The sequence below is a fragment of the Phodopus roborovskii genome, unplaced genomic scaffold (genome assembly GCF_943737965.1).
Source record: "Phodopus roborovskii unplaced genomic scaffold, PHOROB, whole genome shotgun sequence".
NCBI lineage: Eukaryota > Metazoa > Chordata > Mammalia > Rodentia > Cricetidae > Phodopus > Phodopus roborovskii.
Genome location: NW_026125700.1, coordinates 2,340,264 through 2,406,520, shown reverse-complemented (window position 1 = coordinate 2,406,520; position 66,257 = coordinate 2,340,264). Strand labels below are relative to the sequence as shown.

Genomic DNA, 66,257 nt, shown 5'->3' with positions numbered 1-66,257 from the left:
CCCAGGAGGGAAGTTGGCAATTATTTCCCCAAGGAGTGCAGCTTGCTTCCTCCACTGAAAAGTCCAACCACCACACAACGCCTCCCTTCTGGACCAATCCAGCAGCAAGAACTGTCTGTTAATGCAAGTTACCAAAGCCACTCCTTTCTTAGCCATCTTCTGGGACATGAAGAGCTGCTCCCATTGGAAAGGCACCAAGGAACAGCTTTCAAAGTAATAGCAGAGTGCAGAACCTTAAGTTGTTTAAATTAGACCTCTGCACACCACATAAAACCTGCTGACAGTCTCCACTCTTCTATACACTGCAGCACCTCAGATAGGACTTCCTTCCAGAAGCAGCTGTTGGGTAGGTGTTTATCTACTCTGGGTCTACTCCTGTGCTTTGTATCATGGGAAATAAAGGAAAGGAGACCCCTATTTTTTTAAAAAAAAAAAAAAAAAAAAAAGGAGGAACCAGGTCTATTTTGTTTACTATTGCCTCTCCTGTGCTGGAAGTCCAGGGCCTGATACTTAAGAAGAGCTTAATAGATAGACTAGGGAAGGAGGGAGAGGAGAAAGGGGGGAAAGGAGAGAATTACTATATAGCGCTTGCTTAAGCAGCATGCCAAAACATATGCACTCTGCTGCCCCTGTCCCCTCTAGATACCAGTCACACAAGGATTCCATCAGAGCAGGCCAAGTTCATCACATTCCTGGGGTGCCTCACCAGGAAGTACCTTCGGAGTCCAGGGCACATTCCTCTAATTCTCTCCACTGCCTGCAAAGCTTTGTCTCAGACAGGTGAACTTGCCATTTTGAGATAGCCCAAAGTTAACTGGCATGAGCAAAGAAGCTAAAGTTGGAACAGGCCTGTGAGTGACAGACACATGGGAGGAGGAGTCACTTGATGGTGTAGCTTTCTCCTCAGATTTGACTACCATCAAAATGAGTGACCTTCATTTTTGAATTTTTCTTCCACCTCCATCAAAACTTTCAAGATTTTATCCTTTGTGCAAGAAAGTGCCCTGGGCCTGTCCACTCCCCTCTAGGTATACATGCAACAAAACTGACAATGAGTAATCAAAACAAGTATTTGTGCATGTATGATCAAATCTGCACCACTGACAAGCTAAAAGATGGACACAGGGCAAATGGCTATGCATGAATGAGCACATAATATAAATTACATACACACACACACAACAGCATGTAATTAGTTAGGCATAAAAACAAGAATATAAGGCCAGACAGATGGCTCAATGGGTAGAAGGACAGATTCAATTCACACAACTCATCTTTGAACCCCCACCACCGAACATAAACACACACACACACACACACACACACACACACGTTAATTTAAAAAAATACAGTGTAGCACTGAAATATGCTAGCATATAGATGGGCCATGGAACCACTACACTCACTACAAGATTATGCCAGACACAAAAGCCACAGGGTGTAGTGCCCCATTTATAGGAAGTCTGGAATAGGTAAATCCAGAGACAAGATTGCAGAGTGCTAACCGTTAGGAGCAGAGAGGAAAGGGTAATGGGAAGCAAATACTTAGCTGGTCCAAAGTTCTACACAGGAGAATGATAATGTTTCAGAACTAGACAGAAGTATTGGCTAGAGAATGCTATAAATGGACTAAAAGACACTGATCACTTTGTGTTCATTAATTTTATCTTATATGAATCTCACCTCAATACCTATTGACTGAAAACACTCGCAGTACCTCATTGTTTTATTGTTGTTGTTTGTTTGTTTTGTTTTTCGAGACAGGGTTTCTTTGTGTAGCTTTGGAACCTGCCCTGGAACTTGCTCTGTAGATTTGACTGGCCTCGAACTCACAGAGATCTACCTGGAATTGCAGATGTGTGCTACCACTGCCTGATGTCAGTACCTCATTGTTAAGTAAGTACAGGGTTCCTTGTTCCCATGTATGGAGTGGCAGCCAGTAGTTTCTCTAGATCCTAGCATCCCATCACACCCCTACTGACCAGCTAAGTCACCAGCTGAGGGACATGAAAGGAGAAAAAAACTGAGAAATAACATGTCTTAGAGATAGGGTCATACCATAGCGGTCCTTGGCAGGAAAAACAAAAATCTGTGCTTCAGTGACTCTGAACGATCAAAGGCTAATGCTTTTACCTATGAAAGGAAAAGTCCCCAAACCTTTTCTAATGCCTCAATCCAAACTGCACAGTTCCCTCCAACCTGTGTTCTTCCTCAAAGAGGAGGACAAACCGGGTCTGTTTTCCTTCTCAGCTAGATTGGACGTTGCTTTTTTTCCCCAAGGTGTCAATGGTAAGTGAGTGATTTGTAATTTGCCCTAAGGGGGGAGCCTTTCAAGATCTCCTGGAGGTTTGGACAGCTCCATGCTCCAGGCCCTACAACAAGGAAGAAAGGGTTTACTATATGGCCTTTAGCATCCAGAACCTAGCAGAAACTCAATAAATGGATGGACAGAAGAACAAATGAAGTGCTACACTATCCTCCATGAGCTCAGGAGAAATGGGCCTTGGCTGGAGTCAACCCAACTTATGGAAGTCCATATCACCCTCTGCTTTACTTAACTCACTATAGGAACATTGTAAATAGTGTTGTTCCTTTAGTAAAAGACTTCAGTCCCAGGCAACCATTGCAGAATAGGAGCCTTGCACAGTGAGCAAAGCTATGTGTGAGGCACAAGTCAGACAACCACAGAAAAGGAGCCCTTAGTACCCTACGTGGGTTTGCTTCATTTTCTGCTGTGAGGTGTCTGCTGGCGGAGGATGAAGACAACTCATCTCTGGAGCACCTGGCCAAGCAAGTGCTTGGAGATGAAAACAGTGCAGTCAGACATGTGAGCTGAAATTGAAACCAAACCAAACCAACTTCCATTTCAAAAGGTCCAAATAAATAAATAAACAAACCCGTTTAAACTCCATGCATATGTACCTAGATATACAATCGAGCATCGGAAAGAGTGCTTCCCATCTTATGAACATCCCTCTACCTTGTGGTTCCTGGGGAACCAGTGAGGTATTCTCCAGTGATGAAAGAGAAGAGAGGCAATGCTCATTTTGAGGCATCAAGAGCCCCCAATGATGATAACTCATCCTGAATACACTCCATGTCACCGAATTAGTCACTTGAACTTTGTTACATTAGATGAATTCTATTTCCTTTTTAAAGACAGGCTCTTGCTGTTCACCTCAGTAGTATGGGCTGGCCTGGAACTCACTATGTAACCCAGGATAGCTTCACCATCACAGGAATCTTCCTACCTTAGTCTCCTGCCTCTGGTCAGTGCCACCACTAACAGCTATCTCACTTGAATTTTTAAAAAGGAGTTCTATTTATCACCCTTTCAGTTATCCCTCATCAAAAGAGCTTTGGAGCCTAAGTTCTCCTTGCCTGGAGGACCTGGTGACTCCTACAAATGCCTGCCTCCACTGGAAGGTCATGCCAAGGTCTGAGTCTAGGCTGCTAGAACTTTCCCTAATAACAAGAGCCTTGCCCCTACATAGAGAAGTGTTGCCCCAGTCTACTAACGCTTCCTCGGAGCATAACCTCCCTACCCATGAATTAAGAAATATGTGCCAAGACCTGAATGAAGATGCTCTACCCACATTAACAAGAATACTAGAGCTTAGGGAAGTCTCCTCTGGATTCTACAACAGCAACAAGTACTTTAGTTATGAAAGGGATGTCAAAATGCTAGCTATATGTCAGTGAGAAGTCTCGGATAGAAGTTTTTGCTGCACAAGCCTGATGACCTAAGTTTTATTTCCTGAATGTTGTTTGCTGACCTCCACATGCAGGCTGTGACATTCATGCATGCACACATACATATTGTGTGCATGTGTGTACACACACACACACACACACACACACACACACACACGTTTTTAAAAAATTGTTTAGCTGAGTGTGGTGGCACACATCTTTAATCCTAGCAATCAGGAGGCAAAGGCAGGTGGGTATTTAAAAGAAAGCCTCAGGCTTGTGAGTTTGAGGCCTGCCTGATGTACATGGAAGTTCCAACCTAGTCAGAGCCACATAATGAGAATATGTCACAAAAGACCCTTTAAAAAGATTATCTAAGAGAATGAGATGCATTTATACAAACAAAAGGGAAGAAGTGCTCATTATTAGACAATAAAAAGTGTCAATCGGGTGTAGAGGTGCATGCCTTTAACCTTAGCACTCAGGAGGCAGAGGCAGACATATCTCTGCCAGTCTGGTTCTAAAACAGCCACGACTGCATAGACCCTGTCTCAAAAAACAAAAAAGTGTCAAAATTTAAACCCTTTGGAGTTGTAGAGAACATGTCAAGATAGAAAAGAGAGTTCATTTATTCAATAAAGTAACTAGAGGTATTACTTTACATTGACCTCTACTTGGTACAGGACGGTTTCTAGTCAGAGAGTTCCCCTCCCATTAGACAAGTTATTAAAGACAAAACTTCATGCAATGCCTTCATTATACTGATGTTAGTTACTCTAGATGTTAGTCCATACATGGCCCTGGGAATCCAGAGTGCAAAAGGGCCATGCCAGCATCTAAGACAGTGCACATGCGGAAGGATGCTGTACCCTTGGGGTGGCTCTGCTAAAGTGAGTACCAGTCATCATTGGACCAAGTAAAGTAATTAATGAAAAGAAATTCCTAAGTGGCTGTGTTTCATGATGACCAGATGCTCAAGGACCTAGAGCCAAGGGGAAAGAAATGGAAAAGGAAGCCTCCAGTTCCCCAGCCCTAGTTAAGTCGGGCTGGAGGGCCTGAGGCCTACTGGAACCTGTCGGGAGGGTGGCTGAGCTCAAGTCAAAACCTCGGCAGGTAACCTGTCATTCCCTTGTCTCCTCCCTGTAGCCTCTACAATACAAAGTTAGGCCCACCTCCTTCCCCTTCCATGGGGACCTTTAGTAGTTTTTCTTACTTCCTCCATTAATAGCTATTTACCAGCCTGTCTTAAGAGAAACTGAACCCTGATAGGGGTAGTCAGTGACTAATGGGGCTAAAGGTTAGGTGAAAGGAGGGAACAGACTGTTCTACCGCAGCTGAAGCCTGTGATGAGGGTCACAGATGCAAATCCCAATTGCAGCACCCATCACTCAGGCAATCTGAAGGACTAAGCCATGCTGTCACAAAAAGTTGAAGATTCTAATGCCCTGAGATAAAGTCAGAAGGGACTGAGAGCATAATCAAACTACATTCCCTTGTTTCATTCCTCTGTCCCACCTGCCCAAGTCAGGCAGAACAAGCTGCCTACCTGCAGACACATAATGCTACACCACTAGAGAGAAAAAATTAAATGCAGTGGCTTCTGGCCCTGGCCATAGGCCTGCATGTGACACTTCACTAGAAGATGGAGGGTGGGGAAGAGAAAAGAAAGAATGGAGAGAAAGGGACTATTGGAAAGCACAAGGAATATCAAAGTCACCAGGGGAGAAGGGCCATGAGGAACCAAGCTTCACAAACCTAGTGGGGAAATGAGTCCCTATAGGTGGTTAGGGCTTTACAGATATGGACACTCACAGCAAAGGACTTTTTAAAGTAGCTTGAGTGTCAAGACACTGAAGGAACATTGGAAGAGGGTGGACACCCCTCATGGGGGCTGTATAGGTCAGTCACTGAAGAGACTCAAGCCCCACCCCACCCCCTGCTGCCGCCGCCACCACAACCACCACCACAGGTTGAGGAATCCAAGGCCAACCTGGGGATACTGGCTGCAATTCTGGACCATGCTTACCACTGAGAAAGCGCTTCATGTTATCACTGCTGGCCAGCTTCATGGCTGTCTGGCCAGAGTAGGTAGCCAGTGTGGGATCAGCTCCATAGGATAGCAAGAGCCAGATGGTCTCCAGGTTGTCATTGACCACAGCATCGTGAACTGGCCTGTGGAGGTCATATAGGATCAGTGAGACAGGACTCAAGGGGGAAATTTTGAGGCTTCAGGCTACCATATGAGGGGAGGGGGGAAATACCATGGTGACCTCAGGGTATCCCCAATGGAACATGAGTAAGATTTAGAGCAGAGACACCACCTCTGCCCTGCAACTTCTACCCTATCTCATCGTGTTATTATCTTCTCTGCACTTGTTTTTCTTCTCTCCTCTATCTATCTCTCCTTTATGTTCCCCTGTATCTTCAGATGGTACTAGTGTAGCAGGGAACAGGTTCCTGGTGGAAGTTAAAATTAAAGCACATGTGGGTGGTTTTTGAAGAAGGACCCAGGTGACTGCTGAAGGGCAGGAAAGTAGGGAGGCTCCATGCCAGGTAGCAGCCAAGCAGAACCTGTACATTTTGATCTGGGTCCTTCTACTTGGCATGTAGCATCCCTTGAAACCTTCCTGAAGTAGATCCTTTGAGGAGAGTCGATTTAACTTGTTTCAAACACAGAGAGTGTTTATATTTGTGAATGTGTGTGCATTGATGTTATTCCATTTACTTACTTTTACTTACTTACACATTTATTATGTGTGTGCATGTGCATGAATATACATGTGTGGAAGTCAGAGGACAACTTGCAGGAATCAGCTGTCTCCTTCAACCATGGTGAACCCAAGATTGTGAGGTTTGACGGCAAGTGCCTTTACATACCAAGCCAATCTCCCAGACCTAGGTAGCACATTTCTTAAGTGCCCAGAAACCAAATCTGGAATGTCATTCCAAGATTAGCTTCCTGGTTTGATCCTAAGGCATCAATTCACATGAGACAAATGGCCCAGCAGGATGATATTCAGGAAGGTTGAATGGACCTGGCATGGGACAGGATGAGCCCTGGACAACCTCAGCCTTTCTTTAGTCCAGTGTGGACTGACCACCAAAGAACTCATCAGCTCCTGCCATAAGCTGGCTCCCTTCATCCCACAGAAATTGTTTCAAAAGGCTTCCTGGTAAGGCCTTTTTGACACTAGCAGCTGGACATGCTGCAGATATCTGTGCTAGAGTAAGACCTCCGCAGTGAAGGGCTGAACTGCGGTTTGAGACTTATCAGAGGAATGGCTTTCTTGCCTTGTGCCGTCCTGAGAGCTGCAGTTCACATTAGCCCCATGTTGTAACAGGATGTTGAGGATGTCAGTCCAGCCCCGGGAACAGGCCTCGTGCAGGGCCGTGTAGCCCGCATTGTCACGGTGATTCACGTCCTCACTATGCTTCTGGAGGCAGTAGAGAACAACGTCCTGTGGGGATGGGGATAGTTCTGTGAGCAAAGAGCAGTCTGATTTTGGGAATCATCCCTGGTAGACTCCACAAGTATCTGACAAGTCTCAGAGCCTGTCCTCTACAGGAGGGAACGAAATACACATTTCCACATCTCCTGTGAAGAAAGTCAGTCTTCAGCCTCCACTGCCAGGGCCCTAGCTCTGAGCTGTTGTTCCCTTGGCAGGAGGAAGAGATTTCTAGGTGGCGATCACTGCAAGACAGCAGTGGGGAGGCCTGTTCTTGACAGGGTCATAACATTCCAGTCACCACAAGCGCAACTCCGTTTTGTTTCCTTGCTTTGAGACAAGGTCTCATTGTATCCCGGGCTGGCCTTAAACTCTCTATGTAGCCCAGGATGACCTTGCATTTCAGATCATCCTGTCTCTGCCTCCTGAGTACTCAGGTTACAGGCATGTACCACTCCAATATATGCAGCACCGGGAATGGAGCCCAGGGCTTGTGCTTGCTAGGCAAAGCATCTGAGCTATACATCTCTAGCCCCACAATATACTTCTGTCACTCAGCCGCAGGTCATGCCTGCCTTCCAGAGGCTGGGGTGACAAAGTGACAGGACCAGCGGTAGAATTCAAATGCCTTGAAGGACTCCTGCTAGCCTAAGACAAGGCTATGAATAAACTGGGATGCCATTGGCTCACTGGCTTCCAGAATGTGGTACCCATCATTGTTCTGCTGTCAACACTTTCAGGAAGAGAAAGCTACCATGAACCTGGGCTGCGGCTGTTCCTTCCTGCACACAGAAACACTCTGCTACCTTTAGGCAGAACTCCTATGCTCTCACTAATACAGGTGTGCCCACTCTGGCCCAGATCAAGTGCCATCTCTGGTCCCTGCTTCTCCAATATACGCCTGTTACATTGCTTATCCGTGCATATTCAGGTCTCCCTGATAGTTATGTAGACACCCATACTAAGTATTCAAGAACCGTAAACTGGCTGCTTGATAGGGACCCCAGGAAATCTGCATAGCAGTCTGTACACTTATAGGTACAGAAAGCTTAATAAAGAAGGCAGCTAAGTTCACATCCACAAGTAAATCCTGAGGAAATCATGGAGAACGGGGAACATACATAGTCAAGTACATTGGTGTCAACAAAAACTATAAAGGATGAAAATGTACACCAACATTCAGCCTCAGGTAAATTTCATCAAGGGATATGAGGGAGTCCTTCCACTCCTCAGCACTTGAGAATCAAAAGACTTTCTGAACTCAGACAAAAATACCATCATAAATGACACTAGACACAATTTACCTGTTTTGTGGTGTTTTGAGAGAGGGTTTCTCTGTGTAACAGTTTTGTAGACCAGGCTGGCCTTGAACTCATAGAGATACACCTGCCTTTGCTTCCCAAGTGCTGGGATTAAAGGCATGTGCCACCACTGCCAGATGTTTTTGTTTGTTTGTTTGTTTGTTTGTAGATAGTCAGAGGTAACCCAGGACAGTTCTGAATTCACTATGTAGCTGAGGCTTGCCTACCTCTATCTCCCGGGGGTTGGGATTCCTACCTGGGTTATCCACTACACACATCTTGTCATATCATTTAATATTGCTAACTTTAGGTTTTTCTTTGCAATAAGATCAACCTCAATAGGCTTACATCAAATTCCTTAATATGACAAAATAAGTATTCAAGAAGCACTGCTTTCTCTGCCTTCCTTCCCATATATAAAGAAGTGAAGTTAGCTCTGGCTTGTTTATTGATTGAACATGCTCCTGCCCCTTCTACAAGAAAGCCAAAATGAGGAGGAATTACAGGAGATAAAGTGTGAACAGTAATCACCCCATGTTCCTTGGGTTGGAGGAGCCACTATATAGGCAAGCTAAGACAAAGTAAAAATTCCAAAACCCCCTTCCTAGCCAGCCTACGGATGTAGCAGGATGATACTGTGCCACTATTTCAATTGCATTTATCCTGAGTTGACTGTTCAGTGAGCATACCTTTCCACATACTGAGATAACACAAGGGGCAAAGCACCCTCAGAGGCAATGTGGGCAGTAGAGAGAGACCAGCCAGAATTGGGCCCCTAGAGGAGCCATTGGCATAGGTACTCCTCCCTGAGGTCCAGGCCAATGTCATCCTGTCTCTGCCTGTCTGCTCAGGGAGCGCTTACTTACCTTATAACCCAGACGAGCTGCTCGCTGCAGGAGGGTCTCACCGGCGTTTTTGTTTACTATGAGTCTCCGTGCCTCTGGGGGGATCTGTCGGGCAGTGGGTGATTCTGAGGCCTCTTCTGGGCCAGCACTTCGGTACTTGGAGGGTGTACATGGTTCTGTGGGCTTCACTGGAGTGGGAGATTTGCAAGATCGTGTCTTCTGCTGGCTCCAACGACCTTTGCTCTATAAAGAAGAAAGGAAGGTTCTAGGTCAGGGCGGGGAACATATATATCTAATTCATCATGGCCATGCCAAAGCCACCTCACTGCACTCATGTTGTGCTTTACTGACAGTTAAGCCAAGTGGCCCAGTGTCAGCTTGGACACTGGAGGCTAGGCTAGTCACTAACCATGTGAGGTTATTTTCAAAATGAAGAAGGCTTCTACATTTCTGTGGGTGGATGTTAAAAGTATAAGATCCTCAGCCCCACAAACCATGGCATGGCAGAAGGACACAAAATTGGGTAGAGACAGCCCAGCTTCTTTAAAACACTTGGCATGCTTCTTCTACCTGCTGTTGAGATTTTGGATAAGCCATGTCTGTATGTATTAAGAACAAAGAAACCCAAGAGACAGCAGTGTGACTGGCCACAATTTTCAATACCTTCACTCTGGTTGTATAACCTGTCCCCATATCCAACCTCACAGGCTTTCTCCATCTTTGTCAGACCATAGCCCAAGATTATGTTCAGGCCAATCAAGGGCAGTGGACTGTGAGGCTCTGGAACCAGACAGGGAGGGCCAGGGTTGAAGTTTGCTTCTGCCATCCACCAGTTATCACACCTGAAGTACAGCCTAACTCCTCTGAGCACTACTTTCTCCCTTGGAGGACCTCTGTGATAACAGACTACCACAAATGTTCTAGGAGTTCTGTTCTCGGAAGTGACCTATGGGTGCTTCTGGTTGCCCTTATTTTGAATTGAAGGTACACAGAAGGTTCCTATGTTTGTTTTCCTGTGTCTTCCTTGGTCTATGGAGGCACAGGTCACTTGTATGTTAAACTTGGGTTCTAGATGAGGAATAACTGTGTTGAAGTAACTGTATTCAAGGAACCACTGTATTGAAAGATGGGAGTAGCCTCAGATGCACGTGACTACAAGTCTAAGACATGAATGAAACTGAATGATACTCGAGGGGTGTTAGCTGGATTTAAGTATACCCAGCATACAAGAGCGACATGATACCACTAGAAGCCAGAACTATGACTGAGGGGCTGGCCACTATAATGGACCCTGAGAACCCTATTTCTGTCAGTCAAGCTCTTGTGTAGCTCCCTTTCCACATGGGACAAGGCTCACCTAAGTAATCAATAAGAGACTACAAAGTGGGGATCATAACTTTCAAAGCCAGAACCCCAGATACTGTGGTCCCTGTATGGTTCTCTCAAATCAAATCATTTTCTTTGGAGAAAGCCAGCAGTTCTTTGAGGAGACCCATGAGGAGAGGAAAAGAGGCCTCTTGCCAATAACCAGCATGATCACGGCAGCCATGCACATGCAGTACACAGAAAGCAACAGGCAGCATATCTTCCCAGTCCTCAAATAGACACAGCATTAACCTTAACTGCAACCTCATGCGACACCCTACACTGGGCTCAGCTAAGCTGCTCCTGAATTCCTGGTCTCAAGAAACTATGAGACAATATATGCTTATCGTTGTGTAGAACCACTAGATTTTAGAGTAATCTATTGTGCCACAATGGAGCTAACACGTATATTTACTCAAAGCTCTCAGATCATCAAGAGTTCACCTAACCCATGTTTCTTCTACACTATACTACACCACTCTTGCCCCAATGTCCTCTTTCTGCATGTCGAATCATATAATCCCACACCTCACTTCCTTACTTTGTTGCTGTTTTCTATGGGAAAGTCTTGCATCCCCTATGTTTGTTTTTTGTTCTTTTTTCTTTTCTTTTTAAATGTCCTTTAGGACTGTGTCTTAACTACATTTCTTAAGCTGACCTCCAACTCAAGAGATAATGCAACCTTTCTTTACCCTCTATATCTGGCTCTCCGGTTAGTTTTTAAGCCCCTTATGGGCACATTTCATATTGTCACCTTTTCTTTTGATGCTTCTAGCACTGAAATCATAGCTGGATACAGTATCAATCACAATTATGTGTTGACTTGATTCCAGCTATCGGTCTACAAAGCCCTGAGTAGTCAGAAAAGGTGCCTAGAAAGTTATATAAAGAAAGGTACACTAAGACAAAAGAAATAGGTTCAGGGGATCTGTACCCTCTGGTAGATCTGAAGATCATGAGAAGGTATGACCAGTTTCCATAGAAAACTGATGGGGGCGGGGTGGAGATACAATCCCTAGCAAGAAAGCACCGACCATGAGGATATGATACTGTTTTAGCACCAGGGAGATGGAGAATACAATGGCAGGATTGGAAGACACAGGGCAATGCACCCAGGTTTTTGCTTAGCTGAGCCAGGCTCCAAAGGATAAGTTCCTTTCTGGAGGCCAGGCTGCTAGAGCAAGCAAGAAGGGGGAGGAGTGGGGACAAGTAGGGGGACCCCCTCCCCCTCTCCTCTTCCCCCTGGCTCTGAGCCCCTGTGGGAAGAAGCCCTTGGCCAATGCCCCGCTTTAGTGTTGCAGAAGCGTCCCCCAGCCCTCCCCCTGCCTTGCTTTCTACTACAAAGCCCAGTGCCATGGGGGCAACTGGAGCAGGTGGTGATGACTGGGAGAGAAAGAAAGGCGGGAGGGAGGAAGGGAGGCCCTGGGGAGAGACAAAACCCTCTCCAGGAGAACGTTTTAGCAGACACATTGCCAGACAGAACCAGACAGAAGCATAAGAGTGTGCTGCTGAGTGTCAAGCGGCTGGCTACCTTTGTCTGGGATGGGGCCATCTGAGTATCCAGGAAGGATGGGGAGGAGGCAACAGGACCCCGAGACACCTCTCCCTGTCCCTCCCTGCCTCCCTCCCCCATTCTCTCAGAACTGCTTAAAGGTGGCAGTGTTTTCTGCCTACTTAGCCACTTCCCAGAGATGTCCCAGAAATAGGCAGAAAGCTCCTATTCAGAGATTGCAAGGCGCACTGACAACCAGAGCTCTTCCCGAGGCAGACAAATTTGGTTCATGGCCTGCTTCTGGCAAGCAGGCCCACTGAGTCACTTCACACCAGCCCTTTAAATGACTAGAATACAAGTGCCTACCTCCAAGAAACACTCAGGAATTGAAAGTGACAACAGGAGGGCTGGGATAGGGCTCAGTGGGTAAAAGCAATTGCCATACAAGCATGAGGGCCAGAGTTTGAATCCCCAGAACCCATACCAAAGCTGGAGTTGTGGCACAAGTGCTTACAAACCCAGCACTCTGTGGGAAGAATCCACAGAACATTTCATGCCAGCTCACCCAGTGTATGTAGCAGGAAAACAACAAAGAGAAATTCTCAAACAAGGTGGAATGTAAAGTCCTGCAATCAAGTGGTCCTCTGACCGCCACACTTGTGCCATAGCATGAATCTGCATTTACATACATGAATGGGTATACATGCCACGACACAAACACATACATTAAATAGGAAAGATGCTCTTAGTGCATGCAAGTTGGGCTTCTGTACTCGTCTCATAATCTATGTATTGCAGGGGATGGACACCCTGCCACAACAGGCCATAGCTTGTCATACTGTACTCTGCTTCTCTCATCCCTGTCTCTGTCTGAAGTGCAAGGATGCATACCAGCCCTCAGAGAACACTTTATGGTTATCAAAGCCTGTCACAGACATTGCCTCCTTTGTTCCCTGCAAGCACTCTTGTGAGACAGAAAGGGCAAAGAGCATCAGCTCCATTTTTAAAGATGAACAAATAAACTTGAGTGTCTTGTCTAAGCTGTAACAAGGAAAGGAGGGAGGAAGAAGGGGAGGGGGAAGACAAGCATCCATCCTAGTACCATTCGGGAATTCCTACTTGAAAACTAGACAGAAGGGTAAGAATCATAATTAACCAAACCAGCCCAACGTGGCCTTTTGATTTTGGGGTGTCAATGACAGATACCTATGAGGTACACACTGGACCTTCACTTCCTTTAAATTAAAACTCACACAATATGAGGACTGTCTTATTTTTCTTTAGTGGTACCTTAAAGAATCTAACACCAACACCAGTTGTTATGAACATCAAAACTAAATGAACTGGTGACTTTGAAAGAGTCAAAGAATGCTTGCCTGACTAACTGCTAAGGATCCAATCTAGGCTTCCTCCAGAGTCAAAGGAACAAGGCACAGGGCAGAGGACGCAGCTAACCTGGATCCTCAAGAATCTTTGGTCTAGAGAACAAACTCCTGGCTTCTACATGTTGTATCCTACCTTGATTGTCTCCGAAAACTCCGTCACTAGTGTCTAGTGAGTTAAACTCAGACAAAAGCTTCTTGATTGGATGTTAGCAATCTATTCAGGCTAGCACCCTGCCATATCCTTTAACCATACTGTAACTCCTCCAATGCTGGTGGGAGTGCAAACTTGTACAGCCACTGTGGAAACTAGTATGGTGGTTCCTCAGGAAAATGGGACTCAGTCTACTTCAAGATCCAGCAATTCCACTGTTGGGCATATACCCAAAGGATGCTCAATCATACCACAAGAACATATGCTCAGCTATGTTCATAGCAGCATTACTTGTAATAGCCAGAACCTGGAAACAATCTAGCTGCCCCTCAACTGAAGAATGGATAAGTGTGGTCCGTTTATACAATGGAGGACTATTCAGCAGTAAAACAACAAAACAAAAACATAAAAAAAGAAACAATGACATCATGAAATTTGCAGGCAAATGAATGGAACTAGAGAAAGCCATCCTGAGTGAGGTAACCGAGACCCAGAAAGACAAACACTGTATGTACTCACTCATAAGTGGACATTAGACGTAAAGCAAAGGACAAGCAGACTACAGGCCACAACCCTAGAGAACCTAGGTGACAAAGAGGACCCTAAGAGAGACACACATGGATCCACCTAGGAAGGAGAAAAAAGACAAGATCTCTGGAGTAAATTGGGGGCGTGGGGGGCAGGGAGGTGGATGGAAGAGGAAAGGGGATAAAGGAAAGGAGTGAGAAAAATCATATAACCCATTAAAAAGAGTGCCTGTCTCTCTAGCCCATACGCCCCACCCCCATGTTGATCTCTGGTGGCCACGCACCCTTGCCTCTTCTGATACATTTGCCATGTGCTTAGTCTTGCACTTTCGTTTTCCTGATGGCTTTTCTGAATTTTCAAGGCTGGCAGGTTCCTCCAGGTTATCTGGGAGGAAACCGTTTGGTGAGTCCGAGATCCCCTGGGCTTTGCTGGACAAGAGAAGATTCCTGTTCCTGAGGCAGTGCTCTGAATTTTGGGAGGAGGTCTTCTGCTTACGGGCCTTTGAATCTGGACAAAAAAAAAAAAAAAAAAAAACAGGAAAAAGATGACTGTGAGAGAAATGGAGCACCATCATTTAGTGCTCTGCCACACAAATCCCTCCTCTACCCTCAGGGGACAGTTTCCAGCCCTACCAGCAGGAGGCAGCCCATCTGACTGCCCCCCCCCACAATGTAGGTCATTTCAAAAGATCTCCCCATAGTCCAGATCAAACCTGAATCTCTTTTCAGCCTTTTCTTCATACCTCTTCCTTTTCCAAAATGAAAACCAAATTAGTAGTTTTGTTAAAGTATCAAGTACAGTGGGATGTAAGTTGAAAGTAGAAGGCTGACTTTAGGATCTCAGTTCTCCCTAACTAACTGTCCTGTTTATCACTGTCTGAAGACACCATCAACGCAACAGAAACTCCCCAATCCAGAAGGTGTTATGGGCCTACTTAAGTATAATGGCAGAAAGCTACTGCCTTCCATGATTGGAAAGTCATTGGTGTCACTGGTACGTGGCAATATCTGTCTAGAATTGTCATTTCCAAAAGGTCTGCTACAAACTCCACTAGCAAGAGCCTCACACCTTAGGGTCTGCCATAAACCTCTTGTATAAGTGACATAAACCATTCACTTGTATCTGTTAATAACAGGGTTGTGTGGCTTGTATGTGTGGATGTATATGTATGCTGTTGTGTGTGAGTGTGGGTACATGTATGCTACAGTGAGCATATGGAGGTCGGAGACCGACATCAGGTGTCAGTCCTCTCCTTCTACCTTAGACTGAGGCAGGGCCTCTCACTTGATGCTGCACTATGTAACAAGTCAGCCTTTAACTCAACTTGTAGCCAATGGCTCTGATTTTCTGATTCTCTTGCCTTTACCTCCCAAGTGCTGGGATTACAGACATTCCACCCAGCTGGTTTAGGTAGTACTGAGAATCAAACCCAAGCCTTTGTGCATTATAGGCAAGCATCCTAACCAACTAAAATCTACTACATTCTTATCCCTGGCTTACCATTAACTACGCAATGGCATAGAAGCAATCCACAATCTCTTTGAACCTCAGTGTCCATATGTATAAATGGGGAGAATATAAATCAAGTCCCAGAAATGGTAGCAGAATTAACTGAGGTGATACAAACGAAATTTTCTGTACAGTGTTAGAAAGATTAAGGTGTCGATATTATAAGACTTCAGTGCAAGATTGCACACAACAGATCAGTAAGGCTGTGAACTAACTACAACCTGAGTTTCTACCACCTGTGAAATTAAGGGATTTAAATCTCAGAGTTCTCAACTCACTCCCACCCCAAACTTGACATGGACTCTCATATGTGAAGTTGCCAACAAAACACAATGGAGAATCGTCTATAGATTATGCATGTAAGAAAGAAGCCCTAGCTGTCATACTACACCTTCTTCCACCTAGCATAATAATGGGTTCTGACAATATATTCAGGAAATACTGTGCTACATGATCTCAGCAAGAACACTCTAACTCAGGGCTTTTTTCCCTTGATTTTTTTTTTAATTTAAACTGTTTTCCAGACAAAATATTTTGAACATTTCCCCTCCCCCAACTCTTCCAGATCCTCCCCACCTTTCTACCTACCCAATTCCAACATGTTCTTTCTGTCTCTAAAAAAGTAAAACAAAGACCAAACCAACAAAAACCCAGCAAGACAAAAAAATAACAAAACAAAACAGCATGGAGTTCATTCTGTGCTGCCCAACTACTCATGGGTGTGGGGGTCTGACCTCAAGTGTGAATATACCCAGTGACAGTCACTGAAACAAAATGAATTTTCACTTTTCCAGCAGGTTTTTTTTTTTTTTTTTGTGAGACAGGGTTTCTCTGTGTGTGTAGCCCTGGCTGTCCTGGAACTGGCTCTGTAGACCAGGATGGTCTTGAACTTAAAGATACACCTGCCCTGAAATTCCAAGTGCTGGGATTAAAGGCATGTGCCACCACCACTAGGCTTCTTGTTTTTAAAACAGACTCTCAGTATATACTCCTACATGGCCTAAAACTCACTATGTAGACTAGTGTAGTCTAGAACTCATGAAGATTTACATACCTGTGCTTCTTGATTCCTATAAATAAAGGCATACACTACCATGCCCAGTCTTAATCCAGGGCTTCTGATCTAACAAGTTTGGGTTAAAACAAGATTAAGGAACAGAACTATGCGCTGTGAAAACTGTAGGAAGCATAAGGAAACCACATTGCAGAGTTCAATAAAGAGGAAAATAAACAGATCTATTCCATGTACCAAAGTCAGGGCAACTGCAAAAGACCTACGGCTTTATGCTAGCCTACAAAAGCAGAGTGAAGGTGACAGACAGGTGCATGGAAATAGGTCCTTCTACCTCTTTTGCAGACTAAAAAGGCAGACAACCAAGTACAGGATTTAAGGAGAGGTTATGAGACTTAGATAGGAGTAGGGTGATCTGCCTAGTTTGTCCATTTCCCACTCCTCTGACATTGACCTGAAAGCCAGATAATAAGTAGGTAAGAGAGACTGGAGCTTTATGAGGAGAGAGATGTTTGTTGAGAAATTCCCACATGGGCTGGAAAGATGGTTCAGTGGTTAAGAGATGCTGTTCCAGAGAACACAGGTTTGATTCCCAGCATTCACATAGGTTCACAACTATCTGTAACTCCAGTTCCAGAGGATCCGATGTCCTTTTCTGGCCTCCTCAGGCACATATGTGTACAGACACACATACAAGGAAAGCACTCATAAACTGAAAAAGGAATCCCCAAAAAAAATATATTTAGAAAGAGATTTCTGCATGAAGAAGAGATGTGCCAATACCAGTGGCCTCAAGCTCCCAGACATACCCAAGAAGAAGGATGTACTTTTCAACAGATACCTTGATCACTGGTATTCTCCATGTTTACTGTAGATGTTCTAGCAAAGACTATCTAAGTCCCTATTACAATGCTGTGGCAACTTCTCTCTCTTTGTGTGTACTGGGTAGCAAATGGGACCAGGAAACTCCAGAGAGGTCCTTCTAATTGAAAGAGCACATGCTGTTAATTTTAGCACTTGGGAGGCAGCAGAGGCAGGCGGATCCCTGTGAGTTTGAGGACAGCCTAGTCTAGAGATTTTCAGGAGAGCCAAAAAGCTACGTAATAGAGACCCCCCCAAAAAAAAAACAGCAAAAAGGAAGAAAAATAAAAAGAGCTGATAACTCAATGAGAAACTCCCAAGCTAGGAAAGCAGCCTTCATTAGAGAGGACTGTGTGATACAAAAGCTTCTTGTCATCCTAACAAGAGGCTGAGGCCAATGGCTTGACAACTCATTCATGACCAATCCATTATGGTTCTGGCAAAAGGAGGGGAAAATTGCCCCACTTGTTCAGATAGTTGATGAAAATGAGCTCAATTACCCTCGAGTGTAGGGACAGGTATCATATACATCTCCACTTACACAGAGTCAGAAATGAGGTTAAGCCTTCTTTGCATTTTAGTATACCCAGGATCTACTGCCTACTGAATGTGAGCTGCTTCTGTTTTAGCTAATAAAGGGACTATACATATTTATCAGCAGCTCAGAGTAAATACACTGTAAGAGACAATTGATTGTTGCTTCCACGGATGCAGTCAGAGAATAAGGAAAGAGAAACATGTTCCTATGGAATCCAGAAATGGTCTTTTAGTTCAATTAGAAACTATATATGGGCACTGGCCTAAACTGTACTCGTTGAAGGATATTGGTATGATCCTCTTGTCTATCCCTCCAAGGTCAATCATATTTAAAGCATTAGACATGGCCAGAAAAGGTTTTCTTTCTGAACTGCCTGCTTTCACAGCTCAGGACCAACAAATACTCTGCCACCTGTTACCTCAACTTTGCACAGACTCTAAAAAAAACTCCTTGTGGCTTTAACAGAGAAATCAGGTTTTACATATTTTAAGTTTTTATGTTGCCTTTATAGAACTACTACATTTCATTTTGGTTTATGAGTAGAGGCATCCCAGGTATGGAAGCTAATACCTTCCTTATTTGTTTTGAGACAGGATCTTACTATGTAACCCAGGGTGGCTTCAAACTCACTGTCCTCTTACCTCAACCTCCTAGTGCTTTGATGAGCAGCTTATAACACCACACCTGGTTCCTCTTTCTTTTTAAACCCAAGAATAAAAAAGGGAAAACCTATATTCTCCAAAGAAGACTTGACTCAAGCCAACCAGAACTCCCTAGTATAACTCTGGCCTATGCCAAGAAGATCATCATAGCATGGACCACAGGTTCAGATGTCTGTAAGAAACCAGAAGGCAAGGGTCTCCACGTCCCCAGCTTACCTGTAGGCTAGTTGGAATTCATTCTTTCTAGATTCAAAGCCCCATACTCAAAATGGACCTGAGTGACCCCCTTGTGACAGCCGAAGACCATAGCACGGGGTTCCTTTCAGTCCTACAGCCTTCGACTGGTGAAGTGGTGAATAGGAAGTATTAATGCCACTGTGCCTGAAGTTTCCCAGCTGACTTCACAACAGCAATGACAGGCAGCCACATGGCCAACCTTACCTGCTCTCCCTTTCCGCCGCTGCTCTTCTTCTTGTTCTATCAAGTACTCTCCAGTCTGGTATTTTCGGCTCTTCTGTCGTCTCCGTTTCTTTCTCTTCACCAGGCCCTCCTCCTCCTCATCATCATCATCTTCTTCTTCTTCATCCTCCTCTTCATTGGTGTCCCACATTTGCCGGGCAGCCTCTGTCCTCCAGGGCATCTCTCGGGCTCGCCACAGATGTCTGCGGCCTTGGCTCAGCAGGGTCTTGTCCTGGGCATGATGACTGCGGTACTGTGTGTCCCTTTGGGTCTTTCTCACCTTTCTTCTCTTAGCTGGGGTCGGAGCCACCTCCTCCTCTTCCTCTGTAGGGAAGACCTCCTGGCTTCCCATGTCACTGTCTGCCATACCAGCGAAGGAGCTACAGATGCTTCCTACAGATGAGATATACAGAAGACTTTCAGGTGCTTCTTGAAGGGATTAAGTATGGTACCAACACAACTGTCCTGGAGTAGGAATTTGTAGGCCTGAACTCAAGGTCAGGCTCTGTCCATTATTAGTGGTACATTTACCTCAAAGGACAATTCCGGGGCTCAAATGAAGTCTTTCAGTCTTAAGTACTTACTTTACAGAGTACAAAATAGCATACAATTATAAAGTACTAAAAACCATCCTTACTCACCTATGACACAATTACTTGAATTCATTTCGCAAAATCTTGCTTAGTGTTTACCAGCAGCTAAACATGAGATAAAGGGCAAGCAAGAGAGAGAGCTACAGTTCTCTGCTTGTTAGTAAAGATGGTCTGAGCTGAAGTCAAGGGGGTAAGGAAATCTGGTACTAGAACTTAGGCCCCGATAACTCTATGGTTCACCAGTATGGCCAACAGAGCTACCCTGGCCAAGCAAAATCATCACAAAAGAAGAGTATCTCTAACAGAGATGCAAGGAGTCTCTTTCCTATGACACAGCCTGACTCAAGCATGTTATAGTAGAACAGAGTGGGCCTGTTTCCATTAAACTGATCCCACCCCCTACAGAGTAGCCAGAAGTTCAAGAGTGGAGTTTTCTCTCTAGTCCATCTGCCCATCCACTACAGCTAGCTGTTCCTTGCTGCTGGGAAAGCACACTCCTTCCACTCCTGAAAACCCTGAGACAAACAGCATCTTTCCTACTCTCCTGGGCCACCTTGCCAAGAGGCTATTTTCTCTCTCCTCACTTACTCTTAACAATGCTAACAATAAAAGCACAATTCTAAATTGGCCTGGTTTTACACTACAGAGATCTAACAGCTTCATTGTAAGCAACACTACCACGTTTCTCTGAAAGCCCAGCTGTTAACTCAACAAAGCCCTAGACCCCCGTGAGGTCAGCAGAAGACAGAAATGGTTAGAGGGGAAAAGCTGCCCTTGCCCAAAGCTTCAACTACCCCACTAAACTTTGCATTATATGGACCAGACAGAGAACAGAGTGTTCTAGCTAATCTAATATTATGGTTAATACAGAATCACCACAGAGATCACTCAGAAATCACCAATTTCCAAACAATCAAACACAGCACAATGTGTTTAACACAAAAACAGGATTGGCCATAATGTTATCACTCTTTGATGATTCAGGGGACACTTCAGGACTTTGCGAGGCCTCCAGGCCATGACTGTAAGTCCTAACTACCATAGAGCTTGCCATGTGCTGAGGTACCAGTTAACAGGATGTCAGATCATTGACTTTTCATTGGGCCATGCTTCTCCATTCCTTCTAATTTGCAAGGAAATCTGAGTGAATTCAGGCAACCATCTCTGTCTTGTGTACCAACAGAGAGCCAGCAGAAAGAGTACAAGCTGGAAACTATCTTCTTTAGAACCTAGACAAGTTCAGTGGACCAAAAGCGATTGTCCCTCCCCAGAACACTCAATGGCCTTTCCAATTTTGATAATTCCTATCACATTGGGTGATGAGTTTAAAGCCTAAAGGTTGAATTCTATACATGAGATGGGCCCTAATGATCATGAGATGCAAAACTCTTTAATACAAACAAATTTCCTGAGTGGCAAGGGCTTTTCTTCTTTCCATCACTGGCTCTTAAGATAATGCCAAACCCCTAATCTAACATAGCTAAGAAAACTGTCTAAAATTGTAGGAGATCCCTCTGCCCCCACCTAGGACTCTCTTGTCCCTACAAGGAGGCTGTCATTTTAGCATAGGGAAGCAAAATCCCAATTGTCTACTTGCACCAATGGCAAACTCATTCAACCTTTTCAAAGAAGTCAAGGCAAGGTTTTACTTTTAGTCTTACTCACCAGACTGACTGCGTGTCCGAGTGCTCAGAACCACAGGGATGAAGTCACGGAAACTGCTCTTTGCTTTCTTTTCCAAGGAACCTGGAGTGATGTGTGGTGTAGGAGAAGACAGTAGAAATATCGCAATTAGAAATCTATAAACCAGAAAGCCCACGTGGGATGTTCAAATGAGAAAACCAAAAGGTTTGTATTGACCCTGCAGCTTGCTTGGCTTAACCCAACTGACTCTCCTTATGCCACCATCACTACCCATCTTTTTGGGCATGGTGGTTTAGAAAACTGGGGGCTGGGCCATTTTTACTGGCATCAATAAAGGCAATGCACTGAATCAATTGAACAGCATGCCCAAAATTGGAATATTTGCCTACATAACTCAAAGGTTGTTGGATGTTTGTTATGTTCCGAGCTATAGCTTATTCCATACAAGAGCAACCTCATTAGCAAGGTAATGCAGGAAGAAGTGGACAAATGGAAATAGGTATACAAGGGCAAAGTAAAAGACGTAATTCATGTCCAATGAGCAAGAACATGAACATGGACTATCAGAGTATACAGGGAAAGTATATCCCATACCCAACCCAAACATTCTGGGTATCCTTAACTGATAAAAAGGGTTTGAGACATCTGTAAACCTTTCTAGCAAGCTAGCTAGTCAGCTATGGATTTTTTCTTTTTGGAATGGGAGTTTTCCAACATACCTAAAGGTAGAAGAAAACAGTGTTATGAATCCCAATTCTGCCTCTTTTTTTTTTTCTTTCTTTTTTTGGGTCCAAGTACTCTTACAGCTGCTTCTTATTTAAACCTTAATACCAACTCATGGAAATGGGTTAGTGACTCTATTGTAGGACTGCTACCTATCTGTTTGCAAGCCACCTTATTCAATGTTAAGACTTCAGAATGTGTGGTATTCTAATGCATTAGTCCATATCTACCCCTCCCAGCTGTTGACTTAGAGGTTCCAATTCTTTCTCTACTCCACAGCAGAGAAGGCTCCATTTTCTACTCAATCTTTCAGCCATTCTCTCTCCACCAAAACCCTACTGCATCCCTCTGGAGCTCAGGTTATAAGGTCATTCATGGCCTTTGGGACCTACCTTCCTCGTGACCATCAGCTCGTTTTCCTGGAGGCTGGGACTCTGGCTTTGTTGGCTTCCAGTGCTTGTGCTTTCCCCTGACTCCATTGTGCTCTTTTCCGGAATCTGAAGCCCCTTTGGGGCTTTTCTTGGTGGGTTCCTGAGGGTCTCCAGGCAGCTTCCGGCACTGAGAAAAAGTAGAGTCAGATCTGAGGTCAGCTTTCCGTTTTAAGAATGTTCTCCCAGGGTCAAGTTATGTGTTGCTGCTTTTGCATGAATGTGTATGTCACAGTATTATAGGACACACTGAGCTATTAAGGCTCTTGGGCTCAGTCAAATACCCTTGCTGGTCCCTTCAGGCATCCATGTAACTTTAAAGAGGTCTACAGAATCTGGATTCTTGGCCCCTGAACATGCATCCAAAGTTGTTTTAAAAGGTTCAAAGGCCCCATACTTGGCATATACATACACAGGCAAGAGATAGGCATTAAACAAAAATTCCACTTCTGCAAATTGGACAGTTACATGGTTTAAGCAACTTCACTGTGAATGGTTGTACTATAAACTGACAATAATTCTCAGAACAGTCAAGACAAACTTTTCTCATGTATCAGCTAATATCAGAAAATAGATTCAACTACAGCAAGGAGAGGAATATTCACAGGGGGTACAATTCCCATCTCCTTACGAATAAAACCGACAAGGCCAGGTCTAGTATACCATTTACAAGAAGCTGAGGATATATTAAAGGAAGCTTTATACTCTATCACTTTGAATGCTACCATTTGCTCTATCATAACACTACCTCAATGACAGAGGATGAAACTAAGACTCTAAGACAAGAGGTCAACTAACTTTTTCTGGGCCAAACACTAACTCAAGGGATACCATTTACCTGGCTACCCTGCAAGGTAGCTCATTTACAACTGTAGTAAGAAAGATGGAGCTGGGACTAAGTACTGGCTTCTGGCCCTCATATCTGAGACTCTCCTCACTAGCTTTTAATATCTCCTTCCCTATTTGCTTCATCGACTGTTTCTGCTCAGTCCCATTCCCACCTACTGCTGATTACACACTACAGGAACTCCACCCCAAAGCCACAGGTTACAAGGTTTGAGGTCCCTCCACGCCACTAAACAAGAAATGGAATAAGATAGATGTTTCTATTACTGAGGTTCTAGGGAATGTGAAATTAAGTTTTAAGAAGACAGGAAGAATTAAACATACTCCAAGTCAGCGGGGCACTCAGGGAGAAGAGCCAAGTGGATCTCTGAGTTCGAGGACAGCCTGGTCTATACAGCAAGTTTCAGGACAGCCAGGATTATATAGAAAAAAACTTGTCTCAAAACAAAACCAAAAAATTAAAAACAAAACAAAACAAAACAAAAACTCAAAAGCCTACTTGAAGTTATGTGGTAGTTAATCTTGATTTGTCAACTTGGCTGGATTGACAAACTGATACATGACTCTCATTGTATCTGCATTTTTATCTAAAGAGAATTAACTAAGGATGGAAGAGGCCTACCCTAAAGGTAAAGAGCATCATGCCATAGGCTGAGGACCCAGATAGAAAAGGGAAAAATGATGGGCTGGGGAGGTAGTTCAGTGGGTCTAGTTCTTGCTGTAAGAGCATGAGGACCTGAGTTTCATCACCAGAAAAATAGTTAAGTATGGTGGTACATGCTTTTAATCCCCGCACTGGGGAGGCAGAGCTTGGTGCATCCTTCAACAAGTCTAGGATGATTGGTGAGCTCCTGATGCTAGAGAAAGACCCTGTCTCAAAACACAAAAGTAGATAACTAATAAGGAATCACACCCAAGACTGACCTTGGGTCTGCACAGGTACCTGCATACATATACACCACACACATGAGCACACCCAAACACAAAATAGGAAAATGGAAGCCCTCATTCATATTTTCATTCTCTCCCTACTTGCTTCCCTTTTGGCTACCAAGGCCTGTTGTTCTACTCCACTGCACTCTTTCTACTATGAGGCACTGAAATTTCTGAATCCACGAGCCAAAACTATTCCTTTCTCGTTGTTTTCTCAGATACCTGGTCACTGGCATGAAGACTAACGCATATGTTTTCCCATAATCAAACTATGAGTTCCTATGAACCAAAGTGTTAGGAAACAAAAAACTGGGGAGAAAAGAGAAAGATGTAGATGACTGCTTAAAATCTGACCTTCAGGTACATCCAAAGAACAACTATTTTAAGCCAGAAGAAATAAAGTTAAATGCACATAAAATTAAACATGTCTTGATTTATTTGTAAATATTGTTTTTAGCTGCCTCTCTTGAATATAGATCATTAACTTTTACTTCCTAAGGTAGACATAACAGAACACCTAGAAAAGATTTGTCTTTGTATCTTCTTCAAGGGCAGCAGTGAAAGTAAAAATATATGATGCACTCCAACTACTTGGGAAGTTGGGAGGATGAAGAAATCAAGATCAATGTTCAGGTTAACAGAGTTTTGAAACACGTTTCAAAGAACAAGAATAAAGTATAGGCAGCATCAAATGAAACATAATTCTTTGGCAGGCAAGATGCATTAGCAGGTAAAGGTACTTGCTGTTACATACAATGATGTGAGTTCAAGCCTTGGTACCCACACAGCAGAAAGGGAATGGCTGAAATTGTCCACTGACCTCTACACAGATGCTGAACAGGCATACCATACATTTATGCACATGAGCACAGAAAACAAATATAAATGTAACAAAATTGTTCAAAGAAACATAATTCAAGCAAGTAACAGGAATGTAGTATGCCTCTTAAGCCACCCGCAGCAATGGGTTGTTTTGAATTAACACCTCTATCTTAGCTTAGTTATCAGTCACATGTTTCTCAACAAAATGGGACCTAACAAGACACCTAGATTACTTGGTCTCCAGAGGAAAAAAACTGGAAGTGCTATTTGCCTTCACCTTATCTTGTAACTTTTATTCTCTGTTCCCTTCATTTCTAAACTGGCCTACTGAGCTAGTCATTTCCTATAGGAAGGGCTATGCCTACTGTCATTAACTCAACATGGCAAGACATAAGCTCCATGAGGGCAGGAGCTATTCTATTTGTGATACTCAAAACAAAAGCAGCCACTGACACCAACTGAGTGCTTAATTATGTGCCAAGTGCTATTTTAAGCACTTGTACACCATCCCATTAATTGTAACAGCTTTACTGAGCTATGCTATACAATTCACTTACTTACATGCACAATGCTATTGTTTTCAGTATAAACACAGAATTGTGTAACTATTACCACTGGCCTCATACAGGAACTTTCTCACCGCCCTGAACAGAAACCCTACTCCTATTAATTGGTTACTCAAAAAATCGCCTAGCCCTGGGCAACTATCAGGCTACTTTCTCTCTTATCAATTTGCCTGTTCTGGATATTTCATATCAACATCTCATTTAATCTTTCCAACAACCCTCTGAATAAGTACTACTATTTGTCTTATTGCAGGGATGACAGAACTGAAGGTAAGAGAGAGTAAGTAGCAAGCTTAATCAATGTCACAGAGCTAGGAAGAAGTGGGGCCAAAATGACCCTATCAGAAAGTTCCTTCCTGGGCTGGAGAGATGGCTCAGAGGTTAACAGCGCTGGCTGCTCTTCCTCAGGTCCTGAGTTCAATTCCCACAAACCATATGGTGGCTCACAACCGTTTGTAACGAGATCTGGTGCCTTCTTCTGCCTTCAGGCATACATGCAGGCAGAGCACTGTATATAAATAAATAAATCTTTAAAAGAAGTTCGTTCATTCCTTCCCCGGACCCCAAATTGACAAGGCTGGTGGTCCATTGTGGTGATGTTTATGATTGAATAAAAATTGGCCGAAGAGCCTGGCTGTGGTGGTGGCAGCTGCGGCACATGCCTTTAATCCCAGCACTTGGGAGGCAGAGGCAGGCGGATCTCTGTGAGTTTGAGGCCAGCCTGGTTTACAAAGCTGTACAGAGAAATCCTGTTTCAAAACCCCCGCCCCCCAAAATAAAAAATTTTCCCGAAAGATGAAAATGCAATGTCAGTCATACTAGTTAGCTATAGAAGCTGGGCAGTGGTGGCACACACTTTTTTTTTTTTTTTTAATCACGGGATTCAGGAGACAAAGGCAGACATATCTCTGTGAGTTCAAGGCCACCCAGGGCTAAACGACTGGCTCAGTCTAAAAGAGAAAACAGCTCACACAAAGGAGATCTCAGCACTTGAGATCCCATGCCTTTAATCCCAGCTCTAGAGAGGTATAAAAGACAGGAGCAGATATTCAGTCTGGGGCATTTTGGTCTCCAGCCACGTTCAGGCAATTAGTCTCCAGCCACATTGAGGGCAGGATTGCTTCAACCTGGGTAGAAGTAAGATCTACTACTGGCTTAGCTGCTTTGCTTTTCTGATCTTCAGCTTGAAGCTTGAACCCCAATATCTGTCTCCGGGTTTCTATTTTTTGTGTTACAGTCTAGCATCTTTAAAGAACCAGGAAGAACTGTTCCTTGGGGAAAGGCCTGTGATTAGTGATTTCCTTCACCAATACCTTCCTTCTGCTTCCCAACTTTATTGAGGACAATGGCTTCCCTGGCCCCAAGGATGAAATCATTTCCTACATCCTATGGAATGGGCTAGGCCCATTCCAGGTAAAAATATATACAGAGACCCCATTCATCAGCTCTGTTCACACAGCTACAGCTAGGCTGCTCAAGAACATTGTCTTGAGTGGGGAGGAAGGAGGTCAAATGCAGCAGAGACCCACAAATGAAGCAGACCATCAGTTCTCAGCCATACACTGGCACCCACCTTGGATCCCAGGGAACTCCGGGCCATAGGCTTATCATGTGGCTGTGGTGGGGGCGGGGGCGGCGGGGGGAGCTGCTGCTGCTGCGGCTGCTGTGGTTCTTCCTCAATTTCCTTTTCTTTGTTGCATTTCACCTTTTTGGATGGCAGAGTTTCTGTCTCTTCATCTGGTTGCCAACTGTTCTTGCAAGTAAAGACCCCGACACTTTCCCGTTTCACTCGAGCTTGCCCAGCTTTAGCCCGAGCTTCAGCCAGGCCCCTCTGGGGAACTGCTGGGAGACCATCAGCCCGGAAGCAGTTGGCTAAATTGAAAACCACATCACCATCCACTTTCTCCATTTTCACCCGCCCCAGATCCACCTGACTTCCAAGCTGCGAAAGGTCTGTGCTGGGGCCCCTCTTGCTGCTAGGAACCACATCTAAAATGAGTTCTTTAGAGTGGCTGTCGTGAGGTAGCAAAGGCAGCTCAGGCATCTTGCACAAGTTCTGGGGGGTGGCCAGGACCAGGTCATGGGACATATAGGTAGCCAGCACTTGGTTTTTAGGCTTTGTGTCTCCTGCCAGCTTCAGGCCACAGGCTGCCTGGGGGCCTTCCATCTTAGGAGTACTATCAGAGCACATGTGGCTCTCAGATTCCTCAGGTCCCTGATTCACTCCAATGTCCCCACTGTTAGGCTGAACAGACAGCGCCAGGGTCCCTGTCTGAGGGCTGAGAGTCAAGAGGACAGGATTGACTTGTTCTTCGTAAGGCTTGGCAGCAATTCGGCAAGTTTTGTTCTTTGCGACAGCATCCTGTTCTGGAGCAAAGGGGCCCCCAGGCCGTGGCTGCCCCTCAGGAAGTCCGTGAACGGCTTCATTGGAGCCGAGAGATGACACACCAGAAAACTCAGAAACAATGCTGGTGGGCCTGATAGGCACCCCCTGACTGGGGGTTAGTTGCCCGGCACTGGAAATGCCAATAGAAAGTAGAGATGCTTGGTGATATGGTGACCAGCCAACAGGAAGAACCTGGGTGCTAGTGGATTTCCCATTGACAGAACACCGTGGGTACATATTTGCCAGCCCTGTAGGTTTCCATAAAGACAGTTCCTTGGTTTGGCAGCCTGGCAGCCCAGGGGCAATGCGGGCTGGGGTATAACGGGATTTGACTGTGCTTTGCTGTCCCTCAGCACCAACCTGGCTGCCTTTCTTGCCACAAGTGGCGCCAGTGCTCTTAGGCTCTCCTTGATCAATAATGGAGATAGGCTCCTGCTTGGGGAGATGGCGAGGATCTCGGTTAAGGCCCAGGTTAGGGTCCTTGTTCAACAGCAGGGATGCAGGCACTGGGTTGGCCACTCCCACATATGTGCCTGGAATGGTGCTGATGAGAGCGGTTGAGTTTTTCACCCAGGTGCTTGGGTCTCCATTCCTCACCATCTCAGGAAAGATAACAAAAGGAGAAGAAGTGGGGCCCAGGCAGGAAGTGACGTTGCTGCCGGCAGCCTGAGTTGTGCGCTGAGACCTAGACAGGACTGTGGAAAGGAGGGCCTTGCTGCTGGTGTGCACAGGGGTCAACACAGGCATGGGAGGTGTTTTACGCTGGTTCGGCAATGGAAGCTTCTGGCGGTTGGATTTGGAAGAGAGGTCAAGAGGCATCTCGCTGCACTCGGGTGGAGAGGCCATCTCTCTCTCCAGCTGTGGAGGTGACTTGAGAGGAGAGAAGGTAACAGAAGTTCCTTCTGGTTGTTGCTCAGGGCCGGTGCCACCTGGCATCTTGGAGGGGTGTGGTGGGCCTGAGCTCCCACTGGGGACTGGCAGCAATGGCTGTGAAGTTGAAAGCACCTTGGCAGAAGCAGTGGTGAGGGAGGTATCTGCCAAAGGTCCAGGGACCCCATCAGGAACAGGCTGGGTGTTAGTGCTGCTGGATGGGGAAGTGCAGGAGAGCCTGTTCACCTCTAAAGAGACCAACTTCGAATCTGAAGCCAAAGGCCGGGTCACAGAAAATGCGTATGGATAAGAGCGGAGCTCCGGGGAGGCCAACACACCTGGGAGACACCTATCCTGTAGGTAAGACGGCAGGACTGGGAGCGTGAGCGTGGAAGAGACTCCCAGAGTGGTTGGCAGCGTAGCCACGCTGAGTGGCTGCCCACAACTCGGAGGAGGGATATATACCAGCGGCTGGTTAGGGGTCAGCACTGTCCCTGGCTGAAAAGACAGGGGGACTTTTTGCATAGCTGGTGCCTGAGCTGCAGGGAAACACACCCGACTCAAACTGAAGGAGGCTGGGATGGGTGCTGAGGTGGAGACGGCAGCTGGTGCGGCAGCCGGCATGGGAGTGGGGGCTGGAGTGAAGATTGGGGCCGGGGTGGGTGCAGGCACTGGGGTAGGAGCAAAGGCAGGGATAAGGGTAGGGGTAGAAGGCGGGCCAGAGGATGGGCTTGCAGTGGGCATTGGCACAGATGGAGGGGCAGGAGCTGCTGGAGGCGTGGATGCTGGCATGGGAGCTAGAACTGGAGTTGGGACGGAAGCAAGGACCAAAGTGGGAGCTGAAGGAGGCCCCGGAGCCTGGATCAGGGCCAAGGGAGGTGCAGAGACAGACACTGTGAGAGGGGTAGGAGCAGGGGCAGACAGTGGCACTGGGACTGAGTGGGGAGCAGACGCTGGCACAGGCACCAAGACAGAGGCTGACACGGACAGAGGGTTGGACTCAGAGATGAGAGTAGGCACCGAGGGCGGTGCTGGTGCCAGAGGAGGAGATGGAGCTGAAGCCGATGTGGCAACTTGGACTGGAACTAGTCCTGAGTGGGGCGCTGGGGCTGGGACAGAAAGGGGAACTTGGAATGGATCGGGAACCGATGGGGTCACAGAGCCCGACCCAGGGGCTGGAGGGCAGACAGGTGCCGGCAGCTGACCGAAGTTAGTGGTAACTAGAGGCAGGCTTCCCTCCACAGGAACTCCAGTTCCCAGAGTTGCCAAAATGAAAGTGTTCTTCTCCCCAACACTGTGCCGAGAGTCCAAAGCCTTTACCCCGGCTGGCGAGCAGTCAATCTGTTTGCTCATTTGGGTGCTTAGGGGAGTCCAGGAGCAATTGGCCCTGCTATGGCTGGCCTCAGTGCTATCAGGAGTGGGCAGCTTAAGCCCGTCTCCTGGGCTGCTCAGTGGCACCAGGAGGCCCTCAGCCTCTCCTGCATTCCCAACATAGTCCATTTTTGGCTGAGGATCATCAGGCTGATCTTCTGACCTGTGCCCAAGTTTTTCTGTTGTACTGCCATCTGGGTTTGCCCCCCGGGCATTGCTGCCACTTCCAACTGCTGTGAGCTCCACCTGCAATGAAAGAACAGATGCCCATCTTAGCAAGCTCCCCAACTGCTGCAAGTATCCCAAGGCCTCTGAGAAGTAACTGCTACTCCTTTCTGCAACTCAACCAACTACAAAGGACAGGGCATATACGTACCAAGTTCTATCTCATCTAGAGCAACTTCTGTCTTCTTGTTCTCATTCTCAGAATGGCCAAAGCAGCCACATGGCTCCAGAAAACTCACCCTTTGATGGGCAGCATGTGACAACATATCACTCCTTACCTTGGAAAAACTGCTGCTGACACAAAACTCCTGAGATCCAAAGTGCTGGCAGTCACCTGTCGTGGACTCCTCATCAGAAAGAGGTGCTCTTCTGGCAGGAAAGACACAATCAGAACAGGGACATAACGCTCAGACTTGGGCCATTGACACTTTCTCTAGAAGGTCCTACGTGCCTGGCTTCCCACAAAACCCTCATGCCTCGCTTCCCATAGTGGTTTCAGGGGATGGCAGGATATTAGGTGGCTCAAGGATGCACAGCAGAGCCTCTGCATGCAACTTTGCAAGTTCTTGAATAGGACCCCTGTCTGACCAGAATTTGGGGGCTTACTTATTCTGCTTTCTAGTGTTTTCACACAAAGTGTGGATAAACCCCACTTAGCACATTTTCCTTTTCCCTGGAGTTTACCCATCAAGGTGACCGACCAATCAATCTAGGATATACAGGGCATCACCGAAACATCACCGATGTGACATGTAAGCCTCAAAGGCATGCAAATTAGTTTTATTTTAAACCTTATTCAAATCTATATAGGAAGCACCACATTAGGGTCAATCTCTTCCAAAGCAAATCACCATTCCCATTATGTTTAAGCCACGTCCAAATCTGAATCCCCTGTTCGTCTCAAGGGCGGGGCATGCCTGTAGCCCATAGACATTCACATTTACCAGCACATACAACACGGATTTGAGGCTATCTGACCACTGACACTAAAAAGCTCTTTAAAAATACTACATTTAGCCAAGCATTTGCCACAAGCTTGTTATTTGAATACTTAGGAAGTGGAGACCGGAAGATAAGGAATTCAAAGCTAGTTGGGCTACAGTAGACTGTGTTTCAAACAACAACAACAACAACAAATGGAGTGGATGTGGTGATGCACATCTTTTTAAATCCTGCTACTCAGGAGGCAGAGGCAGGTGGGTCTCTCTTAGTTCAAGGCCTGCCTAGACTTTGGTCTATATTAAGGAATTTCAAGCCAGCAAGGATACGAAGACCCAATCTTAATTGAAAAGAAAAGAAACAGCAAAACAAAACAATACAACAACAACAAGACAAACATACAAACATGTCTTTGTCTGCAAAGGAATTGTTATAGAACTTTACCTGGCTCCAGCTGGCACCTCCCCTTCTCATATACACAGGGAGCACCTTCCACACCGAGAGCACCTTCCCTTCAGCCTGTGTACCACCATATTCTCCCCTCAAAAGGGAGCTCCTCAAAGGCATAGATCCCACGTTCACACTGGTATGTGCCATAAGTAAAGGCTTAAGCCCAGAAAGCCGGGTCTCAAACAAGAAAAACTCAGCTGTATCCTCCACTTGCTCAAAAAGAATTCACTAAATTCAGGTAAGACGCTTACAAAAATGTTATATTTGACAAAGCAAACAAACAAAGCAAAGGATCAGACTGCTAAAGTGACATGGCAAACACCCACTCAAAGTTCAGCGCTCCAAGTGTAGCAGGGACACACTGCCCCTGCCCTGGGGAGCGCATCAATAGGGAAGCCGCCCGAGTGGGAGTGGCTGCACAGGAGGTAGGGGGTCAAAGAACAAAGCTGCAGCAAGTTTTCGGGGTGGGCAAAGCATAGAACTGCTCTGCCTGCTCTTTGTTTGGGTTTGCCTGCCATCTTTGGAGCCCTGCCAGAGATGCAACACAGGCCACGAAGAAAAGTCAGCCCCTGCCTCACCAACCAGTCCAGTCTAAGGGGTGTTTGAGGCGCCTGCAGCCAACTCCAGCAAGGAGGACTACCCTGAAGAGAATTCCCTCCCTCTTACTGAAACAGGAACTCCCACATTGTACCTGGGGCAAGAGAGACACAAATTGGGATCAAAGCAGGCCTCTCCCCATCTTTTCGGTGCTCTAGAAGGGGCTAATCAAGAGGGAAAGGCTTGTCCCCTTTAAAAATGAGCTGGGGTGGCGGAAGTAGGAGGGTTCCACTGCTGGAAACAGAACAGACTGACTGTGAGGCAAGGGCTTTGGAGGCAGTTGGGGGTCTTGGGGAAGGGGGGATGGCCCAAGGAAAGGGAAAATAGACTTCACGTCAACTCCCGAGAGACCAGAAAAGCAGGACCTCTATGTACCCAGCCTTGGGCTGAAGAAGCATGTTCCAACTAGAATCACCAGGGATGGTGTAGGGGGAGGGCTGTGGTGGTGAGGGGAAGCAGCAGCCCCTCCTTACCTCCCTCTAAAACTCACATGGGGAGGCACTATTTGTTTACATTCTTTCCCCTCCTGACCATGCTCCCTCCCCACTTGGTGGGCTCCTCCTTGGGCAGAAATCCTGCTCCGAAGCAGAAGCTATGCTCTCACAAGCCAGCAAGCCAGCAGTTCCGTGGAAAGCCTCGAGCCAAGCAGAGAAACTGGTGGTGGCAGCAGAGGCAGGACTTCTGGCTACTTCAGCCATACCTAAGCCTCAGCACCAGCCCCCAAGCACTGGGAAAAATGTGTGTGGTGATGTTTCAAATCCTCTGAGGGGGATGCAAAGCTGAGCAAATATTAAAAAAAAATGTTGTGCTGAAAGCAGAGCCTGGGATCAGAAAGGCAGTGGGGGGGGGGGGAGGAGCTGGGTCAATGAGCAAGGTTATGTATGGGCATATAGGCGAGGGGGAACATAAGGCTAAAGAGACTCCAATCTGGACAGGAAATCAGTTCCACTGTTTCTTCCCACCAGAAAGCAGCTGGTATGCTCAAGGCTTTGTTGAACTTAACCAACACTGAGCCACCACCTCTCAAGGCTATTTTCCTAATTATTAAAGGCTAACACCTGGACTTGTCGTACTGGCCTTTTCAGTTCCTGTTCAGCCTGGGACAATGTCTAAGAGAAACATCCAACCTAGAATCCATGAGGCCAGCCCCTGAGCCTTTTTCCTGTTTGAAGTCCCACTGCTCCACCAAGACGCCCTTTACTCCAGCCAAGGCCTTCTCTAAACACTCAAGGAAATATAGATATTGGCCTTCACCCCAAAGTCCTAATCATCTCTCTAGCCTGGGCTCAGATGGCACAGTTCTCTGATATTCCTATGAAGAGGCATGATTCTTGCATCTAGACTCTGTAAGATCTGTTCACACCACTCCATAGCACTCACCAGCAATGTACTAAGATGTACTACCAGTCTGCTCTTGTATTGAATAAATACTTAATTAAATGCTAGAAGCAAGCAAGCCAATTTAGCTGGAGGTTTTGACTAATGCTGACCAACCACCTGGAACAGTCAAAAAGGCAATGCCTTCTATTCTGTACTCCTCAAACATATCTGATGAAGCTGGGTAGACTTCTACAATATAACTTTAAGTTTCCCCAAATACAGCTTTATACCTCAAATTTGTAAGGTCTACAAGTTGGAAAGGATAGGGGAAGATGGTTTTTATATAGAGTAAACCTGGGTTTGGTGGCACATGCCTGTAATCCTAGTATTTTGAAGGCTAAAGCAGGAACACTTTCTTCCCATGCTACAAAGACCCTGTTTCCAAAACTGGGGAGGGGGAATAGGCTAGAAAGATTGCTCATCAGCTAAGAGAACTTGCTACTCTTCAAAGAACCCAACACTCACAGCAGCTCACAACCATTTGCAAGTCCATTTCCAGGGGATCTGATGCCCTCTTTGGGTACGAGGCATACACATGCTGCATAGACATACACACAGACAAAATACCCATACACATACAAATATATATATATATATATATATATATATATATATATATATATATACATTATAGAGAGAAAACATATATGTGATTGAGTATGTATTATGTATTACGTATGCATGCATGCATGCATGTATCTACCTATCTACCTACCTACCTACCTACCTACCTACCTACCTACCTACCTATCTATCTATGTCCAGGCATGGTAGCTCACACATGACATTGTAGCAGTTGGGTTGAAACAACAGGACTGCTACAAGTTAGAGGTCTGCCTAGGCTATAATAGTAAGCTCTAGGTCAGCCTGGCCAACAGAGAGAAAGAGACTTTGTCTCAAAAAGCAAGCAAGCACATAGGGTAAGACTGTATTTTGGAAATCATCTGTAACATGGTCTAGACTGTGGTAAGAAGGTGACAAAGGGTAGATGAGATCAAAAGACAATACTTAAAAGGTCATCTTAACCACTGGGGACATTTGCTAATATAGCATCCCAAGGAAGGTGTGTAAAAAGAGAAAAACATATTTCCCATCTACTTCTAACTCCCTTCTTGGAAGGAATATAGCAAAGACAGTGAACCAAGGTAACTTGTCCACTATTTTTTTTTTTTAATTTCTCAGGTTAGCATACAAAATGCTCTGTTTTATTGAGACAGAGTCTCATTTATATAGGCAAGGCTAGCATAAAACTTAGTAGGTAGCCCAGGCTGGTCTCAAATCCCCAGTCCTCCTGCCTTAGCCTCTTGAGTGTTGAGATTATAGATGTGAGTAACCACATCCACCTTGTACACTAGCCACTTGAAGGAGCAGGTTCACAGCTCTAAATCAGCCTCAACTACTTCTAACTAGAACATGGCCTACCAGTGCAAACTGACAAATCACGGCTACCACCTTGCTCTTAAAATCATCTGAGAACAGATCTCACACACAAAGGGAAATCCTCTTTCTTTCTGCTGTCTCCCAGAAGAATTTCATCTTCTTTTCATTGGTTTTGGCTTTTATATTCTAAAATTAAATTCCTTTTTTAAGTCCATCTGTAATGCATTCCTTAGTACAGGGACCATTAAGCTATTAATGGATTAAGAAACTAAAAAGGTCTATTAGGTCTATTCTCTTACCTTAGTCTCAGGCCGAGTATATACTTCTCTAGTTATGAACTAAATTAAAAAAATCATTAAAAACAAAGCATGCCTTTAATCCCAGCACTCAAGAGGCAGAGGCAGGCAGATCTCTGTGAGTTCTAGGCCAACCTTGTCTACAGAGTGAGCTCCAGGACAGCCTGGGCTACACAAAGAAACCTCGTGTTGAAAACAAAAAAGCACCCCCCCAAAAAATGGCAAAAGCCAAACATGAAGCTGAGGGAGCAGCTCACTGGAAGATACAGTCTTAGCATTCATGAGTCCCAGTATTCCATACCTAAAGCCACAAAAACGTATACAAAAGCAAAGATAGCCGCTCTTTTTCCCTTCAAAATTATCAATATTACCTCTCTCAACACATGAATGTTTCTTAGATTTACCTGAGGAACTCCAAATCTATTTACTTTACACCCATTTATTTATTTGGGGTGTTACATGGCAATGGTGTCCACATGTGGGGATCAGAGGACAACTTGTGAGACTCATTTTCTCCTTGTATCTAATAGGTTGTGGGGATCAAACTTAGGTTGTTAGGCTTGGCAGCAAGCAACTTTACCCAGTGAACCCTAAACATACCTAAACCAGGCTCTTTTTGTTTTCTTTTCTTTTTTAAAGACCCCAGATCTTAAACTAGAAGGAAAGTGCTAATGTAATTCTTCTAGCATATTTGAATTTAAATAGTCAATAGATTCAAACACCAGCAAGCATGGCAGAACGATGCCTTGAAGTTGGAGGAGGTCTCATAACCACAACACAGAGCAATTTGGCCAGGGGTTATAAAAGGAAAATATAAACTCTGAAGGACAATTGTGTACTCTTGGTATGATGCGTAATTTTAAAAAGGCCTCTCTTGCCAGGCATTGGTGATGCATGCCTTTAATCCCAACACTCGGACGGATCTCTGTGAGTTCGAGATAGCCTGGTCTACAGAGCTAGTTCCAGGACAGGCTCCAAAGCTACACAGAGAAACCCTGTCTTTAAAAACAAAACAAAACAAAAACAAAAAAACAAACAAACAAAAAAAACCAAAAACGGCCTCTCTCAGTCAACCAAATATTCGAAAACTGAAACACATATACAAACCAGGCAGGCCTCATCAACTCTGAATTTTATATTAAACCTATGATTAGCAACCATGTCTTCCTTTGATATTTTATAAGGTCTTCCTGACAAATTTTTGCTAGCTTCTTGAGGCAGGAAGTATTGGCCTCCAGAATTCTGATGACCAGTTCCCACCTTAAAGCTGCTACATGATGAGGAGCTAGAGAGATGGCTCAGCAGTTAAGACCACTGGCTGCATGTTCCTCCAGAGGACCTGGGGTTTGTTCAATCCCCAGCACCCACAATGCAACTCATAACTCCCTGTAACTCTGGTTTCAGGGAATCCAACATCTTCACACAGACATAGATGCAAGCAATTTTGACACAAGCAATAGAAATGGCAAGCACCTGAGCTCTCTTTACTCCTCAACCTTACAGTACTAGGTGGCAAAGGTCATCTGACGGCCTCCTCATTTTCACTGGAACCGGGACAGTATGGCACAGCAAGTGACTCCCATGATTGAGGAAAATTAGAAACAAACAAGAATCTTGTCCCCAGGTCCTACCCCCAACCTGTGATACAGCTTACTGGATGCCACCTTTGAAAACTTACTTACCTCTCCTCGTTGATGCCACACATGCGAATCGGGTCAGAACTGGTCCAGTTGTGCACGCCGCTGTAGAGCGGTGCTGTAGAGATCATGACAGCCACTCACTGCCAGATAGGGTCTGCTGTGCCCACTCACCCTGGGGAAAAAGAATACCAAAAAAACTAAAACTGAGAGCAAGCACGGCTACTTTAACCACCTTTTACACTGAAACATTTAAGTTAAGGTAATAATCATGGCATCACAATGCTAAAGCGCTAAGTCTTACAAGCCAGCCTTCTATGGAAAATGAAGGTTCAAATATGGAAAAGGTCACACCAGCTCTCCAGTAATCCACATTTCAGGATGTAGATGAGGACACTGTCAGTCACCCTGAGTGATTTTTTAAATTATCTTCAAAGACATACGCTTGAATATCTGAAGAAATTCAGTCTACTGCATTCAGTTGAAGGACATTGTGTTTTCTACATACATTTAGCCTAAGCAACCCCAGCTGAAGTCTGCATCCTGAGCAGCAAGTGCAATGAAAGACGACTGGGGGTCTTTTTCACAGCTGCTCTTTAATCCATGGACTGGGATGGAGCTGAGTGACACAGCCAATTTAAGCTCTCCAGAGGAAGCACACACTTTCTTTATAAGCCTTTCAAAAGTACTCTGCTCTGCTTCCAAGTTGGTCACAATGCATGTATGTAAGGTGTAGAAAGCGCCCTCCAAATTAGGTGCAATACTCCTACTCTGGCCACAAACAAATGAACAAAACAAGCCTCCATCAAGAACTACACATTTGTGTCCTTGTCCTTTCCTATTAGTCTGTCTGCCTCTCTGTGGCTTATTAACCCTTCCCCGAGCCAAAGTCTACTACTTCTTGCTACTGACGACTACTGCAGTCATTTCATCTTTGACAGAAAAAGGGGCATCGAGGAAAACAGCTTTATCCAGTGAGCCTGTTTTGTTAAACTATTAGTAAAATCATAATTCACCTAAGTTCAACTGAAGAGAGCCCTATGGTGATCAGAATTTTCTGCTGTTGTCTGTGCTCCAAAGAAGCCACAGTAATGTACAGTTACAAATTGTTCATATTCAACATAGTTCACTCACTCACTCAACTAACATTTGTCCTAGGTAGTAGGGGTTCAACAAGTAATAAAACCTGACAAAACACATACCTGTAGAGTGCTTACATTCTAGAGGGGTGGTGGCAAGGGCAATAAGCATATTAAATTGTTCTGTCATTGTACATCCCAAGCTACACAACACAGATGAAGGAGTATGGGTACGGGATGTCAGGGTGATCAACATAGGCCTCACCAAAAGGAAAAACATTTCAACAACCTAAAAGGATGAAGGAGTGAGCAATGTAGACACCTAGAGGGAAGAACATTCCAGAAAGAAGAAAGCAAAGTTCTCAAAGCAGGAGGAGGCTGCCTGCTCAGACCAATGAAGAGCCAAGAGTCTATCATGGTTGGATTCACACAAGGTGGAAAGGAAAGAACAGTAGAAAGGTATCTACTCATTGTTCTCTGACTTCATCTTATCCTATCTCTGCACCAGCCAAGGGGTTCTGTTGTCCTCACCCCTTTTTGTTGTATTTCCCCACCCCTGCCTTTTTCTGGCTCAATGCTAGCTGGCTTCTCTGTATGTGGTCCTTCTGTTATCCACCCCAGAAACCTGGGTGTTCATTGAAGATGAGCCTTCACCTTACTCCTTCCTTCTCTTATTATGTCTTCCTTCTTTCTTCTCCTTCTTGCAATCTGTTATCATCTCCTTGCTCTCTCTTCACTCATTTTTCTCTATTGTTCTTTCAGATGTCTTGCGCCTCCTCCTTTTTTTCTGACAACTCTGAGCACAGCCTTTTTTAATTTCCCTCCCTGCCTGTCTTCTCACTCTCCCTTAATTTATCTCATCCACAGCATTTCCCTGTTTCCTCTTCACTCTAATTCTCCTTCCCTTCCTCCCCCTCTTGCTTCCCCTTTGTATTCTTTCCCACCAAGCCTCTGCTTCTGTCTCCCTCTCATCTTTCTGCCTCTAACAAGTTCTACATCCTGGGACTCTTTCTGTGTTTCTCCTTGGTGTGTATGAAAGCCTAGCCCTCCATCTCGCCCAGCAGCCACAATCTCAACTCACCCCTAGATGTACTGGTGACTCCTCCATCTATCTCGCTAATTCTGACCTCTTTCCACAGGCAAAGACCAGAATTCCAGATGCCAGCAACTTGCTGTTAACTGGATGTGCACTAAGCCTCTCAATTCCAACATATCTCAAACTGGACTCATTATCTGTCCCCATAAATGTACTCCTCAGCCCATTCACCACCCAGTCACAGCATGCTTCCTGAGTTACTAGCACTATTGTCCTCTCATGTGAAATGTCTTCAACTTATGTCCCAATCACCCCCAATGAAATCAGGTGTCAAGTCTCGATAAAGCCATCTCCCTCCATCTCTCACCCCTCTTGCTGCTGCCCTGGTACAGACCTTCATTATCTCACCCCAGGAGTATTATACTGGCCCCTAACAGCTCTCTTGGCCTCCCATCATTGGTTCCACAATCAATTCATCTTCTGAAATGCTGCTTCCATCAAACCTCCCTACTCTCGTCAAAAGCCATCAGAATCAAGCTAGCACTCAAGCCAGAATTCTTAAGACAGCCTTTGGGGCCCTCAAGTCCTGGCCTCAAAACTCCTCTGCATATTCTTCTGATACACCCTGCCCTTTGCCTGCCATCCTTGTCACCCCAGCTGCTGAGCATCCAGTTTTCAGGACTCTGCTGCTTCTCCACTCTGAAATGCCCCCCATGCCCCTTCTTCCCCTTACTATCATCCCTCAATGCCTAGTTTAAATGCCAGTGTGTCATTCCCCTAGCCTTAGCCCAAGAACTGTTAATCCCTCCCTTTCTGGTTCTCCTCTAACATTCTCTTCTTTCCTCTTTCCTGTCACTGATTCTCTTCTGCTATGAGTTAGCTGGGGACACGGCATGTCTGTCGCTCCACCACAAACACTAGAGCTAAGGAATAACAATCCATTTTTGTCTTTAGCGTCTCTCTAATACTGTACACATAGTAAGGACTCAGATAGCGTGTTATATGAGACTGCATTCTAGATGAGAACTGAAGTAATGACCCTGAGAAATCACAAGAAACAAAATAAAGCAAAATGAAAGTGGTTACCATGCTTGCTTACTATCCCCCAAAATTCCATACATTATCTATAGTATACCTTTTAAGGCTGCTTGATCCTGCCTCAGTTCATTCTTTGTCCTGTTTTGTACCTCTAAACTCCAAGTAGCTGATGAGTATATAAACTCTGTCATGGTCCCAGAAAGTTGGAATTGACCTCCTGCCTCCCCCTTTCTCTCACTGTGGAAAAACCAGTTTTACCATCCTATTCCTTTACTCCATATACACCCTTTTGACTTTTTCTTTACACTAGCTATAGCTAGACATGCTTTCTCATTAAGAAAGATAAAATCCTTCATATGTGTTCATTTTTCAACCTGTTTAGAGTCATAAAGGTTTACCTTTCTCTGAAGGCTATCTTTTTTGGGGGGAGGTGTGCAGCTCCAGAGTTTTACAGTCTTGGATCTAGCCCTGTAGACCAGGCTGGCCTCAAACCCATAGAAATTCACTTGCCTCTGCCTCTGCCCCAGGAGGGCTAGGATCAAATGTGTGTGCCACCACTGCCCAGCTTGAAGGTTATCTTTTAACATGACTAATATTAGGCTGACTTTAGAAATGTTTTTTAACAAAGACCCCATCTGCCTATGTAAAAGTTTTAATAGCTACTCTAAGTATCTGTAAGCAGCAGGTACTTCAGTGAGCACATGATTTTCACTCAGAATTATTTCTGTTTTTTTCAAAAATTGTTTGCAGCTCTAGGGCAGAAATCAAAGTGGGATTCCCAATGTTTGGAAACAGAATAACATACCAAACATCTCCTTAGATAAAGAGTTTTTAGGCTTAACAAAAAAAACATAAAAGGAAAGGCAGAAGCAAAGCACAATGAAAGATAAAAACAAACATGTTCACAATGTAGTGTATGACAACCTAAAGAGCAAACCTAACACCTGATGCCTCTACTTTCCAGAAATCATTTTTAAATTTTACTTTTATACTGTGTGTGTGTGCGCGCGTGCGTGCGTGTCGGATCCCTGGAGCTGGAGTTAGAGAGGTGGTTGTTGACCACCTCATTTGGGGGCTGGGATTCAAATTCGATTTTCTGTAGGAGTAGTACAAACTCTAGCCTTCATGAAATCTTGAAGATTGAACACCCTCTTAAATCTTGGCCTAGTAACTTTCCTCATGATTTTATCAGAACAGACTCCTGACCATCTGAAGTCCACTGTTGCTAATTAACAGTAATCTCTGTGCTCAAGGGGTAGAAAACAGCAGACACACATGCAGGATACTGAACTAAGTGGCCTACATAAGAAGTCAAGATTCATGCAGCAGGAGAGAAAGGCAATGGTAGTCTCAAGCCTAAAAAATAAGGCTTCTGCTGGCAAAGGAGGATCAAGACCAGACAGTCAATGCAAACCAGTGTTTCCCAAGCCAAGATCACTGAGACGCTGGTTCCAAATAGTATCTTGGGTCTCAGCACCACACATTCTGATTGAATAAGTCTAGGATTTTGTCTTGTCACATCCTGTCCAATCAAGTTACTGATGATCACTCATTATAAAGCACACAGGGAGGTGAAAAGAAAAAAACCTTACAAACACACATGGCACACATGCTTTCACACCAATTTGTTTTCACTCGAGGCACCCACATTGACATTCTCATTGTCTGCCCCCACTTCTCTTTCTCTGCCTCCCCCCATAAGAACCATAATATAGAAGGCTCCAAAAAGGAACGTGGAAGAAAGCTGGTAATCCCAAATGGCCCAGGAATCACAGGCATAAGGATATTAAATACCTCAAAGGATTTTCCCGGGTATCATAACCATGCAATTGTTAAGAATACCTGCATGACCCACGATTCCCATACTGGTCACTGCCTGGAAAGCAATGAATGGAACCACTGTACACTTTCCTCACTTTCAGCAAAGTAACTCAAAAGTCTTATCTAACTCATGATATGGACAAAGAAGAACATGTTCCACAAGCTGAAAACAGCAAGTATGTCTGAAAAAAAAAAAAAAGAGCTTTGCCATTTGGGAGGCCTATGAAGACAGACAAAGATAGACTGACTGAGATCCTAGGAAATGTATCTAATAAGTAGGCTGCATAGGGTGTGTAGTCAGCATAGTGGCCACACTAGAATAGGGGAAGCCAAGATGAGAATGGACTAATGGGAGAGAAGTAACTTTAAAATGGTGAAAATAGCAGCTAAGCTGAAGATGAATAGGTGGTGAAGGGACATCATGATGTAGAGATCTGAAGGAAAAAAAAAAAGAAAAGAAACAGCTCCAAAAGAAAAGAAAATGTGCTAGAAAATAAGAGCGGGTATGGGAGGCATAAAAGAGAAGCCCATGGCATACAGCAATCAAACGGGAAAAGTGCAGTAGGGGAACCTGAAATAGTTCACCATCATGGGCCAAACTGAAATACTGTGGGGAAGGCACTGCAGCTTCTTAGAAAAGGTGAGAGAGAATATGTTACCGAAACAGGGAAGGAAAGGTATATATAACAAGTTATAGCCCAATCCATGGTTGGGGGCACCAGGGGCAGCTCTAAAATGAAAAAGATTTTACAAAAGAGCACAGTTTTGTTTTGAAACAAAGATGCCAAAACAAGTAGATTTCACCACAATTAAAAGCAAAAGCATGGTCATCACTGCGTATGAGGAAGAGAAGAACATTAAAGGAGGTAACAATGCAAGACTATGACAAATATTTTATACTAGCGTAGATGTTGGGTTTGTATTTGTTTATCTATCGGTTTGGAGTAATTTTTGTTTTGTTCTGAGACAGAGTTTTTCATGTTACTCAGGATGGCCTCAAATTAACCATGTAGCTGACTCTGGCCTTGAATATTCATCACAAAGTCTAGCCTTAAATCTGTTCTTGAGACTATAGGCATGGCTAATAGACAATTTAAGGAGGAGGGTTGGGTCAGTGGTGACTAATGAAGAAAGAACACCAACTTTGGGTCCTACTGCTCCAATAGAAATGCAGAGCTTTGGGTAGGTAACACTCCCATAAGGAAGAAGAAATCTTCAAAGAAGCAAAGGAAAGTCTACCCTTACTATCCCACTTTGGGAAATGTAGCACCATTGTTCTGCCACCTTCCATGTGTATTGAACAGCACATTAACACGTTTTCCCATTAATTACATACCTCAAACTTTAACACCAATGAGGATGTTTTTCCCATTTAAACTGTTCTGTTTTAGTGACTTCCCATGGAAGGACATTCTTACATTCTGCTCTCTGACCCCTGTATTATCCGTTCACCTTTTCTAGCTACTTACCAGCTATCGGTACCTGAAACTTCAGTGGAGGAGACATATCCCAATTGCTTTACTGTAGCTCCCTTCATAAAAAACAGGTCCTTCTACCACCATACATGACCACTCACACACAAAGTTCAACTAGAAAATATCGACTCAGTAATTTAAACAGGGGATGGGGACCTTTTATGCTCTTCATTTTGTCTGACTAACCTATCGTTAACACATTCTAGCTCCCGTGGTTTTGTTTTTTGTTTTGTTTGTTTTGTTTTGTTTTTCAAGACAGGGTTTCTCTGTGGCTTTGGAGGCTGTCTTGGAACTAGCTCTTATAGACCAGGCTGGTCTCAAACTCCTGCCTTTGCCTCCCAAGTGCTGGGAATAAAGGTGTGCGCCATCACCGCCCAGCTAACTCCCTTGTTTTTTATGTCCTATCTGAATATTTCCACTTGTGTCTACCACCAGAGATCAGACTTACAAGGAATATTGCATATACATCCACTTCCAAGATGTGTTAATTCTTGTATTTAACAAGAAGACTAAGGAATTGACTGTATATGATTCTAGTATGAATACCTTCACAGACTCCTTGGGTACCACCATGTTTAAAAATAATGCCTATAAACATTTATGAGGCTGGATACAAAGGAAGGTTAACTATCTATTGAACACATGAGAGCTTACTCATTTTGATGAATTCAGTTACCTCCAAAATAGTCACCTTGGAAGGCTGGATAGCCATCTCAGTAACTAGATGACTAAGGCTTACAACTTTCTACATGGCTCCTGAGAATACTAACATGGAATTCTAAGAGCATTACATATATACCCATATACCCTTTCAATGTCTTCACTAGTGTAGGTGCTGAATCCCATGCTTTTAGGGGTGACTTGATATTCAGGGACATCTATAATCCATTCAAGGCCATAAGTGTGTAGATAGTAACCTACAACTTAGGAAGGTTAGGCAGGAGGATCTATAGTTTCAGGCTAGCTTGGGCTACATAGCTAGTTCAGAGACAGCCTGTGACACATATTGAGACCCTGTCTCAAAAAATGGGGTAAAAGGGATGCAATCAGACAGCAGCAGAATTAAACAGATGCATTACAGGACCCACAGCCTAAACTGAGATAGACCTTAGAGAACAGTTCCCTCTCCCTTTTCTCAGCCATCTCAAGACCATTCCACTATGTCCACTTATTACTATATCTGTTAAATACCATATAGTGGTCTCTATGAAGAACTGAGTATAGCAGAGAAGCACTTACAAGGATAAGAGGCAATATATTTTGAGAATGATGAAAACAAAAGTTTTAATGGTTTACTTACCTTTTCATAGCATGAGACTGTTTTAGCTTATCTACACTCTGCCTTGATTTTTCCCTATTATTCACAGCATTCATTTTCATTTCCTACTGTAAAGAAACTGATTTACTCTATCTAAGGAAAATACATCATTGTATTAATAGCTTTATACTAAACTCAGGCTCTAGCTATACGATTTTGTACACCTGGAGTTAGAAAATGGCTTAGCAGTTAAGAACACTTCCTGTTCTTCCAGAGGACTGGAGCTCCTTTCTGAGTACCTATGTCAAGTAGCTCACAATTGCCTGGTAACTGCATCTCAAGGGTGTCCAATGCCCTCTTCTGTCCTCTGTAGGCACTGCACTCACTTGTACACACATGCAAGCATGCATGCACGCATGCACAGAGGGAGAGAGACAGACAGACAGACAGACACACACACACACGAAGAGAATTAATCTTTAAAAAGATTTTGTACAACTTTTACATGTCACAGATAGCTAAAAAAAAAACTTAAGTCAGCATTGTGAAATAAATTAGTCCTTTTACACCAAAGCCATTTCACCAAGACATCTATGCAAATAGGGACATTGTGTGAGACTTCTAATTTCTGTTCATCCAAAAATAAGAGTTGGTTTCTCTCCATCTTGATCTTCAGCAGAACCCTGGGAACATTTAGTGTATCTTTCACACTCCCAACATGAAGACTTGAATTACTTTTGCAATGCTTCTATATCCTTCCTGTCATAAAATATGACAGTGGCCCTCTGGTGTCTCCATTTTAGTATAGTGTATTTATGATATAAACTTTTTCATGGAAAAGGGAGTCCTCCTCATCCAAGTTTTGCTTTTGTAAAACTCTCATAGACCATGCATATTCATACATATTAAGAGAAACTGTTATCAAGTTATTTTTTTCTGTTCTTACCAGAGATGATTACATATAGATCATGTATATAATTCATTTGAAACTATGTTTTATTTTTGTGAATTTCAAATTTGATAACGATTCACTCTACTACCCATCCATAGGTTTACTAGCCCTATCCTAGTAGGATCTAGCATGATATAAGGCACACAACATGGGCTCAATAAATAGCTTGCTAAACTATTAGAGAAAAACAAACCAGGCACCCCAGGTATAAAATACTAGTTAAGTCTGGAACAATGATATTGGCCTGCAGTCCCCAATATTTAGGAGACTGAGGCAGAAAGATCACTTGAACCCGCAAGTGCAAGACTAGCCTGGACAATACAATAAGACCTTGTTTCAAAAAGAAAACAAAACAGGGCCAGTGAGATGACTCAATGGGTTAAAGTACTTGCCACCAAGCCTTATGACCTGAATTTGATCCCTGGGACCCACATGGTGGAAGGAGAGAGCCAATTACTGCAAATTATTATGCACGGCAGGGTGGGGTGGGGTGGGGGTGTGTGCACACACAGGTACACACACACACACACACACACACACACACACACACACACACACCAGAAAACAACACGGGATGAAAGCACTTTTACTGCCTTGCTCTCATCAACTTTCTTTCTGCTTTATCTCTATAATGCAGATAATCACAAAACTAAAAATTGTGCCAAGGAAAATAATAAGATCAACTCCCCACTATCTCAGGAATACCAGTAGATGTGCGTTCAGCAAACAACCATAATATTTTCCTAAACAGAATAAAAATAGGCAGGTAAATCTCAGGGGTAGGGGGACAGGCAGAAAATACCAATGCATTTTCTAAGTCAAACAGAAATTGTTAATTTGTCAGCCAATCTGCTGTTTTCAATTGGCTTGTCATTGGTCTCTCCCTATATTGGCATAGCTAACAGAGACCCAATTGTTGACACCAAAGTCCACTCCAGCTGCATAGAGGAGATCTACTTTGAAGGGTACGGTTTTTCCTTTACCCAGAAGTTTGTTTTGGGGAACCCAGAACTTTCTTCAGTATTATTCTCTCCCATTCAATCAGTGATAAGCATCTTTATCACAAAAGCACATCAGCTCCAGGTTCAATCAGCTTTCATAGAATTTCCAGAGACAACTAGAAAGCCTAACTAGCCATAAATTAACGCAATAGCCCTTCACTAAAAGCCCTTGACTTTGGGCTGGAGGCATGGCTAAGTGGTTAAAAGCATATATTGCTCTTGCAGAGGACCCTAGTTAAGTTCCCAGAACTGACGGCAGGAAGTTTCATGGAATTTGATACATCTGGCCCCCATGGACACCTGCACTCACACACACACCACAAAACACACACATACACACACACACAGAGAGAGAGAGAGAGAGAGAGAGAGAGAAATAAAACAAAATAAAGGGGACTAGAGAAATGGTTCAGTTGCTCAGAGCACTGGCTGCTCTTCTAAAGGACCCAGGATTGATACCCATATGGCAGATCACAACTGTCTTTACCTCCAATTCCAGGACACCAGGCATGCAAGCAGCACAGACAAATATTCAGGCAACACACACACATATACAAAAAGAAATTTCAAATGAAATGAAAGTTTAGAGAGGTTGCCCAGATGTTAAGAAAATTTTCTGCTCTTGTAGAGGACCTGGCTTCAGTTCCCAGCACCCACATGACATCTCACAACCATCTGTACCTCCAATTCCAAGGATTCCAACACTCTCTTCTGATACTACAGGCACCAGGCATGCACACTGTACACACACATACATTCAGGCAAGCACTCATACATAAAAATAAAAATCTCTAAAAAAATAAACATTTTCAAGTGGTTATTTGGAAACACATAGATCTAAAAATAAAAAGTGGTATCATGTGCATATACATTCACCATACATGCATACAGGTTTAAGGCCCAGAGGTCAATGCCAAGCAACTTCAATTGCTCAATACCTTACTTTTTGAGACAGTCTTTCTCTGAACCTAGAAGTCAGTAGCAGAGCCAGAGATCTGATGGTTTCTACCTCTCCAGCCCTAGGGTTATAGGCACATCACAATTCCCAGATGTTACATGGGCACCAAGAATTGAACTCGGGTGCTCATACTTGAGCAGCAAGCACTTTACCAACTGGTCCATCTCCCAAGGCCTTTAAAAAAAATAAAGGTTACCTGTAGCCCAAAAGATCCCTTAAAGTTTCAACTGGATATACAGTCTTCAGTTCCTCCCCTGAAATAGTAAGTAGTGTCATGGTACAGCTGTTAAAGCAACTACCACATTCACCTCAGAGGTAAATGAAGCAATGAGTTAAGGTACTACTTCTTACCAATTAGTTAATGCTGGATATATACTAATTAAAGAGGATTGTAGAGAAAAAGGACAATGGGCTTTGATACTAGGGGGGTAGCAGAATTAATTTTTGTTTTCATTCTCCCACTGTATATGTTAAGTAATGTCATAAGACACAGTAAGAAATTTTGGTTTTAAAAACAGATTCCATGCGTTAAGTATATTAGCACTTACTACATACACTTTATGTTATATATATTCTAACCATTCTATGATGTTAGTATCATCTCCATTATCTAGATGAGAACACCGAGGCTCAAGAAAGTTAGTGACTTGTTTCTTGACATATCACTAGGAAGTTGAAGAACAAGGACACTATCACAAGTCTGTCTTTGAAGCAATAGATTAATTAGGATGCAAGCTCACCTGGACATGGTAGAGCCAAGTTCAACTGAGTAAAGACTCTTCATGAGAAAATATATTCAATCGTCTCATAGATCCAAGTATTCAGTGCATCTTCTCCCTGGGATTATATTTGTCGTATTATAAATTTCACAAAACTCAGAAAAATGAAAATATTCTTGCTGCCCTCATACCCCTTCATTAACAAAATTCTACTGTACCCTTAAATGAAAACAACACTAAGATTTCTAGACATACCTTGGTAATGAGGTAAGTAAATTTTGTTTTCTTAGCAGATAGTAAAGAAGCCTCAAACACAAAGTTCCTGCCCCATAGATTTCACTACTTCCCAAACATTTAGCCCAGGTTAAACTCTTCAACTCCAAATGAGGTCACATTTTGCCTTATTTAACTCTATTGGGGAAATCGAAAAATTACTGCATTTTACAAATAATAAGCCACAACTTCAAGTTCATCAGAATTCATCTACCAGAGAAAATACAACATTGACATCCAGCCTGCAGTTTACTTAAATTAAAAAAAAAAAAAAAAACAAGAGGTGGGGCATAGTGCCTCACACCTTCAATCTTAGCATTTGGGAGGTAGGGCACAGGCAGGCAGATCTCTTTGAGTTCAAGAACATCCTCATCTTCACAAACCCTGCCTCACAAAGCCAAAAACCCATTTAAAAAAAAAGGATCCAAGGTATTCTTCCCGTGGCCCTTGGAGTCCCTCACTCCACCCCCAACACACACTCAGGAGTTTTTTCTTCACTGTTCCTTAACATATCTACTCTTACTCTGGAAAAAAAAAACACAAACAAAAAAAAAAGATCAATTTTTACATGTTTTATGAGGAGTTGCTACCACTTTACAAAAAAAAAAAAAAAAAAAAAAGAGGGGGAAAGGAAAAAAAAAACTACAAAGGCTTATGGGGAAAGAAATGGAGTTACGTTTTCCTCTTGACCAGAACACAACTTTAGTTTACTAAAGAACATTTTCAACATAAAAGACCATTTCTAAAGTTATGAATAGCAAGAAAGGATATGATTTAGAACAAGGATGATTTCCTACATTTTACGAAGTGGCATGAATAATGCCTGGCTCATATAAGAGATCATATAAAATATTGCCCTAGAATCCCCTAGTGACAGAAAGGTAGATTACTCATTTCCTCCCCCTTTAACTGTCCTGACACTAAACATTGAAGCAGATACAGACTCAAACTTATTTCCAATGCTAACATTAAGAAATTTACTTTCCTTCTTTTAAAAAAAAAACCTTCAGGAGGAAGTGTTGCCCTTTCTTTCACCTAAGTATCAGAGTCCCGTACCCCCTCCCCCTGCCCTCCCAGTTTAATTAAGTAACAAGTTTCACTTGCCTTGATCTCTCCATTCTCTAGTGGTCATTCCCACCCAAACTCAACATGGAATTTCCACCATGGTTTCTCAGAGGCTAGCTGGCCCTAGGAAAAAGCTTTTTGCATCTAACAGCCAACCCAATCCCAGTCCCAGACAGCTCCAACTAGAATTCATAAACCAGTGTAAATGTCCAGCGAAACTCTGATTAGAGTCTTTTCTTGGTGCCCTTACCACCCTCCAATTCTGGCCCAAAGCTCTCAGGTCCCTCTTCTTCATCCTGTTTCACTCTGGGATTTCTATCATTTGCCTCCTTATATCTAGGAGCCCTCCCACTTCCAGATTGGAAAAGGTGGTGCATTCCCAGTGTCTTCTATTCTCCATTCTATTTGAGACTAAGACTCCTTTCCCCATTCAGAATCCTTATTGGTCTGGATTTCCTAAGAAATGCTTCAGCTCAATCCCAAGCCTCTGTTTCCTGAGTCCTCCCATAGTAGTGGCTCTTAAAAGTGAATTTTTACACTCCTCAGTACCAGCTCCATACAATATCTGAATGCTTCTTTCCTATGGCTCTTTATTACTCTCCTTATCTTTCACATTGTGTACTTTTCTGTTTCAAGACTGAAGTTTGAATGCAGGCCATCCCACATGCTAGGCAAGCATTCTATATGTCCAGCACATACTGTGCATTTAAATTTTTTAACATATATACTACCTTTACTTCTTTGTGAGTAAATATATTTATACTTCTCTCCAAATCCACTTTCTCCCTAGCTCTATTTTTATCCAAGATCTTTCTTGCTCCAGCAATTCTAGCACTAAAGTGTAAAGAGCCCTAAGGGTTCTTCGAACTTTCTTTAGAAAACATTACACTGGAGATTTCAAGGTGCTGCTTTCTCCTTAGTTAGACCTGACATGGGAACAGAGATGGTCACCTCCCTTTTCCCCTTCACTGACCTACAGACTCTCCTGAGTTGTTTTGCCTTCCTTCTTTCTAGAGGCAAAACTCTTCCTCTCTATGATTCTGTTTCTCTCAGCAAAGCTCTTCCCAACAGCTCACAGTATGAACTGATCATGCCTTGAGGTCCTCTGCCACCTTTACCAAGCATTCACTTGCCCATGTAGTGAATGGGATCACAAATAAGACACAGGTACACACTCCCAGAGAAGCCCTCCTTTGCTTACCAAGAGCCTCTAAGTCAGTGAGGCCCCCCACCTTCCCTGGAAAATCAAAACAGCAAGCCAGATCCATGAGTGCCCTTGGTACAGCCCCCATTTCTTCTAGAACTTCCCTCAACTTTGAACAATACAGACTCCAACAGCCAAGCTAGCTAGGACTCACTTAGCTTTCCTTTGCCCTATTCCAACAATTAACCATCCCTTCCTTATTGCTGTTTCAGAGAACTTGTCTACTTAATCCAGTGTTTTGCATCCTTCCCTTCCCTGTATCAAGTAGGTATCTAATTCTCTTCATCTCAGAGGCAGAACAAAAAGAAACTTACATACTCCTGGCAAAGCTGGTAAGAGAGTCAGACTCCCCCCCCCCCCACCACACACACACAGTTTCTCTGCTTAACAGCTCTGGCTGTCCTGGAACTCACTCTGTAGACCAGGCTGGCCTCCAACTCCAACTTTAATCTGCCTCTGCCCCTGCCCCTTGAGTACTGGGATTAAAGGTGTTTTCCTCCACCACCCAGCAAGAGACAGACTTTTAAAAGTCAGTTTTAGAGTGACTTTTCCTTGATTAGCCCATACCCATATGTGGCTATATTTTGTCCCTCCCCCCAGTGCCTCTCTTTTCATTAATTCCGGTGCTTAAGTGTATGTGAAAAATCCATTTTAAGAAAGTCAGTTTCGGTAAGCCTCTGTGCCAAGACCTGTGGCTCTCATCTCTCAGATCTACCTCAAGACAAGTGTCCTGGTTGGGGGGGGGGGGCAAAAAGTACTTGCTACCAGTATCCTGTCCTATTCAACATGGCCATGTCAGTCCTCAGGTATATCATGGAACTTTAGATTCTTTTAACTTGACTAAGTCCCTTGTTGCTCCCCCAGCCTCTCTTGCTACCTTTACTTCTCCGTCAAAGTTTTACAGATTCATTCTCAGCCTTTCACTTCCCTTTGGAGCCTCTGGGTGATTCTTGGAATGGGATTATCTCGTTTAATCCCCAGTGGAATCTTGTAAGTTTCTTTCCTACAGACTGTCATCTTCAGTACCACATGGTGACATCATGTTCAATTCAAGTACCCTAAAACTCTGCCAAAACATCCTTAGCTACACCACCTACAGTGTCCCCAATAAGAAAGGACCCTCAATCCCAACATTCAAGGGCAGGACATACTACACAGAAGAGCACAAGATGGCCACTAAAAAATAAACCCCTTCCACCCTTAGAATTTTATTATGAACCTAATCAACTCCCAACTCCAAATTCATGACCCATTTCATTCCCCCATGAAATGTCCCTGCGGTGTGATTCTAAGAAACAGCCTTCTAAGTTGGAAGAAGCACGGAACTAATCCTTGAAGTCTTCAAGTGTACCCCTGCAGAAGTCTGCTCAAAGCTATCTGCAACTGGACTCTACCCCTGTGTCATGGGGACGACCTCCAAATCGCCTTGAAAGTATTCATCTGTGGCTTGCTTTGCATGCCCCCTTCCCACACTCATGCAAAGAGCCCCAAAAACGCTGGGCTAGAAGAATGCTCACCAAGTGAAGGCTGTCCTCACCGTCTACTCTAGAAAACAGCAAGAATGAAAAAGTATCACCACGTCGACAGTTTGATCAGGCAACCTTGAAATTTTCAAAACAATGCAACAAAACCAGTGCTTCTGCTACAGAGAGGCGCGGGGAGCCTCAGTGGAACAGAAGGGCACCCCCACCGGCCTTTGGTGTTGGGCCTCCTGCGTTTGCAGCGTGCTTCACTCCCGCCTTTCCCTTCGACCACATCTTTCGATACAACAATCTCCTGCACCTCCATAACACGAAAACCCCAGCCTTGGTGCAGCCGGCTCCTCCCAGCCTTGCCCGGACGTCCCTCTGGCCCAGCCTTCCTCTCCGCGGGACCCCAGCGAGAAGGGCCCCCCTCCACCGTCCAGTTCACCTCTCAATCCCTTTCTGGCCTCCGGGCGTCCCCGCAGGGCTCCGTTCCGAAACCGAACCTCCCGGAGCCGAGCCCACGAGGCCCGTCGCGGGACCCCCCCCCCTTCCTTCTCCCAGCACCTCGTCCTCCACGCACCGGGCCCCCGGGGCTCCTCGTCGTCGTCGTCCTGGCTCGTACCGCCCCCCGTCGGGGACTCCACCCCCAGCCTGCCCCCGCCCGCGGAAAGACCCCCTCCCCACCGCGCGCCGCCTGCGCCCTCTGCCCCGGCACGGGACTCTCTTTGGCCTCGGTTCCCCGCCCAGAAGCGGCGGCGGCGGCGGCAACGGCGGCGGCGGCCCCAGCAGGAGCAGCGGCGGCGGCGGCGGCAGCGGCGGCGGCAGCAGCGCCGCCCCGGCCCCGCCCCGCCGCCCGCCGGAGCCCCACGCCCCGCCCGCCCGCCCCGCCGCCGGACTACTCCCCCCGAAGACCACCACTAAGCCCCCCCATTCCCCGGCCACGATCTGCTCGAATCCAGCTCCGCTGGGCCTGCTGTCCCTTCCTCACGCCCCTTAGGAGCCAGGGTGGGGGAACCCTGGGGTTCGCGGCCATCCCTCTCCCTCCTCCTCCAAGGGCCAGGGGATTGCCCCTGATCCCGAAATCCGGCCCCGTAACCGGAGCCTCCCGATCCTTTCCAGCCCTCGGCTTTCCTCAAGACCCCTTGCCTCCAGGCCTGGCGCGAAGCGGGTTGAGGGCTTGCAAGCCGGGTCTCCCACCAGGCTTGCCGGGGCCAGTATGAATTGCCCCCATCTCATCCTCCTTCAATTTGAGCACCCTCCCCGCCTCGCCTGGCCCGGTAGCCCCCGCCCCTAGAGCGAGGGCAGCGGAGCCTGGGCGCTCCGAAGTCATCCCCCGCCTTTTTTCCAGGGACTCGGATAATTGCCCCTGCCCCCATCACAGCACTCCCACTCCCGAACCCAGGCCCCGCCGCCACCTAGGGGTACCCCTTACCCTATGGTTCCTGCACCCCAGAACAGGGGAGAAAGCAACCCTGAGAGCACCCGTCGCACCTCCATCTGTGAGGTTGGAGAGAGCATTTTCTCCCGGTCTCTTCAAGACTTCATCACGGACATCTCCCCCCCCCAAAAAAAAAAAAAAATAACAAGCCCTTTCTCGCCCTGCCCTGTTGGCCAGGTTCCCTTCGGATCGTCGGATCCTTGGATCAGGGTTTTGGGCCAGGTAGTTCCGAGACCTTAGCCTCCACCTCCCTTTCTGTGGAGTGGGGTAATTCCTCTGGTTCCCCCCTCCAGTATCTACCGACCCCCGTTTCCATGGAGACCCCCGCCCAGCCAAGAGGAAGACTCTCTTGGATCGTGGTGAACAAGTCTCACCTGGCTAAAACAGAAGGAGGTCGAGAAGGGGATAGGGCAGGGCAAGGATGGGGTAAGAAGGTGGGAAGTGGAGGGGAGCTGTCCCGAAGGGAGGGGCGAGGACAGAGAGAGCTCCTGGGAGCTCCACGTCCGGGGACACCGAGAGGACGGCGCCCCCGGGGGGCAAGCTGAGAGGCTGGGGAGAGAGGAACGGACAGGGTTGGGGAAAGGCTCAGGATAGAAAGGAGCGGGTGGGGGAATATGAAAAAGCCGGGGAGTCAAAGGGGGTGGAGGGATTGGGGGAGAGAGAGAAAAGACGCACCTGTTCCCGGGTCGGCTCCGCAGGGAGGCTCAGGCCGCCACCCGAGCTCCCAATCACCCTCTTTCAACCACCACCCGCCTAACACTGCTGGGATCCGACGCCCCCCTCCGCCCCTTATCGCCACCGACCTCCTTCTCCTCTCACGGCGGCGGCGGTCGGACTCTAGGAACTGAGAGGAAGAAGGGAGGGCTCAGCAAAGCCGAGGAGAGACAGAGCCACACACTGGCAGCGCCGCGGCGAGCGAAAGAGTGAGGGGGAGAGCGGTGTGTGTGTGTCTGTGTGTGTGAGCGAAGCCTGGTGGAGTGGGTGCCGGGCGCAGAGCTCGACGGGAAGTGGAGTCCGGCCTTGTTCGCGGGCGGCGCCAGCCAGCGCTGCAAGATACTACAACTCCCAGAATGCTGCCTGGACGGGGGGGGGGATGGGGAGGAGGAGGCGAAGGGAGGGAGCAAGCATGAGAGGGAGGGACTAAAGCTAGGAGCGAGCGGCGGCGAAGGGGGCAGAGCCAAGCAGCCCCGGTGACACTGGGAGGGGAGGGGAGAGGAGGAGGAGGAGGGGATCGCTGAGAGAACCCAGCGGATTCCGGAGAGGGAGGCAGTGGTAGCTGTAACAAGCTGGGCAAAAAGATAGACTCCCAAGAAAGGCAGGGGCACTCAATGCGCGGGGCTCCAAGAGCTCCACGCCCCCACCCCGACGCCCCTCAAGAGGGAGGTTGAGGAAGGGAGATGATCAGGGCACTGAGGCTAGAGGATTGGTTGTCTGCCTTCCTCCCAAGTTCTCCACCTTATGCCCCGACCTGACTTCCTCAGGCCACTAGTGACAGAACCAGTGTGCAAATCACTCTTTGAACCATCCCCAGACCTCCCCTGCCCCGGTACCACAGAGCACACGGATTCGGTCCCCTTTACCCAGGAGCCTGAGGGAGGCTCCCCTTGCAAGCAGGGTGTGACTCTTCCATTCTTCCCGCACCCCCCCCCTGTCGCCGCCACCCTCCATGTCCTTCCCCGAAGCTGGGGCTCGCCTTTCTCTCCCCCACCTGGGAAGAATCCCTGGGGGGAAGCTAATACTCACCCCTTCTTATACTGGGCCCCAACCCACCAGCATCCCCTTAGCGTTGTCCCCCTCACCGAAGTAATAGTGGAGGTGACCGGAGTTGAACTGGTGTCTACTTCTCCTCTGCCACTAGCTGTCCTTCGCCACGCCGACCCTGTAGAAAGATACAGAAGCACATTCATGCTCTCGTATCCCACCCTCCACCTTCGCGTGCCCACAGAAAGGGTTCATAGTAAAGAGGTTGGTGGTGCAAGTGAGCTGAGAGTAAATCCCAGTCCTCAAAACCCCATTCTAGTCGTGAAAGTCCAGGGATCCGTCCTTTTCCTTAAAAGCCATCAAAGAGCCTGGAAGGGAGGGTTAAATTATCTAAACCCCAATGTCCACACGACGCCAAGCGACGTTACCTCACTCGAATATGATATAAACTAGGCTGTCCCCAAGAGAGGGAAAAGTGCACCTTCCAGCCCTCCGAGGCATGCCCATCGGAGATCCAGATGGCCAAGGATGAGGGGGAGAAGGAAGGGGTGCTCAAAGAGTCAAAGCATTGTGGTGGGGAGGGTCCGCGGCCCCCAAAGAGCATACTCCAGATGCTAAGAGGTGGGTGGGGGGGGGTGCGGCATATTGCAGAGGGCGTCTTTCCTCGGTTTTCCGGGAATCGCCGCGGAACACCGTCTAACACTGGGAGTTGCTTACCAGTCAGTCCCCTAGCCCCATTTGTGCGCATAAGGCGACCGGAGCCCAGCCGGGAAGCCGGGCACAAACTCCGCGGAAGCTGGCCTTCGCCGCCGCCGCCGCGCTGCCTCGGGCCTCCCTCCCTCCGCTCTCGGCCCCGCAGATCTACCTTCGCCCCCGGCAGAGGCCAGACCCCGCTCGCAACTCCACGCCCCTACTCCACCCCCTGCTCTCCCTCCCCTCGCCCTCTCCTCGCCGGTCGGGCCCAGCCCCTAGCGCCGCCCCGCCCTAGCGCTCGGTCCGGAGCCCAGCAAGTGCCCCGAACTCGCCCCCCGCCCCCACGCCCAGGCCAGTCAGGCCAGGCCTGCTTCCCCCCCTCCCGCTGCGCCCCGCCCCCCGAATCCACGTCCTACTTCGCCACCCAACTCGGCCCGGTCCGGGTTCGGCCCGCGCCCACGCCACCGGAGTCCGTGGCTCGGTCCGGTGTACGGTCAGCCACCCCGCCCTTGCCTGGGTGCCGGCCTGCGTGCCCTCGCTAGCCCGCCCAAGCGCGCGGTCCGGGTCTCGGTCCGGGTCGGGGTGCCGGCCTCGGTCCTGGCGGCGTTGCAGCGTCTCCACGAGGGCTCGGTTCATGCAAGATCCGAACCCGCTCAGGGTGGGGGCTGCGGAAAGCAAGTTTCTTTATCCTCCCCCCCTCCGCCCCCGCCTCAGGGCCACGCCGTTCCCGCCCCCGTCACAGCGCCCCCTTCACCTGGGCAGAGCCCCCTGGCTGCTGTCGCAACTTTGCTCCTCTCTACACCGCCCGGGAAGCGGGCAAAGCGGGAGTCGGAGGGAGGTGGCGGGGAGGGGGGTGCTGGGATCAGGCCGCTGGGCTCCGGGAGGACACGTGGGGGAGGAGGGGAAGGAGGAGGAAGAAGGGGGCGGGCCTGCAGTTCTCGGGGCTCCCCCCTACCAGCCCCGGGGAAGCCGGAACCTCGCCGGGCAGCCGCAGACCCCGCACTAGCCACGGGGGAAGAACTGAGCCACCTTCCCCAGCCAGCCCTCCGCTCCAGGAAGGGAGGGGGGGTGCCGCAACGCCGATCGGGGTCGGAGAGCGATCGTTTTCGCTCTGGTTTTGTATGTAACACGCTCTCCCGGTTTTGGACTCGGTCTATGCAGGAGGGAGGGGGTCTTGCCTGAGGGGAACGCCCCCGCCAGACACCCCGCCCTTCCTCAGCCCCCCCCCACCCTTGGCGACCTCCGTGCGTGGTTCTGGCGCTCGAGAACTGAGGCCGCGCTCAGGCGAAGCCCCAGCCCGGGCGCCGAAGTGGGACAGGTGCTAGGGAAAGGAAAATGCCTGGTCTCGTCGCCTGTCTCGCGACTCCCGCTCGGCCCACTCTTCGTGGCAACCTCCCTGGCTGCAAAAACCTCGGGTCACCCTCAGTGGACATCCCTTGCTTGGGTGTGGAAGCATCTGGGTTGGCGGGGAGACCCGAGGGAGGAAGGAGGGGGAACGAAAGGGCTATAAAGAGAGAAGCTTGCAGAGGAAAAGCTGGCTAGAAGAGGACCAAGGGCTTGGTGTCTGCTTGCTTTTCCGCTGGGCTCTCCAGACACCAATCTGAGCCCCCTGACCCTTCGCCTTTACCCTAAGGACTGCCCGCCTGGCCAAGGGAATAAATCCTTCCTGTGTTTGTATCGCAGGCCATCCCTGGAACTTGAAGGGCTTAGAAGCTTGTGGTCCACGTTCGAACTCTTGATGACTTTACATTAACTCCAGGGAGAGAGGCTTTGCGAAGGAGATGAAGCTGCTGGCTGGCTTGCTTTCAGTCTTTGGCTTTTTCTTAGCACCTCCAACCCTGATTTGGCGGTGAGGACTTAGAAGGTATTGTCTCAACCCAGAGGGTATCAGGGGACACGTCTAGCAACCCCTGGAGGATTCCGAGAAGACTATGAAATAAATAACAAGAATATGGAAAAGTAATCTTTGTGTCCAGATACAGTGATATTATTTACTATATATTTATCTATGCTCAGGAAGCCGGAGGGTCATCTGAACTAGAAAGAAACCCTGCAAGACTAATATTTTTCTCTTCTCCTTACCCTCCACCCCACCCCCACTCCCACCCTCTAGGCCTAGAGGTTCTAATTCTAAGCTAGGGGATGTTTTCTTGGTTTTTTTTTTTGTTTGTTTGTTTTGTTTTGTTTCCCCTTTGTAAAGACTTCACAGATGGCAGTTGAGACTTGCCTGCTATGTTCCCTCACCTGGTCTAAAAGATGTATATGAGTATACGAGGAGCTGACTAAAGCTATGATGGCTTTTCTATTGTCTAAGATCTAGTGTTCTGTTACCCTATCGCCTGTCCTCACCCACCTCAACACTAATTGCCAGCAATGTAGACAAAATAGGGCCATCATATTTTGCTTTGGGAATCTCTTCACTAGTTGTTTTACTTAGCCACACCTGTCCTCCAATACACACACCTATTTAAAAAGTATTTTGCACCAGGCAAAAATGAAGATCCAGAATATCTAAGTTAATCAACATAGGAACTCAATCTGCATTACTTAACAGGGAAATCACCTCCATGTGTCGTGATATTGCAGACCGTGCTTTAAGTTGACTGTTTTCACTGATTTTAATTATTCTGGTAATTACTAAATTGCCACTGATCTTAAGGCCCTGGGACCTCAAGGTTACTCTGCTCCCCATTTTCAGGCAGAAATGGATTTTGGACACATCAATTTGCACTAGTCTGCTTACTATTTGGCTGCATCATTTATCTGGCAAAATGAAGGTTGGGGCAAGATGGTTGTTTCCTGGGTGAAACTAGAGTTTTGAGCCCTTTCCTGTTGGGGGCCAGACTTCCTGCCCTACCGGAGATGATGGGAAACCAAGGATCAGCATGGGGAGGAGAGCTGTGGAAACCATTAAAGCATGTAGATACCACTGATTATTTTATTAGAGGCTAGCACTATAACATTGCCATAATAAGAATACCTTACCTTTGTACAGCATCAAAGTGTCTATCATGCCCTTTCATTTGTGTTATTCTATTTGTTTTTCACTACAAATCTTGGTTTTGTTATTGAGGAAACTGAGTGTCTTAAGCATCTATGAGCAGCTTGCTCAAGGTCACAGAGCTAGTGAGTTTTAGAGCCAGGAATCCTAGTAGTCCTGCCTCCACATCAACAGTTCTTTTCAATATAATACAACACTTTTGTTAAATGCCAAACCAACCTTTTTCAAGAAGATCGTTTTTCTCAATTCTCCCATCCGTAACATCTACTGACCCAGACAGAACGCTCAAAAAAGTACCTTGGTGCAAAAGAAACACAACTGTTAAAAGAGAGCCTAGTCCTGTCTTTCCATAACTAGAAGCAGGGCCTCAAGCAAGCCCCACTATTTGACCAAGAAGTAGTGCCAGCCTGATGCCATGTACTTTTTGCGTGTCCCTTTCCCCAACTCTAATACAGAACCTATGTATGCTTTAGTATCCTCACAGGGACACCCTATGAGCACCATAAACCATTGCATCCATTGCAAGAGTTATACACAACGGCCCAGCACAGGCTATCTAGGTGTAGCTTAGAGACTCAGGAACAACACTGGACTGGGCCCTGCCCTCCTGACGCTTAGCAAACAAAGCAGGGCATTTGAGGGTCCCAGGGTAATTTGGGCTCCAAACCAACCTTGGACTAAATCCACAAGGATAATTATGTTAATTCTCTGCTTTGTTCTGCAATCAAAAGCCTTGTCTCTCTAGTAAAACAGCATAGCCCTATGATAAAAAAAGATCCCTACTGATTGCGATCTTTAGAATTATCAGAATGAAGCAAATGGGGAGCTTCTGGTTGTCCCTTCCTTTTCAGCACCTCCATCGATTGAAGGTTAAGTCAGGTGTGGAAAGCAGCATCTCAGGACTGCAGAACAGTTCCTTGTAAGTCACCCTGGCTGAAAGGGAGGATCAAGTAAGGGAGAGGTACATAAGCCTTGGTGGGTACTGATGTATCACTGTGTTCTCCAGTGTTTCACTTTCTTTCACTCCACACTCTTATCTTCCATGGTGTTTTGCTTTCTCATCCAGCATTCTATCCTGTTTCACTTTATGTTCCAGGGACAGGTAAGGGTCAGGGAGGGTTTCTTGCTCCGATTGGTCATTTGCAAATCTCAGCAAATAACAAATAACAAACCCAGGTGCAAGCAAGCTTAGTGCTTACAGATGTACTCCAGCAGCAGGCTGAGTGCTCTGGGCTCAGTGCTAGCTCCCTCAGAACAAACATGCTTGAAGAAGGTCAGGTCTCGGTTCTCTCAGAACCCCTTAGTCTAAAAAGAGAGACATCATGTCTGGTTAAACTTAACTCTGTAAACAGCCAACAAACTTTCTAGATTTTGTTGCCAAAGTGGGGAAAATGAGGAAGAAGGCTAAGATCACCTCAGAGGCCTCACCAGGGCAAGCCACTCAATCCACGAAGCGCTCCCCATTTCCCCTAAAACTACATTAGCAAATTGTTTTGTTGTTGTTTTGTTTGTTTTTAAGACAGGATCTAACTGTATAGTTCAGGTTGACCTGGAGGTCACTATTTAGAGCAGGGTGGCCTCTAGTTCTCAGAGAACTGTCTGCCTCTCCCCCCCCCCAAAGTGCCGAGATTAAAGTCACGTGCCACCCAGCTGGTTTAACATGGTTTTTAATCAAGTTAAACCTTGTAACACAGGCTTGTAATCCCAACATTCAGACTGAAGTAGGAATGCAGTCAAAGCCCCGGTCTAGGCTACTTGAGACCTTCTCAGGAAAAGGAAAAAAACATCTGGTCAGTGGTGGTGCATGTCTTTAGTCCCAGCACTCAGGAGGCAGAAGCAGGAAGATCTCTGAGTTCCAGGCCAACCTGATATAGAGAGTGAGTTCCAGGACAGCATGGACTACATAGAGAAATCTTGTCTCCAAAGAACAAACCACATAATAAGAAAACAAAACATCTAAATTCGGGCAGTGCTAAAGGGAAAAAGGGTTCTAAAAAAGTTGGGGCCTAGAGAGATGGCTCAGCAGTTAAGAGATTACTACTTTTGCAGAGGGCCTGAGTTCAGTTTCCAACAACCACAGCAGGCAGTCACAACCATCTATAACTCCAGCTCCAGGGGATCTACTACAGTCTTCTGATCTCCTCTGGCACCAGGATTCACGTGCATACAGAGACACATACTTATACACAGAGTTAAAAATAAATCTCAGAGAAAAAAAGAAATGATGAACATTCTTCAAAAAACCAGTCATGGTTACTCACTGAAGACAAAATAAAGTCTACGAACCTTCACCTGACTTTCAGGGTTCTCTTAATTAGGTTTTGGTCTCCTTTCTTCCATATTTCTCCCAAGCCCTCTATACCGATCAACCCTGACTCTTTTTTTTTTTTTTTTTGCCATTTATTAGATGGTACATGCACTCCTTTGCTTGCTGCAATTTCTCTCAAGCTCTTTTTCAACTGCTGTTTCATGAACTGCTCCTGACAGGCCACTGCTACCATACTCAGCACTTTGCTCTGCCTGTTTTTCCAAATACATCTTAAAAGTCTTTGAATGAAGAAGCACTAGTGTTTCTCATCTGTGTATCAGCTCTCTTCCTCTCCCTTAAGCATCTTTGACTTTGGCATGCAGGGAGACTGCAACAAAAGCTTGGTAAGTCAATGAGTGGGTGAGACCCATCCATTTCCTTTCATTCAAGTGACAGAGCTCACTTCCATATCTGACTTCCTTTTTAATCAAAAAATAATTTTCAAATTTTGGTCTCTTAGTTTTTGTTTGTTTGTTTGTTTTCTTATTTTAGTTTGAGACAGGATTTCACAATACCCATGTTGACTTAAAAAAAAAACAACTATGGAACTGTGGATGATCTCTGATCATTTTTAAAATTTAATTTTATTATTTTACATATTGATCCCAGTTCTCTCATCCCCCCAATTCTCCCATTTTCCCCCAACCCCCATCCCATTCCTCATCCACTCCCCAGGAAGGGTGAGGCCTTCCAGGAGGGATCCTCAAAATCTGTCAAGTCATTTGGGTAGGGACTAGGCCCTCCCTCCTGTCTCTAGGTTAAGGCAGTTATCCCTCCATGGGGATGTGACTCCAAAGTCCTTTTGTGCACCAGGGATACATCCTGGCTCCACTGTCAGAGGTCCCTTAGACTGCCCAGGCCTCCTAACTGACACCCACATTCAGGGGGTCTGGGTCAGTCCTATGCTGGTTTCCCAGCTATCAGTCTGGGGTCCACAAGCTCCCCCTTGTTGAGGTCAGCTGGGTTTCTGTAACCTGGTCTTTGACCCCTTTGCTCACCATTCCTCCCTCTCTGCAACTGGATTCCAGGAGTTCGGCTAGTGTTTAGCTGTGGTAATCTGCTTCTGCTTCAATCAGCTACTAGATGAAGGCTCTAGGATGGCATATAAGGCAGTTATCAATCTCATTGTCAGGAAAGCACATTCAAAGTTAGTTTTTAGTTGGAGTCATCCTTGTAGGTCTCTGGACATTTCCCTAGTGCCAGATTTCTCCTTAAATCTATAATGGCTCCCTCTATTAAGGTATCTCTTTTCTTGTTCTCCTCTATTCCTCCCCCAACTCAATCTTCCTGCTCCCTCATGTCCTCCTCTCCCCTCCTCTTCTCCCTTTCTCTCTCCTAACTCCCTCTCCACTCACTGACCCCCCCAATATGCTCAGGAGATCTTGTCCCTTTGTCTCAGTATGAATTGTAGGCTGGTAATCCTTTACTTTATGTCTAAAATCCATATATGAGTGAGTACATACCATGTTTGTCTCTCTGTGACTGGGTTACCTCACTCAGGATGGTTTCTTCCAGTTCCATCCATTTGCCTGAGAATTTCAAGATTCCATCCCCCCCACACACACTGAGTAGTATTCCATTGTGTAAATGTGCCACATTTTCTTTATCCATTCTTCAGTTGAGGGATATCTAGGTTGTTTCTAGGTTCTAGCTGTTACAAATAATGTTGCTGTGAACATAGCTGAACAGATGTCTTTATTGCATGAATGTGCATTTTTTGGGTATATGTCAAAGAGTGGAATTGCTTGATCCTGTGGTAAACTGATTCCCATTTCCTGAGGAAAATGGCTATATAAGTTTGCACTCCCACAAACAGTGGAGGAATGTTCCCCTTTTTGCATGTCCTCCAGCATAAACTGTCATTGGTGTTTCCAATTTTAGCCATTTGACCCCTGAACTCTTGACCCTGCTTCCCCATCTCAAGTGCTAGAATCACAGCCCAGAAATCTCAATATCATTTTAAAAAGAGTTTTAAAAATTATATATATATATATATATATATATATATATATATATATGGAGAGAGAGAGAGAGAGAGAGAGAGAGAGAGAGATGTGAGTGAGTGTATACCAAGAAGAGGTCATTTGATAACCTGGAGCTGGAATTACAGGCAATTGTGAGCCACCTGGCTCAGGTGCTAGGACTTGATCCCTGGTACTCTGGAAAGTCAGGAAGCATTCTTAACCACTGAGCCATCTCTCTGGCCCATAAAACATTTTTTAATAAGAAAGGCAATGGAAATGGGATAAACCGACCAAGACTTACCATGAAGATAGTATCGAGTCAAATTTGGTAGCACACACCTTTGATCCCAGCAACCAGGAGGCCCACTTGATCTGCATGGTGAATTCCAAAACCTCTTCTGCACAAAGGTACTAAAGAATATTGAGAATGCATTCATAGAGGGAGCCTATGTAATCAGAATTCACAGAACTAAGTGGCTCCATTTTTCTTTTTGTAGCAATGGTTCTATCTAGGTTTAGGTGGGTGTTGTGGTTGTTGTTGTTTGTGGCAATCTTAACCTCTGGTATCCAGGCTGACCTGCTGGAGCTTGCTATTACAGTACAGGCTAGCTTCAATCACCATCCTTTGCCTCTTCCTTCAGAGCATAAGGGTTTACATGCAGGAACCACTGTGCCTAAGGAATCTCCTTTATAAGCTTAGAACTCAAGTGCTCTGGTGAACAAGCATATGGCATTAAAAAAAAAAACTATGTCTGCTATTCCCATATATACCATTCTTGATCATTATGAGCTTACACCCAACCTCTTGTTACCTGCACAAATGCTTCAAGCCCTACCCCATGAAGTTTTCTCCTACTGCCATTGTCTCTGTGAAGCTTACTCATTCTTGAACTCTTCTTGGCCCACAACTAAATGCTACACAGGCTTTCCTGTGCTTTGTCTCTTAAGTTTGACACCTGAACCTTGTAGAAGACAGCCTTCTGACAGTGTGAACCCTCTATGAATGTTTGGGGATTGACTGATAAATCCTTTTCTGTGAGGGCCAATGTGGGCTTGGGTGCCCTCAAATCTTTTCTACCATGCCTCCTACCAACCCTCCTCCCACTCCACTTGTCAAACCAACTACCTACCTACTTGATGATGCCCAGGCTTTTCAGTGGCCATCTTATCTCTGAGACATTTAGGAGTTTTGTTGTTAGTTTCGTGAAACGGGGTCTCAGTCTGTAGCCCCGGCTGGCCCCAGATTTGCAATAATCCTCCTGACTCAGCCTCCTGATGGTTGGGATGACAGGCATAAATCACCACACCTAGAGGGAAGATTTCTAAGTATCTGGGCAGCAAAGACCATGCTTTGCCATGTCTTCCACATGTCACAGCCTAGAGCATCCAACATTAATAGCACTGGTTGTGCCCCCCCCCATGTGTGGTGTGTATATACAAATATTATTTTGTCTGTTCTTTCCCATTGAACTGCAAGAGATACTAGAAAAATGCATCGCCCATTTTGTGAGGAAAGCAAGGAGATAATTAAAAAAACAAATAAAAATCTGGAATTCGGACTATTTTCAAAATCCAGATAATGAATATTCTGCCTTCAGTACACATCCAGTATATATCTTTATACCACATTTTCTCAAAACTTAACATACATCATGGTCACAAAAGGGTGAGGAAAGGGAATCTGATCAAATTTCCAGTTGTCAGTATGAGGTGTGCCTCAGTGGTAGAACACGTGCTTAGCATGTGTCAGGCTCTGTTTTTGAAACTCAGCATCAAACCAATTCCGAGGGCCTCTCCCCATCAGTGTTGTACTGAATTTGTCTGAGGTGGTGTTCCCTTCTCTACATTGCTTTTTTTTTTTTTTTCTTTTATTTTTTCAAGACATGGTTTATCTGTGTTACAGCTCTGGCTGGCTGTCCTGGAACGCCCTCTGTAAACCAGGCTGGCCTTGAACTCACAGAGATCTGCCTGCCTCTGCCTCTTTATTGCTGGGATTAAAGGCATACACCACCCACCACCACTGCCCCCACCACTGCCCAGCCCTTCTCTACATTTCTAAAAATCTGTATGGTCATTTGTGGTCTTTGTTTGCTTGGTTTGCTTGTTTGTTTGTTTGAAACCAGGCCTCATATACTCCAGGTTGTCCTCCAGATAGCTGAGGAGTAACTTGAACTTCTGACCTTCTTGCTTCTATTTCATAAGCGCTGGGATTGCAGGCATGAGCTACTGTACTCCATTTATGGGGTACTGGGCATTGAACCCAAGACTACTTCCTGCATGCAAGACAATCAACTCAGCCGTTTGTGTGTGTGTGTGTAGGAAGAAACTTGAGTGCTCTTTCGAAGAGGCTATCTACTTGTTTATTGAGACAGGATCTTGACCTAGAATTTCTTCATTAGGCCAGATCTGTTGGCCAGCAGGCTCTAGGAATCCATTTATCTAAGCCTCCCCATGCCGAAACTACAAGTTCATAC

At 45.7% G+C, this 66,257-nt stretch overlaps 2 protein-coding genes across 2 annotated transcripts; one reads left to right on the top strand and one right to left on the bottom strand.

Annotated features, from left to right (window-relative positions):
- Positions 1-5,719: 5,719 nt before the first annotated feature.
- Bcorl1 (BCL6 corepressor like 1) lies at positions 5,720-56,660 on the bottom strand (the record flags this gene model as incomplete). Its single annotated transcript, XM_051178484.1, has 13 exons — positions 56,535-56,660; positions 55,916-55,995; positions 48,692-48,788; positions 37,379-37,508; positions 30,933-31,023; positions 27,376-30,675; positions 22,600-22,765; positions 21,506-21,586; positions 19,230-19,640; positions 14,490-14,713; positions 9,307-9,528; positions 6,985-7,151; positions 5,720-5,865 (listed from the first exon to the last, which is right to left on the bottom strand). Coding segments are annotated over exons 4-13 (4,894 nt in total), but the record flags the coding sequence as incomplete, so codon positions are not given.
- Positions 43,131-56,805, top strand: LOC127217483 (basic proline-rich protein-like). The gene is made up of 5 exons (XM_051178483.1): positions 43,131-43,173; positions 53,028-53,487; positions 53,676-53,892; positions 54,060-54,182; positions 56,569-56,805. The coding sequence occupies exons 1-5, from the start codon at positions 43,131-43,133 to the stop codon at positions 56,803-56,805; spliced, it is 1,080 nt and encodes a 359-aa protein (XP_051034440.1).
- The last annotated feature ends 9,452 nt before the right edge of the window (positions 56,806-66,257 follow it).

Coding starts and splice junctions, on each gene's coding strand:
- LOC127217483 (XM_051178483.1), top strand. CDS start 43,131: ATGGTCATCACTGCGTATGAGGAAGAGAAGAACATTAAAGGAG. Junction 53,488..53,675: donor GAGCAGCGGCGGCGGCGGCG/GCAGCGGCGGCG, acceptor CACGCCCCTTAG/GAGCCAGGGTGGGGGAACCC. Junction 53,893..54,059: donor CACCAGGCTTGCCGGGGCCA/GTATGAATTGCC, acceptor CCCCCATCACAG/CACTCCCACTCCCGAACCCA.